The sequence below is a fragment of the Bufo bufo genome, chromosome 4 (genome assembly GCF_905171765.1).
Source record: "Bufo bufo chromosome 4, aBufBuf1.1, whole genome shotgun sequence".
In the NCBI taxonomy this organism is placed as follows: Eukaryota; Metazoa; Chordata; class Amphibia; order Anura; family Bufonidae; genus Bufo; species Bufo bufo.
Genome location: NC_053392.1, coordinates 13,864,719 through 13,936,807, shown reverse-complemented (window position 1 = coordinate 13,936,807; position 72,089 = coordinate 13,864,719). Strand labels below are relative to the sequence as shown.

General features: G+C 46.1%; 2 protein-coding genes across 2 annotated transcripts; one reads left to right on the top strand and one right to left on the bottom strand.

Moving 5' to 3' along the window:
- Positions 1-19,309: 19,309 nt before the first annotated feature.
- On the bottom strand, positions 19,310-23,527 carry LOC120998368 (oocyte zinc finger protein XlCOF6.1-like). Its single transcript, XM_040429038.1, has 3 exons — positions 23,502-23,527; positions 23,295-23,418; positions 19,310-20,615 (listed from the first exon to the last, which is right to left on the bottom strand). The coding sequence occupies exons 1-3, from the start codon at positions 23,523-23,525 to the stop codon at positions 19,552-19,554; spliced, it is 1,212 nt and encodes a 403-aa protein (XP_040284972.1). The 5' UTR covers positions 23,526-23,527; the 3' UTR covers positions 19,310-19,551.
- Positions 23,528-30,313: 6,786 nt separating this feature from the next.
- LOC120998350 (oocyte zinc finger protein XlCOF7.1-like) lies at positions 30,314-52,634 on the top strand. The gene is made up of 4 exons (XM_040429016.1): positions 30,314-30,365; positions 32,603-32,758; positions 32,842-32,965; positions 50,977-52,634. The coding sequence occupies exons 2-4, from the start codon at positions 32,735-32,737 to the stop codon at positions 52,197-52,199; spliced, it is 1,371 nt and encodes a 456-aa protein (XP_040284950.1). The 5' UTR covers positions 30,314-30,365; positions 32,603-32,734; the 3' UTR covers positions 52,200-52,634.
- The last annotated feature ends 19,455 nt before the right edge of the window (positions 52,635-72,089 follow it).

The window sequence follows — 72,089 nt, the reverse complement described above, 5'->3', positions numbered from 1 at the left end:
AATCTCCCACAGCAGCCCCCAGTATATAATCTCCCACAGCAGCCCCCCAGTATATAATCTCCCACAGCAGCCCCCCAGTATATCTCACACAGCAGCCCCCCAGTATATAATCTCACACAGCCGACCCCCCCTCCTATATATAATCTCACACAGCAGCACCCCAGTATATAATCTCACAGTAGCCCCCAGTATATAATCTCTACAGCAGCCCCCCCAGTATATAATCTCCCACAGCAGCCCCCCCAGTATATAATCTCACATAACCGCCCCCCCAGCATACAGTACCAGACAGCTGCCCCCCCATACTATCTCACACAGCAGCCCCCCAGTATATAATCTCACACAGCCGACCCCCCTCCTATATATAATCTCACACAGCAGCCCCCCAGTATATAATCTCACACAGCAGCCCCCCAGTATATAATCTCACACAGCAGCCCCCCAGTATATAATCTCACACAGCAGCCCCCCAGTATCTAATCTCCCACAGCAGCCCCCAGTATATAAACTCCCACAGCAGCCCCCAGTATATAATCTCCCACAGCAGCCCCCCAGTATATAATCTCACACAGCCGACCCCCCCTCCTATATATAATCTCACACAGCAGCCCCCCCAGTATATAATCTCACACAGCCGCCCCCAGTATATAATCTCACACTGCCGACCCCCCCTCCTATATATAATCTCACACAGCAGCCCCCCCCAGTATATAATCTCTCACAGCAGCCCCCCAGTATATAATCTCACACAGCAGCCCCCCAGTATATAATCTCACACAGCCGCCCCCCCATACAATCCCACACAGCAGCCACCACCCTAGTATATAATCTCCCACAGCAGCCCACCGGTATATAATCTCACACAGCAGCCCCCCCAGTATATAATCTCCCACAGCAGCCCCCAGTATCTAATCTCCCACAGCAGCCCCCAGTATATAATCTCCCACAGCAGCCCCCAGTATATAATCTCCCACAGCAGCCCCCAGTATATAATCTCCCACAGCAGCCCCCCAGTATATAATCTCACACAGCCGACCCCCCCTCCTATATATAATCTCACACAGCAGCCCCCCCTAGTATATAATCTCTCACAGCAGCCCCCCAGTATATAATCTCACACAGCAGGCCCCCAGTATATAATCTCACACAGCCGCCCCCAGTATATAATCTCACACTGCCGACCCCCCCTCCTATATATAATCTCACACAGCAGCCCCCCCAGTATATAATCTCTCACAGCAGCCCCCCAGTATATAATCTCACACAGCAGCCCCCCAGTATATAATCTCACACAGCCGCCCCCCCCATACAATCCCACACAGCAGCCACCACCCTAGTATATAATCTCCCACAGCAGCCCACCGGTATATAATCTCACACAGCAGCCCCCCCAGTATATAATCTCCCACAGCCGCCGCCCCATATAATCCCACACAGCAGCCACTACCCTAGTATATAATCTCCCACAGCAGCCCCCCAATATATAATCTCCCACAGCAGCCCCCCAGTATATAATCTCCCCCAGCAGCCCCCCCAGCATACTATACAAGACAGCAGTCCCCCATACAATCTCACACAGAAATTCCCTAGTATATATTTCTCACACAGCAGCCCCCCCCACTATATAATCTCCCACAGCAGCCCCCAGTATATAATCTCCCACAGCAGCCACCCAGTATATAATCTCCAACAGCAGCCCCCAGTATATAATCTCCCACAGCAGCCCCCCAGTATATCTCACACAGCAGCCCCCCAGTATATAATCTCACACAGCCGACCCCCCCTCCTATATATAATCTCACACAGCAGCCCCCCAGTATATAATCTCTACAGCAGCCCCCCCAGTATATAATATCCCACAGCAGCCCCCCCAGTATATAATCTCACATAACTGCCCCCCCAGCATACAGTACCAGACAGCTGCCCCCCCATATTATCTCACACAGCAGCCCCCCAGTATATAATCTCACACAGCCGACCCCCCTCCTATATATAATCTCCCACAGCAGCCCCCAGTATATAATCTCCCACAGCAGCCCCCAGTATATAATCTCCCACAGCAGCCCCCCAGTATATAATCTCACACAGCCGACCCCCCCTCCTATATATAATCTCACACAGCAGCCCCCCCTAGTATATAATCTCTCACAGCAGCCCCCCAGTATATAATCTCACACAGCAGGCCCCCAGTATATAATCTCACACAGCCGCCCCCAGTATATAATCTCACACAGCCGCCCCCAGTATATAATCTCACACTGCCGACCCCCCCTCCTATATATAATCTCACACAGCAGCCCCCCCAGTATATAATCTCTCACAGCAGCCCCCCAGTATATAATCTCACACAGCAGCCCCCCAGTATATAATCTCACACAGCCGCCCCCCCATACAATCCCACACAGCAGCCACCACCCTAGTATATAATCTCCCACAGCAGCCCACCGGTATATAATCTCACACAGCAGCCCCCCCAGTATATAATCTCCCACAGCCGCCGCCCCATATAATCCCACACAGCAGCCACTACCCTAGTATATAATCTCCCACAGCAGCCCCCCAATATATAATCTCCCACAGCAGCCCCCCAGTATATAATCTCCCCCAGCAGCCCCCCCAGCATACTATACAAGACAGCAGTCCCCCATACAATCTCACACAGAAATTCCCTAGTATATATTTCTCACACAGCAGCCCCCCCCCCTATATAATCTCCCACAGCAGCCCCCAGTATATAATCTCCCACAGCAGCCACCCAGTATATAATCTCCAACAGCAGCCCCCAGTATATAATCTCCCACAGCAGCCCCCCAGTATATCTCACACAGCAGCCCCCCAGTATATAATCTCACACAGCCGACCCCCCCTCCTATATATAATCTCACACAGCAGCCCCCCAGTATATAATCTCTACAGCAGCCCCCCCAGTATATAATATCCCACAGCAGCCCCCCCAGTATATAATCTCACATAACTGCCCCCCCAGCATACAGTACCAGACAGCTGCCCCCCCATATTATCTCACACAGCAGCCCCCCAGTATATAATCTCACACAGCCGACCCCCCTCCTATATATAATCTCACACAGCAGCCCCCCAGTATATAATCTCACACAGCAGCCCCCCAAGTATATTATCTCACACAGCAGCCCCCCCAGTATATAATCTCACACAGCAGCCCCCAGTATATAATCTCACACAGCAGCCCCCCAGTATATAATCTCCCACAGCAGCCCCCAGTATATAATCTCCCACAGCAGCCCCCCAGTATATAATCTCACACAGCCGACCCCCCCTCCTATATATAATCTCACACAGCAGCCCCCCCAGTATATAATCTCCCACAGCAGCCCCCCCAGTATATAATCTCACATAACCGCCCCCCCAGCATACAGTACCAGACAGCTGCCCCCCCATACTATCTCACACAGCAGCCCCCCAGTATATAATCTCACACAGCCGACCCCCCTCCTATATATAATCTCACACAGCAGCCCCCCAGTATATAATCTCCCACAGCAGCCCCCAGTATATAATCTCCCACAGCAGCCCCCCAGTATATAATCTCACACAGCCGACCCCCCCTCCTATATATAATCTCACACAGCAGCCCCCCCAGTATATAATCTCTCACAGCAGCCCCCCCAGTATATAATCTCACACAGCAGCCCCCCAGTATATAATCTCACACAGCCGCCCCCAGTATATAATCTCACACTGCCGACCCCCCCCTCCTATATATAATCTCACACAGCAGCCCCCCCAGTATATAATCTCTCACAGCAGCCCCCCAGTATATAATCTCACACAGCAGCTCCCCCCAGTATATAATCTCACACAGCCGCCCCCCCCATACAATCCCACACAGCAGCCACCACCCTAGTATATAATCTCCCACAGCAGCCCCCCGGTATATAATCTCACACAGCAGCCCCCCCAGTATATAATCTCCCACAGCCGCCCCCCCATATAATCCCACACAGCAGCCACTACCCTAGTATATAATCTCCCACAGCAGCCCCCCAGTATATAATCTCCCACAGCAGCCCCCCAGTATATAATCTCCCACAGCAGCCCCCCCAGCATACTATACAAGACAGCAGTCCCCCATACAATCTCACACAGAAATTCCCTAGTATATATTTCTCACACAGCAGCCCCCCCCACTATATAATCTCCCACAACAGCCCCCAGTATATAATCTCCCACAGCAGCCCCCCAGTATATAATATCCCACAGCAGCCCCCAGTATATAATCTCCCACAGCAGCCCCCCAGTATATCTCACACAGCAGCCCCCCAGTATATAATCTCACACAGCTGACCCCCCCTCCTATATATAATCTCACACAGCAGCCCCCCAGTATATAATCTCACAGTAGCCCCCAGTATATAATCTCTACAGCAGCCCCCCCAGTATATAATCTCCCACAGCAGCCCCCCCAGTATATAATCTCACATAACCGCCCCCCCCAGCATACAGTACCAGACAGCTGCCCCCCCCATACTATCTCACACAGCAGCCCCCCAGTATATAATCTCACACAGCCGACCCCCCTCCTATATATAATCTCACACAGCAGCCCCCCAGTATATAATCTCACACAGCAGCCCCCCCAGTATATAATCTCACACAGCAGCCCCCCCAGTATATAATCTCACACAGCAGCCCCCCAGTATATAATCTCACACAGCAGCCCCCCAGTATATAATCTCACACAGCCGACCCCCCTCCTATATATAATCTCACACAGCAGCCCCCCAGTATATAATCTCACACAGCAGCCCCCCCAGTATATAATCTCACACAGCAGCCCCCCCAGTATATAATCTCACACAGCAGCCCCCCAGTATATAATCTCACACAGCAGCCCCCCAGTATATAATCTCACACAGCAGCCCCCCAGTATATAATCTCACACAGCCGACCCCCCTCCTATATATAATCTCACACAGCAGCCCCCAAGTATATAATCTCACACAGCAGCCCCCCAGTATATAATCTCACACAGCAGCCCCCCAGTATATAATCTCACACAGCAGCCCCCCAGTATATAATCTCACACAGCCGACCCCCCTCCTATATATAATCTCACACAGCAGCCCCCCAGTATATAATCTCACACAGCCGCCCCAGTATATAATCTCACACAGCCGCCCCCAGTATATAATCTCACACAGCCGACCCCCCCTCCTATATATAATCTCACACAGCAGACCCCCCAGTATATAATTTATCACAGCAGCCCCCCAGTATATAATCTCACACAGCAGCCCCCCAGTATATAATCTTACACAGCCGCCCCCAGTATATAATCTCACACAGCCGACCCCCCCTCCTATATATAATCTCACACAGCAGCCCCCCCAGTATATAATCTCTCACAACAGCCCCCCAGTATATAATCTCACACAGCAGCCCCCCAGTATATAATCTCACACAGCCGCCCCCCCCATACAATCCCACACAGCAGCCACCACCCTAGTATATAATCTCCCACAGCAGCCCCCCGGAATATAATCTCACACAGCAGCCCCCCCAGTATATAATCTCCCACAGCCGCCCCCCCCATATAATCCCACACAGCAGCCACTACCCTAGTATATAATCTCCCACAGCAGCCCCCCAGTATATAATCTCCCACAGCAGCCCCCCAGTATATAATCTCCCACAGCAGCCCCCCCAGCATACTATACAAGACAGCAGTCCCCCATACAATCTCACACAGAAATTCCCTAGTATATATTTCTCACACAGCAGCCCCTCCCCACTATATAATCTCCCACAGCAGCCCCCAGTATATAATCTCCCACAGCAGCCCCCCAGTATATAATCTCCCACAGCAGCCCCCAGTATATAATCTCCCACAGCAGCCCCCCATTATATCTCACACAGCAGCCCCCCAGTATATAATCTCACACAGCCGACCCCCCCTCCTATATATAATCTCACACAGCAGCCCCCCAGTATATAATCTCACAGTAGCCCCCAGTATATAATCTCTACAGCAGCCCCCCAGTATATAATCTCCCACAGCAGCCCCCCCAGTATATAATCTCACATAACCGCCCCCCCAGCATACATTACCAGACAGCTGCCCCCCCATACTATCTCACACAGCAGCCCCCCAGTATATAATCTCACACAGCCGACCCCCCTCCTATATATAATCTCACACAGCAGCCCCCCAGTATATAATCTCACACAGCAGCCCCCCAGTATATAATCTCACATAGCAGCCCCCCAGTATCTAATCTCCCACAGCAGCCCCCAGTATATAATCTCCCACAGCAGCCCCCAGTATATAATCTCACACAGCCGACCCCCCTCCTATATATAATCTCACACAGCAGCCCCCCTAGTATATAATCTCTCACAGCAGCCCCCCAGTATATAATCTCACACAGCAGCCTCCCAGTATATAATCTCACACAGCCGCCCCCAGTATATAATCTCACACTGTCGACCCCCCCTCCTATATATAATCTCACACAGCAGCCCCCCCAGTATATAATCTCTCACAGCAGCCCCCCAGTATATAATCTCACACAGCAGCCCCCCAGTATATAATCTCACACAGCCGCCCCCCCATACAATCCCACACAGCAGCCACCACCCTAGTATATAATCTCCCACAGCAGCCCCCCGGTATATAATCTCACACAGCAGCCCCCCCAGTATATAATCTCCCACAGCCGCCCCCCCATATAATCCCACACAGCAGCCACTACCCTAGTATATAATCTCCCACAGCATCCCCCCAGTATATAATCTCCCACAGCAGCCCCCCAGTATATAATCTCCCACAGCAGCCCCCCAGTATATAATCTCCCACAGCAGCCCCCCCAGCATACTATACAAGACAGCAGTCCCCCATACAATCTCACACAGAAATTCCCTAGTATATATTTCTCACACAGCAGCCCCCCCCCACTATATAATCTCCCACAGAAGCCCCCAGTATATAATCTCCCACAGCAGCCCCCCAGTATATAATCTCCAACAGCAGCCCCCAGTATATAATCTCCCACAGCAGCCCCCCAGTATATCTCACACAGCAGCCCCCCAGTATATAATCTCACACAGCCGACCCCCGCTCCTATATATAATCTCACACAGCAGCCCCCCAGTATATAATCTCACAGTAACCCCCAGTATATAATCTCTACAGCAGCCCCCCCAGTATATAATCTCCCACAGCAGAAGCCCCAGTATATAATCTCACATAACCGCCCCCCCAGCATACAGTACCAGACAGCTGCCCCCCCATACTATCTCACACAGCAGCCCCCCAGTATATAATCTCACACAGCCGACCCCCCTCCTATATATCTTCTCACACAGCAGCCCCCCAGTATATAATCTCACACAGCAGCCCCCCAAGTATATAATCTCACACAGCATCCCCCCAGTATATAATCTCACACAGCAGCCCCCCAGTATATAATCTCACACAGCAGCCCCCCAGTATATAATCTCCCACAGCAGCCCCCAGTATATAATCTCCCACAGCAGCCCCCCAGTATATAATCTCACACAGCCGACCCCCCCTCCTATATATAATCTCACACAGCAGCCCCCCCAGTATATAATCTCTCACAGCAGCCCCCCAGTTTATAATCTCACACAGCAGCCCCCCAGTATATAATCTCACACAGCCGCCCCATTATATAATCTCACACTGCCGACCCCCCCTCCTATATATAATCTCACACAGCAGCCCCCCCAGTATATAATCTCTCACAGCAGCCCCCCAGTATATAATCTCACACAGCAGCCCCCCAGTATATAATCTCACACAGCCGCCCCCCCATACAATCCCACACAGCAGCCACCACCCTAGTATATAATCTCCCACAGCAGCCCCCCGGTATATAATCTCACACAGCAGCCCCCCCAGTATATAATCTCCCACAGCCGCCCCCCCATATAATCCCACACAGCAGCCACTACCCTAGTATATAATCTCCCACAGCAGCCCCCCAGTATATAATCTCCCACAGCAGCCCCCCAGTATATAATCTCCCACAGCAGCCCCCCCCAGCATACTATGCAAGACAGCAGTCCCCCATACAATCTCACACAGAAATTCCCTAGTATATATTTCTCACACAGCAGCCCCCCCCACTATATAATCTCCCACAACAGCCCCCAGTATATAATCTCCCACAGCAGCCCCCCAGTATATAATCTCCCACAGCAGCCCCCCAGTATATAATCTCCCACAGCAGCCCCCAGTATATAATCTCCCACAGCAGCCCCCCAGTATATCTCACACAGCAGCCCCCCAGTATATAATCTCACACAGCTGACCCCCCCTCCTATATATAATCTCACACAGCAGCCCCCCAGTATATAATCTCACAGTAGCCCCCAGTATATAATCTCTACAGCAGCCCCCCCAGTATATAATCTCCCACAGCAGCCCCCCCAGTATATAATCTCACATAACCGCCCCCCCAGCATACAGTACCAGACAGCTGCCCCCCCATACTATCTCACACAGCAGCCCCCCAGTATATAATCTCACACAGCCGACCCCCCTCCTATATATAATCTCACACAGCAGCCCCCCCAGTATATAATCTCACACAGCAGCCCCCCCAGTATATAATCTCACACAGCAGCCCCCCCAGTATATAATCTCACACAGCAGCCCCCCAGTATATAATCTCACCCAGCAGCCCCCCAGTATATAATCTCCCACAGCAGCCCCCCAGTATATAATCTCACACAGCAGCCCCCCAGTATATAATCTCACACAGCCGACCCCCCTCCTATATATAATCTCACACAGCAGCCCCCCAGTATATAATCTCACACAGCAGCCCCCCCAGTATATAATCTCACACAGCAGCCCCCCAGTATATAATCTCACACAGCAGCCCCCCAGTATATAATCTCACACAGCCGACCCCCCTCCTATATATAATCTCACACAGCAGCCCCCCAGTATATAATCTCACACAGCCGCCCCCAGTATATAATCTCACACAGCCGCCCCCAGTATATAATCTCACACAGCCGACCCCCCCCTCCTATATATAATCTCACACAGCAGCCCCCCCCAGTATATAATCTCTCACAGCAGCCCCCCAGTATATAATCTCACACAGCAGCCCCCCAGTATATAATCTTACACAGCCGCCCCCAGTATATAATCTCACACAGCCGACCCCCCCTCCTATATATAATCTCACACAGCAGCCCCCCCAGTATATAATCTCTCACAACAGCCCCCCAGTATATAATCTCACACAGCAGCCCCCCAGTATATAATCTCACACAGCCGCCCCCCCCATACAATCCCACACAGCAGCCACCACCCTAGTATATAATCTCCCACAGCAGCCCCCCGGTATATAATCTCACACAGCAGCCCCCCCAGTATATAATCTCCCACAGCCGCCCCCCCATATAATCCCACACAGCAGCCACTACCCTAGTATATAATCTTCCACAGCAGCCCCCCAGTATATAATCTCCCACAGCAGCCCCCCAGTATATAATCTCCCACAGCAGCCCCCCCAGCATACTATACAAGACAGCAGTCCCCATACAATCTCACACAGAAATTCCCTAGTATATATTTCTCACACAGCAGCCGCCCCCACTATATAATCTCCCACAGCAGCCCCCAGTATATAATCTCCCACAGCAGCCCCCCAGTATATAATCTCCCACAGCAGCCCCCAGTATATAATCTCCTACAGCAGCCCCCCAGTATATCTCACACAGCAGCCCCCCAGTATATAATCTCACACAGCCGACCCCCCCTCCTATATATAATCTCACACAGCAGCCCCCCAGTATATAATCTCACAGTAGCCCCCAGTATATAATCTCTACAGCAGCCCCCCCAGTATATAATCTCCCACAGCAGACACCCCAGTATATATTCTCACATAACCGCCCCCCCCAGCATACAGTACCAGACAGCTGCCCCCCCCATACTATCTCACACAGCAGCCCCCCAGTATATAATCTCACACAGCCGACCCCCCTCCTATATATAATCTCACACAGCAGCCCCCCAGTATATAATCTCACACAGCAGCCCCCCAGTATATAATCTCACACAGCCGACCCCCCTCCTATATATAATCTCACACAGCAGCCCCCCAGTATATAATCTCACACAGCAGCCCCCCCCAGTATATAATCTCACACTGCAGCCCCCCAGTATATAATCTCCCACAGCAGCCCCCCAGTATATAATCTCACACAGCAGCCCCCCAGTATATAATCTCCCACAGCAGCCCCCAGTATATAATCTCCCACAGCAGCCCCCCAGTATATCTCACACAGCAGCCCCCCAGTATATAATCTCACACAGCCGACCCCCCCTCTTATATATAATCTCACACAGCAGCCCCCCCAGTATATAATCTCTCACAGCAGCCCCCCAGTATATAATTTTACACAGCCGCCCCCAGTATATAATCTCACACTGCCGACCCCCCCTACTATATATAATCTCACACAGCAGCCCCCCCAGTATATAATCTCTCACAGCAGCCCCCCAGTATATAATCTCACACAGCAGCCCCCCAGTATATAATCTCACACAGCCGCCCCCCCATACAATCCCACACAGCAGCCACCACCCTAGTATATAATCTCCCACAGCAGCCCCCCGGTATATAATCTCACACAGCAGCCCCCCCAGTATATAATCTCCCACAGCCGCCCCCCCATATAATCCCACACAGCAGCCACTACCCTAGTATATAATCTCCCACAGCAGCCCCCCAGTATATAATCTCCCACAGCAGCCCCCCAGTATATAATCTCCCACAGCAGCCCCCCCAGCATACTATACAAGACAGCAGTCCCCCATACAATCTCACACAGAAATTTCCTAGTATATATTTCTCACACAGCAGCCCCCCCCACTATATAATCTCCCACAGCAGCCCCCAGTATATAATCTCCCACAGCAGCCCCCCAGTATATAATCTCCCACAGCAGCCCCCAGTATATAATCTCCCACAGCAGCCCCCCAGTATATCTCACACAGCAGCCCCCCAGTATATAATCTCACACAGCCGACCCCCCCTCCTATATATAATCTCACACAGCAGCCCCCCAGTACAGCTGCCCCCCCCCATACTATCTCACACAGCTGCCCCCCAGTATATAATCTCACACAGCCGACCCCCCTCCTATATATAATCTCACACAGCAGCCCCCCAGTATATAATATCACACAGCAGCCCCCCCAGTATATAATCTCACACAGCAGCCCCCCCAGTATATAATCTCACACAGCAGCCCCCCAGTATATAATCTCACACAGCAGCCCCCAGTATATAATCTCCCACAGCAGCCCCCCATTATATAATCTCACACAGCAGCCCCCCAGTATATAATCTCACACAGCAGCCCCCCAGTATATAATCTCACACAGCCGCCCCCAGTATATAATCTCACACAGCCGCCCCCAGTATATAATCTCACACAGCAGCCCCCCAGTATATAATCTCCCACAGCAGCCCCCCAGTATATAATCTCACACAGCAGCCCCCCAGTATATAATCTCACACAGCCGACCCCCCTCCTATATATAATCTCACACAGCAGCCCCCCAGTATATCTCACACAGCAGCCCCCCCAGTATATAATCTCTCACAGCAGCCCCCAGTATATAATCTCACACAGCCGACCCCCCCTCCTATATATAATCTCACACAGCAGCCCCCCCAGTATATAATATCACACAGCAGCCCCCCCAGTATATAATCTCACACAGCAGCCCCCCCAGTATATAATCTCACACAGCAGCCCCCCAGTATATAATCTCACACAGCAGCCCCCAGTATATAATCTCCCACAGCAGCCCCCCATTATATAATCTCACACAGCAGCCCCCCAGTATATAATCTCACACAGCAGCCCCCCAGTATATAATCTCACACAGCCGCCCCCAGTATATAATCTCACACAGCCGCCCCCAGTATATAATCTCACACAGCAGCCCCCCAGTATATAATCTCCCACAGCAGCCCCCCAGTATATAATCTCACACAGCAGCCCCCCAGTATATAATCTCACACAGCCGACCCCCCTCCTATATATAATCTCACACAGCAGCCCCCCAGTATATCTCACACAGCAGCCCCCCCAGTATATAATCTCTCACAGCAGCCCCCAGTATATAATCTCACACAGCCGACCCCCCCTCCTATATATAATCTCACACAGCAGCCCCCCCAGTATATAATCTCTTACAGCAGCCCCCCAGTATATAATCTCACACAGCAGCCCCCCAGTATATAATCTCACACAGCAGCCCCCAGTATATAATCTCACACAGCCGCCCCCAGTATATAATCTCACACAGCCGACCCCCCCTCCTATATATAATCTCACACAGCAGCCCCCCCAGTATATAATCTCTCACAGCAGCCCCCCAGTATATAATCTCACACAGCAGCCCCCCAGTATATAATCTCACACAGCCGCCCCCAGTATATAATCTCACACAGCCGCCCCCAGTATATAATCTCACACAGCAGCCCCCCAGTATATAATCTCACACAGCCGACCCCCCTCCTATATATAATCTCACACAGCAGCCCCCCAGTATATAATATCTCATAGCAGCCCCCCAGTATATAATCTCACACAGCAGCCCCCCAGTATATAATCTCACACAGCAGCCCCCCAGTATATAATCTCACACAGCCGCCCCCAGTATATAATCTCACACAGCCGACCCCCCCCTCCTATATATAATCTCACACAGCAGCCCCCCCAGTATATAATCTCTCACAGCAGCCCCCCAGTATATAATCTCACACAGCCGCCCCCAGTATATAATCTCACACAGCAGCCCCCAGTATATAATCTCACACAGCCGCCCCCAGTATATAATCTCACACAGCCGACCCCCCCCTCCTATATATAATCTCACACAGCAGCCCCCCCAGTATATAATCTCTCACAGCAGCCCCCCCAGTATATAATCTCTCACAGCAGCCCCCCAGTATATAATCTCACACAGCAGCCCCCAGTATATAATCTCACACAGCCGCCCCCAGTATATAATCTCACACAGCCGACCCCCCCCCTCCTATATATAATCTCTCACAGCAGCCCCCCCAGTATATAATCTCTCACAGCAGCCCCCCAGTATATAATCTCACACAGCAGCCCCCCAGTATATAATCTCCCACAGCAGCCCCCCAGTATATAATCTCCCACAGCAGCCCCCCCAGCATACTATACAAGACAGCAGTCCCCCATACAATCTCACACAGAAATTTCCTAGTATATATTTCTCACACAGCAGCCCCCCCCACTATATAATCTCCCACAACAGCCCCCACTATATAATCTCCCACAGCAGCCCCCAGTATATAATCTCCCACAGCAGCCCCCCAGTATATAATCTCCCACAGCAGCCCCCAGTATATAATCTCCCACAGCAGCCCCCCAGTATATCTCACACAGCAGCCCCCCAGTATATAATCTCACACAGCCGACCCCCCCCTCCTATATATAATCTCACACAGCAGCCCCCCAGTATATAATCTCACAGTAGCCCCCAGTATATAATCTCTACAGCAGCCCCCCCAGTATATAATCTCCCACAGCAGCCCCCCCAGTATATAATCTCACATAACCGCCCCCCCAGCATACAGTACCAGACAGCTGCCCCCCCCCATACTATCTCACACAGCCGCCCCCAGTATATAATCTCACACAGCCGACCCCCCCTCCTATATATAATCTCACACAGCCGCCCCCGCTACATACAATCCTCAGCCCCTCCCCAGTAGTCACATCCTCCTCCCCAGCGCTGTCGGACTCTCTCCCCTCTACAGACGCTGCTGAGCCGCCATCCCTGACCTTCCTCCTCTGCGGACAGTCGGCCAGTGCCTGTGATAGAAGAGCGCGCCAGGCTGCCGACCTACGTGCCCTAGGGATGTCACGTGATATTGTGACGTCAGGAGGTCCTTACGGAGTATAGTATTTATCCATTACCATTGTGAGAGTAGGAAATGCTGGGAGTTAGTGATGGGAAGGTCGAATCTTTTACATGAACCATTCAAAGAACCGATTTATGAATCAAATCTTCGATTCACTTGCTGAGTCGGCTGACAAGCGAGTGAACAGAAGCTCAGGAGTTAAGAAAAAAAAAAAAAAAACAAGCATCCGGGAGGGACTCAGGACTGGAGGGGTAATTAATCTAATTAAAATGATTAAACACCAGGTGGGTTGGGAGGACCCAGCCTTCACTCTAGGATCATGTTACACAAGACCTGCGGCCCTCCAGCTGTTGTAAAACTACAATTCCCACCATGCCCAGACTGCCTACAGCTATCAGCCTACAGTAGGGCATGGTGGGAGTTGTAGTTTTTCAACAGCTGGAGAGCCGCAGGTTGGCCATCCCTGTGCTAGAGTCTCTGCTACCTCACACTGAGCTGCTTCAAACGGATCAGCTCCGTCAGATGAGGCGACTTTCACACTGGCGTTTTGGCTTCCCGTCTGTGAGATCCGTTCAGGGCTCCTCTCACAAGTGGTCCAAAACGGATCAGTTTTGCCCTAATGCATTCTGAATGGAAAACAATCCGTTCCGAATGCATCAGTTTGCCTCCGTTCCGCCTCCATTCCGCTTAGGAGGCGGACACCAAAAACGCTGCTTGCATGACGGATCCGCACCAAATGCGCGTGTGAAAGTAGCCTTAATCGACTCCTCCAGTTCAGTGAAAGGAATCGATTCATTCAAGAACTGGACATCTCTACTGGGAGTTGTAGTCCTCTCCTCCTCTACCTCCCCATGTAATGTCCTCTGATATCACATAAAAACAGGCTGGTCATGCTGGGAGTTGTAGTCCTCTCCTCTTCTACCTCCCCTGTTATGTCCTCTGATATCACATAAAAACAGGCTGGGCATGCTGGGAGTTGTAGTCCTCTCCTCTTATAACTCCCCCTGTCATGTCCTATGATATCACATAATAACAGGCTGGGCATGCTGGGAGTTGTAGTCATCTCCTCCTGTCATGTTCTATGATATCACATAATAACAGGCTGATCATGCTGGGAGTTGTAGTTCTCTGAGCTCCCGATGTAGAGATCTCCGGCCGCTGTTCTTATCTCTTCATTATGTTTTTCAAACTAGTTTATTGGAGAAAGTACAAAATACAAATCAACAAGATGGAAACGGGAAATGGTGTCCGCAGTGTGAACAGGACACGAAGACAGAGGGAAGCAGGGAGGTCCACCTATCTTTTCATACGTGACAAAACCCGGACACGTGTGCAGCAGGTCACCAGCAGAAATAAATCCCGGCTCTCCATACACAACGTCACGTGGAAGTAACTGAGGACACGAGTCTCCACGTCTGAACCTCAGCAGATCTCCTTCACCTAGAGGAGTTAACTTAAAGGGGTTCTCCAGGAATTAAAAAAAATGAAAATACTTAAATATTATTTTATAATAAATATATTCACAAATACCTTTCATTACTTAGAATGGCTCGTTTTTCTAGAGAGCAATCATCAGGGAAAATAAAATGGCCGCCGTCCTATCAGTACACACAAAACCTGTCCTAATGACACAGGAGGACAAGTTACTTCTCCACAATGAGTGCTGCCTCATCCTCCTCTCTGCTTGTCAGGAATCATGATCCTGAATACAGGTGAATGTCTGTGGGAATGGAGATGATGAGGAGACATGAGAGGAGGGTGAGGAGTGGTAATGAGCAGCAGCTCTTGTATGCAGTCTCCATTATCACAGTCTGTCCTGTCTGTCCTCTCTGTCCTTCATGTCTCCTCATGAACTCCATTTCTACAGTTGATTCAGGATCATAATCCCTGACAAGTAGAGAGGAGGAGGCAGCTCTTTACCTCGGTGTTGTAAAGTAACTTGTCCTCATTAGTGATAAGCGACAGGGGCAATATTCGAATTCACGATATTTCGCGAATATTTTGTGGAATATTCGTCATATATTTGAGAATTCGCGAAAATCGGCAATGTAATATTCGCGTAAAGCGCACGCAATACAGGCGTGGGTCACTTTTGCTACATTTTCCAAGCTGCAAGAAGTTTCCTGAGACTGGAGAAAATGGTTGGCACGGCAGAACATTACAATAGCTTTATATGCAGATAGAGTGCTCCAGTATATTCACGATTGTGCTAATCGGCAATTAATGATGCGCATATTTTGGCGCAATGCGTGAAAATTCACATTTTAGCAGGTCTGACTACATATTACTGATTGGTGCACTATGTATTGTTGTGACATCACAGCACTATGTCTGTAACATGTATGTATGGACACTAATCCCTATCACACTACCTAACACCCTGCACTGGACCTATCAGCTCCACTATATCAGGATATAACCTACACTGACTATCTCCCACTATCTGTATTATATATATGAGCTAACTAACTGTCTAATGTAATGAGTGGAAAGCACCGAGCACAGCAATGTCACTGCTCTCTCTCCTTCAGAACTTTAAAAACTGTAGAAAATGGCTGCTGGGGAGGTTCTTATATAGTAAGGGGTAGGCAACTTTCCTATTGGTTGCTAGGGATGTTGCTAAGCTCAGACAAAGATATTGAAGCCTTCTCATTGGTCCACAAGCAAGAAGCAGGGAGGGATCATGGGTTCAGATGAAAAAAATCTAGAATATTCCAAAATACAAATATATATCACTATATTCTAAATATTCGTGAATTCTCGAAGTGCCGATATTCGCGATTAATATTCGCTATTTGAATATTCGCGCCCAACACTAGTCCTCATGTGTGATTAGGACAGGTTTTGTGTGAACTGATGGGACAGCGGCCATTTTGTTTCCCCTGATTACTGCTTCCCAGACAAAACGAGCCATTATAGCTAATGAAAGGTGTTTGAGAATATATTTATAATAAAGTAATTTTTAAGTATTTTCCTTTTCTTAATTCCCGTAGAACCCCTTTAAGAACTGGTGATACCATTCCACCCATAAGGTTTCCACATCCGCGCCCACAGTTGCCTCTTTCACACTTGTCTTCAGATAACTCCTCACATACAGGCACACGCCACCACCTTTTCTATTGACCCGGTCTTTCCTAAATAGTGTAAAAGCCTCAATATTAACAGCCCAGTCATGTGAAGAGTCCAGCCATGTCTCAGCCACACCAACTACATCTATGTGTTCTACTAGTACCATAGCCTCCAGCTCTCCCATTTTCTAGCTAGACTTCTGGCATTTGTGAAAATACATTTTAAATTACTATTACCTGTAAAGTGATTATCCGGGATTTTCGGGTTACCTTGGTTGATGTTTGTATGCAACAGGTTCTTGTTACCAGCAGTTCTATTATTCATCGGTGTACAGTTCTGCCCAGTCTTCTCCCTATTTTCCTCACTAACCCCAGCCCCCACTAAATCCCCACTGTCCCCTCCTATATCCCACTCTCGATCTACACTATCTACCCCCTTAATAGATTTGTTGCAATTGGACCCAAAACTAATTTAAAATAAAAATTGCTTATCTCTAGTATTAATATAATAATGTATAGAAGCCATCCACTTTTCACGTTAAAAGGTTATTCACAATAATTTCAAAGATAAAAATAATGATAAAATAGCATAAAATAATATATGCACAGTTCACGTACAGGAAAAAATATTGTAAAAAAATCAGGTGAACAAGCCGTAGTAAGAAGGTATATATATATACTCTGCGGGGCTCTCGCAGAATATTGTTGTATTCCACATAGAGTGGTGGCTAGGACGGAAATGATGACATCATCAGATTAGAGCTATCCGCCTTACTGCATCTGCATTGAAGTATATAGGCAGTATATGGCTCTGAATGTATAGGACCAAGATCTTCCAGTCTGCATGCTCATCTGTGCAATATAAATAAGCGCCAGGTATCCTGAGGTATCCATAATTCTGCATACAGTGTGGGGACTCGCTCTGGTAGTCAGGACAAGCGGACGCAGTATAGAGGCAAAGACCAGTTTATAACTCAAAACTTCACTGTTTATTCACACAGTACGACAGTTCATTTGCAGTATTGGTGTTAGTTCACACCCAGATAGCTCAAAAAAAGCTAAATAGTCACCTTTTGTCCTGGGTGCTAATCCACACCCGACTGGCATAGCTCAGAACAGAGCAGTCCTCCCGGATTCAGGCCTCCAGCCTGGCACAAGGCTCAGATCCCGGTACAGAGATTGCCAGAGCTCCAATGTCAGAGAGAGATAAATCCCCACACCGGACACTGCTGGCTGCTTTTTATAGGCCTGACAAAACCCGGCCTGGGAAGTGGGGATTAGTCACCCACCCAGCACTTTGACTACTCCCATCCTGGATCAGCTATTTATAGCCATACTATATAGCAAAGTGTCAAACAGCAATTGCTGCTGACACATGAAAACTGGCTCTTACTCCACCGAGGCCAGGAACCTCCGTGACACATATCTACCATGAACGATGATTCCTTGTACCTTATTACAACAGGCAGTGTGATGAAGGCTCACCGCTCTTGGTGTATTGCTGCATTATAGGCTGGTTTCACACGCTTTTTGGTCCGGCTGGCTGTTCCAGCTATGCCCTATTCACTATAATGGGGACGGGCGGAGATCTGGCCCCAACCTGGCAAATATGAAGATAATCGGCCAGATGATTGTGAGAAAGCACCAGCTAGTACATATGGAGAAACTGAAGAAAAATTTTAAAAATACCTACAACACAAGGAAGTCAGAATAAATAAAGATTGGAAACCCCAAGTATCCCCAGGTGGCCGCACACTGATGTAAATCCAGATTTATCAGGGCAGCCTCCGACCAGGATATCCACACAGACTGCAGCCTACTTTAATTTTTTCTATGTTATTTTTCCCTCGCCTCCATCCAGAGGCCATTATTTTCTGTTCAAATAGCCGCATAGGGGATTTATTATTGCGGGACACGTTGTACTTTCTAATGGCGCTATTTATTTTACCATAGCTTGTAAAATAGGGAAAAAAATCTTTGTTAGGTGAAATTGAAAAAAGAGCAATTAAAAAAACAAGGTATTTTGGGTTTTGTTTTTGCAGTGTTCACTGCGCAACTTAAAATGACACGATGACCTTATTCTGTGGGTCAGTCAGATCAGTGCAATACCAAATTTATATAGTTTGTATAGTATAAAAAAAATAAAAACCATGAAAATAGGCTGAGAAGTTTACACATAGCCATCCTCAGAATACAGTAGACAGTGAAGACAGACTCTCCTTAGTAATGCTTCGAACGCTAAGTTTTACAGGCTTTTTTCTAAATAAAAAAAACACAAAAGAAGCGAGAGACATGGGGAGAATTCATCTTTAATGCTCTGACAGTAAACAGTGCTCCTCCTTTTCTTCCTCATATCCACCATGCTGTTCCTCCATGGATCGCAGTCACTGATGACCTCAAGTAAATATAATTTCGTGTTTGGAAGATCCATGCTAATTCCACCAAAGAAAATGTATGTGAATAACTTAATGGGTTTAATACCACATAACCTTTCCCACAATCCAAACAAGAATATGATTTACGCTTGTTTTTTTTTCTAACTGATGATCTCAAAATTTTCTCACTTCTGCGTGAATTTTCTTATGTGTAACGAGATTTGTCTTTTGTGCAAAACATTTGCCACATTCTGAACATGTAAATGGCTTCTCTCCTGTGTGAACTTTCTGATGTCTAAGAAGATGTGATTTGTCTGTAAAATATTTTCCACATTCTGGACATGAATATGGCCTCTCTCCTGTGTGACTTCTCACGTGAAGCTTGAGGCTGTCTTTAGTAATAAAACATTTCCCACATTCTGAACATGAAAATGGCTTCTCTCCTGTGTGAATTCTCTCATGTCTAAAAAGATGTGATTTATTTGTAAAACATTTACCACATTCTGAACATGAATACGGCTTCTCTCCTGTGTGACTCTTCTCATGTTTAACAAGATATGATCTGACTGGAAAAGATTTCCCACATAATGAACATGAATATGGCTTCTCTCCTGTGTGAATCCTCTCATGATTACCAAGATCTGATTTCTTTATAAAACATTTACCACATTCTGAACATGAATATGGCTTCTCTCCTGTGTGAATTCTCTCATGTATAACAAGATCTATTTTACTTGTAAAACATTTCCCACATTCTGAACATGAATACGGTTTCTCTCCTGTGTGATATCGCTGATGTTTGACAAGACCCGATTTATCTGTAAAACATTTCTCACATTCTGAACATGAATACGGCTTCTCTCCTGTGTGACTTCTCTGATGGACCTTGAGATTGTCTTTAGTATTAAAATATTTCCCACATTCTGAACATGAATATGGCTTCACTCCTGTGTGAATTCTTCTGTGGGTAAAAAGACCTGAGCGTTGTTTAAACTGTTTTCCACATTCCCCACATTGAAACATTTTACACCTGGAACTTGTGGTAACAATCTGTGATTGGTCAGGAAAAGGTTCCTCATGATTAGGAAGATTATCTGATAAATCTGTACTGTGAAGTCCTGGATGGACTGTAAAAATAATGAGATTTTCTTCTGAAGAGCGCTGCTCGATATCTTCATCTTCTTCTTTACAATCTAGTGATAACATTAAGTTTTCCTCAGAGTTCTTACTGGGATTTTCTGTTAGGATTAAAAGTAGATTTTATCATTATTATTTTTTTTTTTTAAATGATGTAGATAAAATGTTTCATGTTCCATTTAAGCCTGGAAACATATATGTAGGTTTTTCTCAAAAATGCAGTTTGAGTATACCCAAACCCAAAATACTTTGCTCTAATTTTGTGAAACATTACAGACCAAAGCCTACTGGGTTTGGTTAGAAAACCCAGCATAAAGCTGATGAAAACTTCATCAAGTTCTGCATGTAAACATCCTACTAGGATACAAAAAAGGGGAAGGAAGGTGCTGACATAACAAAACTGGTACATGGGACAAAAAAAACATGCAGTATTGGGGGTATTCTGGGCAGATAAATGAAAATTTTATTATGAAACCATATTAGTGCCCCATTCTGCGAGAAGGGAGGCAAGATGAAGATATATTATCATCTTGCTGAGAAATCATGTTATAGTTGGAGTTAACAGAATGGAGAGGGTAGAAGGGAGCAGCTACAGAGAGAAAGATCCAGAGACACACACACAGGCTGCTGCTGGTCTCAGTGAGTATTTTACTACCTTACCCTAATGCTGGATTTACAACAACACTGCTCAGTACTACTTTATCTTTTCTCTGCGCCCAAGGGACACCAAAAACATTCATGGTATATCTTCTCCTTTTTTGTAAATCCTTGTTAAAGTCCATAGTGATAGGAAAGTGGAAAAGACGAAACCATAGTCAGCATGAAAGGAACAAACTTTGGTTTATGCATCTAGGTAACTGGTAGACCTAGTTAGCCTGTTGGGTCATGACTGTGGCTTGATACCAATGGCAGACATCTGGGCCTTTGTTAGGGGACCTGATGGAACCACAGAGGGTTTGTAAGAAAACTAAAAAGGCCACCAAACTCAAAAACTGCTACTAATCTTTCTTCACCAAAACTAGGGCTACTCCTAAGTTCTTCACGAGAGCCTGACACAAGGTCAGTTGAACTTGGCTGCTTAGGACCCTGGTTGTGGAGTAGAAAACCGATGCAAGATCACTAGTAGCAGACCTACCAGCATGAATAAAGTGGTACAGAAGATAAGCCCGCAAGCAGGGTCAGAACAAGGAGAGTTAGTAGGAGCTAAATCAGTAGACGAGGGGTAAATCCAAAGAAAAGGCAAAGTCAGTCCACGGAAGAGTGATGAGCAGGAGAGTAGCACAATGTACAAATGAAGTTACAGGAGCCAGACAAAAATCTAAATCACAGCCAGAGCCTGGATTGGCTCTGCACCCCCTCAGGTGATGCTCCTTCAATAACACTGCACAGACCGAATCTGCAGCTGGTGGGCGGAGAGGTAGACACACCGGGATCATGGCTAGGTAAGTTCATGGCAGGGTTTTTGGGGAATTTGTTATAATTTTGTTTGGTTTCATATTTAAAAAATAACTTTTTATTATAAATGAATAGTACAGGCTCGTATACAAGCAGTTTACATGGGCCGATCCACAGGCAGGTCCATTATCAGGACCAAATTGTCCATTTCAGCAGAAGCTAGAACTGAATTTTCATGGGGATTAGTCACAGTCTACTACCATTGTCCACCCCCCCCTTCCCCCATACAGATCCCTTATTTCCCTTGGTTACACAAATGATCTCCTGCCCAGAATGTCATATGCAACATAAAGGCACACCTAGGGCTCACACAGCTGAATGTAACGAAACCTTCCACTAGTGATGCTTCATTCTGGAGGAAAACGTGTCTAGTGGCCATATGTGCGCACATTTTGAATCTTTGCTCCATTTTCATGTGGATTTCCTCAGGTTTACTCTAATAAAACCAAAGACCTTCTGATAGATTGTGAGCTCCACTGGGGACAGCAAGAGATTTCAGTGTGAGAAATAGGACCCATGTGTCAGAGGTGTTTCTCGTCCTGAATGCTGCTCCGTGGCATTATAATGCTTCGTGCTCCCGGCTGACTTCAACTCCTAATGCCGTGGGCCCATGTCACCGGAGGAGAAGAACTTCTGACACATGAAGAGTATTTCTCTCAATGGGATACAGAGAGACAGCGGAGCAGAAGCTCCTGTCTCCATGTGCAGTCTATGGGCAGACATGACAGCAGCTCCTCTCCACCCAGCACCTCAGAGACAGCCGAGAATTACAGAGAGATTGCTGAGAATTACAGACAGAGACAGCTGAGAATTACAGACAGAGACAGCTGAGAATTACAGACAGAGACAGCTGAGAATTACAGACAGAGACGGCCAGGAATTACAGACAGAGACGGCCGAGAATTACAGACAGAGACAGCTGAGAATTACAGATACAGACAGCTAAGAATTACAGACAAAGACAGCTGAGAATTACAGACAGACAGCTGAGAATTACAGACAGACAGCTGAGAATTACAGATACAGACAGCCGAGAATTACAGACAGAGACAGCCGAGAATTACAGACAGAGACAGCCGAGAATTACAGACAGAGACAGACGAGAATTACAGATATAGACAGCCGAGAATTACAGATATAGACAGCCCGGAATTACAGATATAGACAGCTGAGAATTACAGACAGACAGCTGAGAATTACAGAAGAAACTGCAGAGGCAGTTTGTCATCTGACAAGGATGACAAACTACATTACACGCGTGTACACACTGCACATGACCGGACTGAGGCTCTAACACGGCCTCTTCTCACCTCGTCTCTTCTTACCTGGTGATGTCAGAGGCCGGGGAGCCTCCATCATGGCCTCCTTGTACAGATCCTTGTGTCCTTCTACATACTCCCACTCCTCCATGGAGAAATAGACCGCCACATCCTGACACCTTACAGGAACCTGACAACACAATGACACCGTCATCACCCAGACCCCTCCAGTGCTGTTACTGGAGAATTTCCCAGCATTCCCAGCAGTGTCACCTCTCCAGTCAGCAGCTCCATCATCTTGTGGGTGAGTTCTAGGATATTCTGCTCATGTATCAGGGGGGGAGGCTCTGTGATGGGGGTCCTGCTCCACCCTCCTGACTCATGGATGATGGGAGTCCCCCATGATGTCTTCTTCACTATGGTGTAATCCTGTGGATGGAGAGAGACACTTAGGGAAAGAAATTCCTTCCTGACTCGAGATCTACAATCAGAATCCCTCCCTGGATCATGGCCCCATCTCCAGTAATCTAGTCACTAGAAGCTGGGATATTATTACCCTCCAGACCTCCAGGCCCCTTCTGGACTCTTCTAGAGAATCCCCCATGATTCCTTTCTCAGGCAGAGAGCTCCATAGTCTCACTGCTCTTACAGTAAAGACTCCTCTTCTATGTTGGTGGAGAAACCTTCTTTCCTGATCGTCCTACGGCAGTACAGATTGGGATTAAGTCCTATCCCGACAACTTGGCATAACAAGTTAATTGAATAATTAACACATTATACGTGCCCATATAAGCCCCTCCTTAGTAACAGACAAACGAGTCTTTTCTTTCTGCAACAAGTGCAGAAGGTAACAGAACATTTTAGCTACACGGAGAGTTGCGAGACAGTGAATGTCTCGCAGGATATTACGATATATTACTTGTATGGCGGCAGTGTATGAGCCATAGGTATCGGTCATAGGGCCGTCCTTGGGATGGCACGTAGAAGCGCCGGCCGAGAAAAGGAGTCGCGGGGATAAGCAGCCGAGTGACGTCACACAGGCGCCGGCAAACACGCTCATTCTAAAGCGGGAGTTTTAAAAGACGGCCGGATCCTGTAAGTAAACCCTGGCACTCTAAACAGGGCAGCCGAGTCTCCTCGCCAGTAATGTAAGTAATGCTACTGTGAACGTGAGATAGAGTTAGAGGTAATGGTTTGCGGATGGTTACTGTGAAAGTGCCGATATTTAATATGCATTATTAATAGTCTGTTGGTATTGCCAGGGATTATCCTTAGTAGCTTTTTATACTATAGATGTCCAGATCGTCAGCTTCTAATGGAAAGAGGACTGGGAAGTCTAGACACAGCCCTTGCCGGATGACCGGGAGGAGGATGTATGTGAGCTTTGTGCAGCACCACCAAAAAGGCAAGAACCTTAGGAAAACCTCCAGTCAGAAGCACGGTCATTCTTTACATGGTTCAAGTCCAATATGTCCGAAATAATGAAGGGGGTGGAACCCTCGACAAAGAGGCGTAAAACTACAACACATGCTAGTTCGCTTCCTGCATCTGCATATGAGCAAGCTGATCAAGTCTGTTAAACATGTCATGGAATCAGATAGGGATGTGCAGAATAAGGCACCCAAGGAAGGCTTAGATTACTTCCCTGTGTCAGCTGCTAAGGTGTTACCATCTCATCCCTGTCTTAATACGTGGCTAAAATCTGGTTGGGAAAAACCTGAAGGTCGGGTGGACCTGGGCGCCAGATTTAAAGCTGATCCAGAAGCCGCGTCTTCTTGGCAGAATCCACCTAAGGTGGATCTAGCGGTAGTAAAATTTGCAAAAAAGTAAATTTTTCCATCAGAAGAGTCGGCCCGGCTGAGTGATCCTATGGATAAAAAGGCAGATACTCTGGCCAAGAAGTCTTACACGGCATCAGTGGCCTTGGCATCCGTTCCGGTGGCTAGGTCTCTCAGAATCTGGTTAAGCCATCTAACTCGGGACATTGAAGAAGTGTCCCAAGAGAGGATCTTTTCAAAAAGGTTCCCATAATAAAGAATGCGGCTGGATATTTATGTGACGCTCCTTTAGATACACTGACGTTATCATCCAAAAATTTAGCAGTCACTAACTCAGTGAGAAGAGCTTTATGGATAAAGAAATGGAAAGGGGATGTGTCATCTAAAAACAACTTCTGTTCATTACCCTTTTCCCCAGAATCTTTGTTTGGACCAAGCTGAAGGGAATATGCAGGTTCAGAACATCCCCAAAAAGTCAGAGGAATTACAAAGCCAATCGCTTTAGGGCAGGGATGGCCAACCTGCGGCTCTCCAGCTGTTGTAAAACTACAATTCCCACCATGCCATGCTGTAGACTGATAGCTGTAGGCTGTCTGGGCATGCTGGGAGTTGTAGTTTTGCAACAGCTGGAGAGCCTCAGGTTGGCCAGCCCTGCTTTAGGGAATATGGCCAAAGGAGGGGACAGAATACCGCATCTAGCTCCAAGGCGAAACCCGCTCCCAGAAAACAGAAGAAGGAGTTATGACGCCAGTTACCCAGAACAGCAACAAGGTTCTGGATTCTACTCAAGAATATTTTTGGTACCCAAACCAGGTCACAGTTGGAGGTTGGAGATAGATCTGACGATCCTCAACCAGCATATTTAAAAGTCCCATTTCAAAATGAAAACTATCAGATCAGTCTTCCCTCTATTGAGTGAGGGAGATTTCATGGCTACCCTGGATCTAACCGACGCCTACCTACATGTGCCAATAGCCCTAGGGTACAGGAAATTCCTCAGGTTTGCTATCAGGAAGGACCACTCTATATGGCACCTTCAGTTTTGCTGCCTCCCCTTCGGGTTATGCTCAGCACCCCCGAGTATTCACAAAGATAACAATTGTCCTGTCTGCAGCACTTCACTTACAAGGAATTTCAATCGTGCCATATCTCGACGATTGGTGGCTCGGAGCACCATCACAAGAGGTGCTATTGCTCCATATCAACATGATAATTCAGTGTCTGCAGAAACACGTTTTTTTTAAATCATTTTCAAGAAGTCTCAGAGAATTCTCTTCTTGGGTTTGGTCATAAACTCAAAGGAAATGACAATATCCATATCAAAGGCCAGGGCGGACAAGATAAAGAAGAAGGTCATGCGGATGTGCCAGCAAAGGAGAATGTCTATACGGAATGCCATGGTAATTCTAGGAAGTCTGACATCGACGTTGGATGCAGGGCAAGGGCACATATAAGACCTCTACAGTCACATATCCTCTCGGTATGGAACAGATCAAGCCGGTCTTTAGACAAACCAACAGTGATTCCGGTAAAGATATGTCAAGATCTCAGGTGGTAGATTGCTCCAGGAAGACTCTCAGGGGGCAGATCGCTGCAACACTCGCAGAAGATCATGTTAACAACGGACGCTTCAGCCCAAGGATGGGGAGCACACCTGGAACATCAGTGGGCTCAAGGGGTCTGGTCGGAGAGAGAAAAGCCTCTAACGTCAAATCAAAAGGAAATGAGAGCAGTCAGAATGGCGTTATTGCACTTCTCCCCTTTCCTGAAGAACAAGGAAGTTCTGGTGAAATCAGACAATTCGTCCACCGTCTACTATTTAAACAAAAGGGGGCACGAAGTCCCTATCGCTGATGAAGGAGTGCAAGGAGATTCTCAGATGGTCGGAAGCCAACATCAGAAGCCTGACAGCGGTTCACATAAAGGGGGAGAAAAATGTGACAGCGGATATTCTGAGTCGTCAGAAAACCCACCCAGGGGAATGGTCGCTGAAGGACAGTGTGTTCCAGAAGATCATCACCAGATTCGGCTGTCCACAAATAGATGTCTTTGCTACCAGGGACAATGCAAAGACAAGGATATTTTGCTCGCTAGTGAAGAATCATCAACCATACTGCCTGGACGGCTTAACCATGGATTGGGGGAAGATGTTTGTATATGCGTTTCCCCCTCCAGCATTAATACAGAGGACTTTGGACAAGATCAAGAGGGAACAGCCAAGAGCGATCCTAATACTTCCGTTTTGGCCTCGCGGGGCATGGTTCACCTTAGCAATGTCTCTATGCAGGAACAGATATTGGCATTCACCTCTAATTCCAGATCTTTTGTGCCAGAAGGGAGTTTATCATCCAGACCTGCAACCTTTACATCTCACAGCATGGAGGATAGGTTAAGGAAGGAGGGCATTCCAGAAAATACCATTGCCACGCTGTCCTCTGCAAGCAAGCCAGGAACTAAAAGATCGTATGATCGAATTTGGAAAGTTTTCTCTACATCTTATCCAAATGAAGAAATTACAATTCCTTTAATATTACAGTTCCTACAGAAAGGTCTGGAGAAAGGACTAAAACAAACCACATTAAAAGTGCAGTTTGCCGCCATAAACCATCAGTTAAATGGACAATTCTCTAATAATCCATTAATAAGGAAGTTCTTCAAGGGGGCCGGGAACATTGCCCCTAATATTCACAAACCCTTACCATCTTGGGATTTGGTGACGGTGTTGAAACATCTAGCTATGGGTCCGTTGGAACCTATTGACTCCATTGATCTGAAATCTCTCTCGTGGAAGACAGCTTTTCTAGTGGCAATGGTGTCAGCTAGAAGAGTCAGTGAGTTGCAAGCCCTATCATGCCGTGAACCATACATGAGAGATCTGGGGGACCCACTCAGGCCTAAAGTCTCATCCACACATTATTCTTCCGGCTTTATCCTCTGCAGAGAATGCTCTAGAGGCCTCAGCCCTGGATGTGAGAAGATCGGTGTTGGCTTATGTAGCTAGGACGGAAACATTCAGAAACGATGAACATCTTCTCATACAATTTGGAGAGAAGTCAAAAGGAAACATGGCGGCTAAATCCACTATATCTATTTGGATTTAAAAAAAAGTCCTATTATTCTGTTATGACAAAGAAGGTCTAGACCTTAAGGTTCACTCTATGAGGTCCACAACAACGTCATGGGGCAGAGTACTGCTATGTACCGCTACAGGAGATTTGTAGAGCTGCAATTAGGGCTTCACCCACAACGTTTGTGAGGCACTACCGCCTGGACTGGTCGAGGAACTCAGCCCTGGGGAAGAGAATGCTAGAAAGCATACCCAGCAGGTGATACCCTCCCTATTCTTTATTTTTGCTACTCAGATCCCAATCTGTGCTGCCGTAGGACGATCAGGAAGTCATACATTTTTCTTACCTGAAAATTTTGTTTCCTGGAGTCCGTGGGCAGCACAGGGATCCCACCCTAATACATGTAATTTGCTTGATAATAACTTGTTTGTCTGTTACTAAGGAGGGGCTTATATGGTCATGTGTCGTGTGTTAATTATTCAATTAACTTGTTATGCTGTTATATCTTCTGCCAAGTTATCGGGATAGGACTTAATCCCAATCTGTGCTGCCTGCGGACTCCAGGAAACTACATTTTCAGGTAAGAAAAATGTGTTACTTCCTCTAGACATAGTGGAGGCCTCCTTGTTATAGTCCAGTATCATCTAGATGTCAGACTAGTGGTAGAAATCCTCCCCCAGGCCACACTCCGGCCATCTCCTCCTCTGCTTCCTCTCCTCCTGGGTACAACGTGCCTACTTACCTTCTCATGGCTCCTACAACATGACTATTGGTCTCCATGATCCATCACTGACCATACTGGTGGCTGATCTTCAGGTTCTCCATCACTTGGAAGGTCTGGAGGCCGTTCTCCAGGACCCTGGACTCGTCCTATCACTTCCTATGATGGATTCTCCTTCCCGATGTCTGACTTGTTACAGAATACAATAAAGAGGAGAGAAATCTAGAAAAGTTTACCTCTCCGCTCAGCAGGGAGATGATCTCCAAGGTGAGGTCTAATATTCTTCTGCTGATCTCCTTCCTGTCCATCCTTGGTGGTCATTCAGGAGAAGAGAACTGGAGGAGCTGGAGGCTTCTAGTACTGCAGGCGCCTTTATGAGGAGAGGAGAGGCTGGAAATCCTCCAGGGACAAGAGCATTAGTGAGATCCAGAACCGCACTTACTGCTCCTGGAGAGACCCCGCTTCTCAGAGCCCCCAGCACCGGGGATAAAGGGGGATTCTGGAGAAATGGCTGATACCAGAGAGAAGAAGAGGCTCCAGACACCACAGCAGTGACTACCGACCAGGACCTGCTCTGTATCTGCTGCACTGCAAGAGCTGAAGGACCTGGGATGACGTCACCGTCATGTGATCAGTGCAGGGGGCGGAGCTAAGCAGTGGTAGAGAAGGACCTGGGATGATGTCACTGTCATGTGATCAGTGCAGAGGGCGGAGCTCATCAATGGAGAGGAAAAGTGATGACGTCGGTGTCATGTGATCAGGAGAGGCGGGGCTTAGAAATTGAGACAGTGTGATCATGAAGGAACTGTGATGATGTCACTGTCATGTGATGAGGACAATAGGGGGTGGAGATCAGATGTGGAGTACTAGGGGCGGTGAAGGACCTGTGATGATGTCACACCGATCTGGCTAGTTAACAAACGAGAGATCTGGTGTTCAGTGTTTTTGGGCACATGACTTTTAGTAATTATATATCCTTCACCACCACTCCCCTCCAATTCTGTGCCCCCTGAACTGATCACATGACAGTGATGTCATCACAGGTCTTTCACCAACACGTCTCCTTTTCACAGATTAGCCCGCCCCCTACACTGATCACATGACAGTGACATCATCCCAGGTCCTTCTCTACCACTTCTCTCCACTGCTGAGCTCCGCCCCCTGCACTGATCACATGACGGTGACATCATCCCAGGTCCTTCAGCTCTTGCAGTGCAGCAGATACAGAGCAGGTCCTGGTCGGTAGTCACTGCTGTGGTGTCTGGAGCCTCTTCTTCTCTCTGGTATCAGCCATTTCTCCAGAATCCCCCTTTATCCCCGGTGCTGGGGGCTCTGAGAAGCGGGGTCTCTCCAGGAGCAGTAAGTGCGGTTCTGGATCTCACTAATGCTCTTGTCCCTGGAGGATTTCCAGCCTCTCCTCTCCTCATAAAGGCGCCTGCAGTACTAGAAGCCTCCAGCTCCTCCAGGTCTCTCCTCTTCTCCTGAATGACCACCAAGGATGGACAGGAAGGAGATCAGCAGAAGAATATTAGACCTCACCTTGGAGATCATCTCCCTGCTGAGCGGAGAGGTAAACTTTTCTAGATTTCTCTCCTCTTTATTGTATTCTGTAACAAGTCAGACATCGGGAAGGAGAATCCATCATAGGAAGTGATAGGAAGAGTCCAGGGTCCTGGAGAACGGCCTCCAGACCTTCCAAGTGATGGAGAACCTGAAGATCAGCCACCAGTATGGTCAGTGATGTATCATGGAGACCAATAGTCATGTTGTAGGAGCCATGAGAAGGTAAGTAGGCACGTTGTACCCAAGAGGAGAGGAAGCAGAGGAGGAGATGGCCGGAGTGTGGCCTGGAGGGAGGATTTCTACCACTAGTCTGACATCTAGATGATACTGGACTATAACAAGGAGGCGTCTACTACATCTAGAGGAAAGAAGGTTTCTCCACCAACATAGAAGAGGAGTCTTTACTGTAAGAGCAGTGAGACTATGGAGCTCTCTGCCAGAGGAAGGAGCCATGACTAGGGTTGAGCAAACTTGTGTTTTCAAGTTCAGCATACAAGGTTCGGGTTATCTAAGAATTCCGTTACGGATTCCACTATCACGGATCATAACTTATGGACTGTGATAGCGGAATCCATAACGAATACTTAGATAACCCGAACCTTGTAAGCTGAACTTGAAAACAGAAGTTCGCTCATTCCTAGTCATGGGGAATTCTCTAGACCAGGGGTACTGAAGTACTTTTTGTAAAGGTTCACATACCTGAGTCTGCTGTAGGATGAAGGTCCGAGCTGCAGAACAAAAAGGAGGGACACCATTGGTGCGGAGTGCTGCATTATTATTATTATTATTTTTTTGCAATAACCAACACCTCCAGCCCCCGAATCTCCTTTCTGCCCACCAAACACTAAGAATGTCCTTTCAGTGCCCCTTACAATAAAGATGCCTCTTTTAATGCCCCTCAGACAGTATGATATCCCTTTAGTGCTCCACAGAGTATGATACCTCTGAGTGCACCCTCACAGCAGGGTGATCCCTTAGTGCCACTGACACATTGGGATACCTCCTTAGTTCCTCCCCACATAGTATGAATACCCTAAGTGCCCCCTCACAGTAGTAAAGCCCTCTCTGTGCCCCTTCAAAGTTGTAATGCATACTTTGTGCCTCCTTCACAGTAATAATGCCCCTTAATAGTAATAATGCCCATTGTGCCCCCTTCACAGTAGTAATGCCCTCTGTTCCCCCTCCATAGTAGAAATCCCATTGCGCCCCCTTAATATTAGTAATGCCCTCTGTGCTAGTAATGCCCATTTTGCCCCCTTCACAGTAATAATGCCCACTGTGCCCCCTGCAGAGTAGAAATGCCCATTGTGGACCCTTCACATTAGGAATGCCCATTGTGCCCCCTCTGTGTTAAAAACACCAAGAACAACACAGTAACTACTCCCCTTGTCCCGTTCCTGAACCTCAGTCCTCTCTCCCCTGCAGACACAGATCGCTCTGCAGCACTTTGTGGGCGGAGCTTATGCAGATTTCCGGGCTGCAGGCTCCACCCACAAATGCTGGCAGTGCGATCCGTGCTGAATGGTGGAGCGGGGTGAAGTCTTCCTGCTTCACCATTCTGTGCACCGCCGGCCTGAAGGAGGGAAGGAGCGCGGGGAGCGGAGCGGTGAGGGAAAGGAGCGCGGGGAGCGGAGCGGTGAGGGAGAGGAGCGCGGGGAGCGGAGCGGGGAGGGAGAGGAGCGCGGGGAGCGGTGAGGGAGAGGAGCGCGGGGAGCGGAGCGGTGAGGGAGAGGAGCGCGGGGAGCGGAGCGGTGAGGGAGAGGAGCGCGGGGAGCGGAGCGGTGAGGGAGAGGAGCGCGGGGAGCGGAGCGGTGAGGGAGAGGAGCGCGGGGAGCGGAGCGGTGAGGGAGAGGAGCGCGGGCAGCGGTGAGGGAGAGGAGCGCGGGGAGCTGAGCGGCGAGGGACAGGACCCGGCTCCCTGCGCTCCAGCAATGAGCGCTTCTATCTGTATTGATGGAAGTGCTCATTGCTTCTGGGCTCTGGCACCCCGAGAGCCGGCACCTGGTTGCATGCAGGGGTCTGGACAGCTGGCAACTGCAGTCCGGATTCGGAGCGCGGTCTGCCAGTTGAGTACCCCTGCTCTAGAAGAGTCCAGAAGGGGCCTGGAGGTCTGGAGGGTAATAATATTCCAGCTTCTAGTGACTAGATTACTGGAGATAGGACCATGATCCAGGGAGGGATTCCGAGTGTAGATCTGGAGTCAGGAAGGAATTTCTTTCCCTAAGTGTCTCTCTCCATCCACAGGATTACATCATAGTGAAGAAGACATCGGGGGGGACTCCCATCATCCATGAGTCAGAAGGGTGGAGCAGGACCCCCGTCACAGAGCCTCCCCCCCTGATACATGAGCAGAAGATCCTGGAACTCACCCACAAGATGATGGAGCTGCTGACTGGAGAGGTGACACTGCTGGGAATGCTGGGAAATTCTCCAGTAACAGCACTGGAGGGGTCTGGGTGATGACGGTGTCATTGTGTTGTCAGGTTCCTGTAAGGTGTCAGGATGTGGCGGTCTATTTCTCCATGGAAGAGTGGGAGTATGTAGAAGGACACAAGGATCTGTACAAGGAGGCCATGATGGAGGCTCCCCGGCCTCTGACATCACCAGGTAAGAAGAGACGAGGTGAGAAGAGGCCGTGTTAGAGCCTCAGTCCGGTCATGTGCAGTGTGTACACGCGTGTAATGACATGTGATGTAGTTTGTCATGTGACCTCTATCATTGGTCCGGGAGTCTTCTAGCTGCAGAGACTGTGCTCTGTGGTGACATTGGTGACATCTGAGCAGAGAGAAGCCGATGTTGTCCCCGCTCCTCCCTTTGTATGATGCGACTGAAGGATCCCCGGCCTCTGAAGCCTTATAGTCCCTATTTCTCTGGCAGGGTGTGGAAGGATGTCGGTAACATCACTGTAGAGCAGTATTGCAGTGTATAGTACAAGGGATCACAGGTTTACGTCTCCTGGGGAGGAGGGGGCGGGGGTCACAGTAGTAACGTGGCCTGAAGTGTCACACTGGTCACAGGTAAGAATCCGCCGCTGTCTGTACATGAGGAATAACACTGCTTCTGGATATTATAGGACATAGGGATTTTTTAGCAGTTTACTCTCAGCTGTCTCTTTCTGTAATTCCCAGCTGTCCCCCACTACCCCCATAAACTTTTTTAGACATAGAGTCTGGCACACAACAGGCCAGGGGCCCGTCCGCTTCTGGCCAGTGTGCGAGTCGCAGGCTCAGCAGACAATCAGCAGCAGAAGAATAAGCGGTCTGCAGGATGTCACTGGCCGGGTCAACGTCGGTCAGGAGGAGACAGGTCACAGGTGGGACATCGCCCATCGGCATTTTGCACACAATGGGGGGGAGCTGAGCAGAGGGGAAGCAGGGCCCGCCTGAGTCTGGGACTTGGGACGGAAGACTGTTGCAATCATAAATACATAATGGCAGATGTAGGGGGCGGGGCCTTCCATGCACTCCAGCCGCCCCCCCCCCCGCCACGGGCCCCATAGCAGCTGCGTGGGCTGACTATATTGGCGGTACTCCACTGCGTCTAGCTTATAAAGGGAAATCCGCATCCTATTTAGTGGATCGCGCATGCACATGCATTCCACAGACCCGGAAGCTGGGACCGCGTGGAACGCATGATCTGTAACCATCCAAAAAAGTAAGTATATGAGTGATAAAGAGTACGGGCCGGGCGTGGTGGGCCTAACAATGATAATAGAGGAGGGATATACTGGGGGTGAAGGGGAAAAGTTATACCAGTGTCCCGATCCGTATTATGCATCGGCACATTGCGTCGATGCGTATCATCACCTTGTTTCAGGTGTCGCTTAGTGGTCATTACACCTCCCCTATATAGTCTGACCTCACCCTTCTGGCTATGCTGTTGATAGCTTCATTTTGTTTTGGAAGAGTTGGTGTGTTGTCCTCTCTGGTGTTCCTGCTCGTCCATCTCTCTACAGAAGCTAAGTGTCTCGATCCTTTGTGTGTTGTTGTCCCCCCCCCCCCCCCCCCCCGTGTCTGTTGTTACTACGCCTCAGGGAGACTCTGGTTCATTCACCTGGGAAGGAACAGGTCGTCTCAAGCCCTGCCAATACCCATAGGGCTCTATAGGGTCTCCAGGTCCTGGTGTATGGGCATTCCTACCTTCAAGGTGTGCCCATACGGATAGGAGTCAGGGCAAGGAGTTGGGTTCTATAGGAGGTGACCCTTTCCCTAGCGTTGAGGCCTAGTGGCTTTTCCCTTCCCTCCTGTTGTCAGTGTGGTGTTCCCTCCCATACCTCATCCGTGACAGAAGGATACCCAGAGTATAATAAGAATGGAGGTGTGAAAAACAGAAAATATGTTGAAAAATGAGCACAGATTGAAAAAATGTAAAATAACATGAAAAAAATTTAAGAAATAATGAATCAAAAAACAAAATAAAGTGAAAAAATGAAGTATATAGTTAAAGACAACGAAGATTGTGGATGTGGTGAATACAATGTATGGAGTAATTGTATGTAAAAGAAAGTGTCCAAAGGTACAGTTACCGAAAGGATGCGATAGTGCGGCAGTAGGAGGGCTCAATATGGTCAAACCGCCTGTAGATGAAAAATGTTAAAGGTTTATAAACATTGCATGGACTGGATTTCACATTCCCTATTGAGCCCCCCCTTGGAGAGAGGCTCTGCAGTGTATGGATCCAATAGGCCTCCCGTATTTTAAGTTGCTTGGATCTGTAACCTCCTCGTCATTAAGGGGGCACTCGTTCAATAACCTGGAATTTCGGTTGTGAAATATTATGTCGTGCCTGTTCAAAGTGTGCTGGAACTGGTAATAGGAGGTCTTTCCTCCTTATAGAGGATTTATGCTGGCAAACTCGTTGAGTGGTCTCCCCAACATTTCAATAGACATACTACATAATTTAACATATTTCAGCTGGATATGGACCTCCAGAGGCTGTTTAGAAACATCCGCCTCAAAGCATACTTTGCAAATATTGTTGAGAGAGAGAGGGGCACAAATCCAGGCCAACGTCCCTAATCTCAATCTATGAGTTTGTACCGTCCACCGAAGAACTACCCCCCTAGTGGAAACATTTGTCTATTTTGTGGAAAGAGATATAGACATTCAGAAAAGATCTATCAAAAGGTAAATACTAATTCTCACACAACCTTAGCAACACAAACAGGCAGGCCCTTAACACTCTAGATAAACAACTAGTCATTAAATCAGCTGATAAAGGTGGTTGTCATGGATGGTGTTGCAATAAGCTGGAACTTATAAATAAACACCCGACTGGCTTGATCACAAACTAATGAGCATATGGGTGAGCCCTATAAAACCCCTAGAGCTCTCCCTGACTGCTATGCCCATGCAAAGGTCTTTATGGTAGACGATTGCATGCCCACGTACCTAATACTATGTGACACCTGAAAACCCTATAATAGTGAGGGGACACGACCACCGGCTCCCTGCACTTAATACGGACGGAGTCAGGGTCACCTAGAATCAAGCCAGCAAGGAAACACAAATAATGGAAAAAGACTTATCTGAGGAATCAGCAGTAGCAGCCTCCAGCAGTGAACACAATCCAGGAAGTAGTATAAACCGCAAAGTGAGGCAGTATGGGAGGGAATATAAAGGGAGACAATTAGTGTAAATAGGTGACAGCTGGGAGAAGGAAAGGAGATGACAAAGTGAAACCAAAACAAAGAACGTCATGCAAGAGGTAGAGAAGAACGTCTAACAGACCTTCTCACAGAACTGGCGGTGGTGACAGTGGTAACTAATGGATAAGACTAAGTACATGCAGAAATCGTGTGTCAACTCAATGATACTGAGGTTTAACAAAAATTACCACCGAACCCCACTTCTCACATTGCCCCAAATACAATATATCATACACACTACCATGGCAACAGGGTCTTTGATGATGCTACAGCCAATTTTCTGACTTGTTCAAATCTGGTCACACCGGTAATCTAGTCCTACCCAAAATACATAAGAACATTGAAAATCCCCCGGGCCGCCCAATCATAGCTTTGACCAATTCAATCCTATCTTCCTTGAAAAAGTGCTCACACCTTACATTAAAAACACAAGATCCTGTTTATTAGATACCTCAGCGTTCTTACCATCATTAGGAGTTTAGAACCACTACCACCAGATTCCATCTTCGTGAACCGTGACGTGTCTAGCTTATAGACTTCCATCCAACACCAAAAGGGCCTTAGAGATTATTAGAGTCCACAGACTTACACCCAGAAGTAGTCCATCTCTGCATAGAACTCCTAGAACTTTTAATATTTTGGTAATACTTTGGTATTAACCAACAACTTCGTCCTGTTCCAGGATGAATATTTCATCCAGAAACAAGGGACCTCAATGGGCTTGAACGTAGCACTGCCATATGCAAACTGTTACATGGATGATTTTGAGAATACCTATCTATACTCAAATCCATTCTTCACCACACATGTCACACTTTGGAAAAGATATATAGATGATATCTTTTGCATATGGATAGGAACACAAGAATCCCTAATTGCATTCCATAATTTCCTTAACTCAATTTATCCTGAGCTAAAGTTCACCATCCATTATGATTCATCATCTATCAGTTTCTTGGATACCACTATCACCAAGGACGAAAGTGTCAACCTGATTACAGACCTGTATAAGAAACCCGACAGATCGTAATATTTATTTCATTATTCCAGCTTTCACCCTCCCAATACAAAGAAAGCCTTACCAGGCTCCCAACTACACACAGTACACAGGATAGTACAGAAAGAAACAACAAGGGCTCAACGCATTAGTGAGATTTCTAGAACGCGGCTATCCACCACACATTCTGAATCGGACTAGGTCAAAACCTACACAACAACCTAAACCGATTCCATTCATACATACATTCCATCCATGCACCCAGAAGGTCATCAGACCCCCATATCAGTCCTCCATGTTAGAACCCCATCAGTCCTCCATGTCAGACCCCCAACAGACCTCAGAACAGCCCTTTTCTTTTAGACCCCCATCAGACCTCAGATCAGCCCTTTTCTTTTAGACTCCCATCAGACCTCAGATCATCCCTTTTCTTTTAGACCCCCATCTGACCTCAGATCAGTCCTCTTCTTTCAGACCCTCATCAGACCTCAGATCAGTCCTCTTCTTTCAGACCCCATCAGACTAAAATGAAAAACTTCCTTACCTCTTCTGCGCTGCGGCTCTGCTACAGGTCCGGTGTCGCGCTCCCCTGTCTTCTCCGGCCCGCACTGCACTGTCACCTGACTGCGTGCAGGGATGTGGACCTCCTGGAGTAGTCCTGTTGTAGTTGGCAGCTGACCCACGGGGTCAGAGACACCGATGTGAAGCACCAAGGAATCAGGCAATAGTGCGCACTACGTCCTGACACTGTACGTGGTGTGGGGATTCGCTCTGGTAGTTAGGATAAGTGGCCGCAGTACAGAGGCAAAATACAAGTTCGTAATTCAAACTTCAGTGTTTATTCACACATGGTGCCAAAAACAAAACGTCACTTTTGCAGTGTTGGTGTTACTTCAAACCCAATGGCAAGTTAATATAACAAAAAGTCACCTTGGTGGCAGTTCTGCCTCAGAAAGTCCAAATACAGGCTTAAGGCGGCCTGTTCCCCTGACACACGGGTCTCAGCTCTCCAGCCCAGGACAGGCCTCAGATCCCAGCACACAGACCTTTCCTAATGGGAGTCTGTCAGCAGGATATAAGTTATTAAAACATGGACCATTAATGGACAGCACTGTAGGCAAGTATTTAGCATACAGTGGTATTGTCAGCGCTATCTTTTGAAGGTGCTAGCTTTCACTGCTGGGATCAGAGTTAATTCCAGTCCTAGAAGTTTACAGGTTACATTTTCTCCAGAATGAGGCAATGGATCTCTAAGTAAAAGGAATCTGTAAAGAACAGTGGCTGTAGACCCACTGTGCCAACTAACCAGTTTGACTTTGGTCGAAACCTAAGAGTGTTGTCCTAGTGGTTCTCTGGTATTTGCCATTTAACACCTGTACAAGGATGTGGACCTCCTGGAGTAGTCCTGTTGTAGTTGGCAGCTGACCCACGGGGGTCAGAGACACCGATGTGAAGCACCAAGGAATCAGGCAAAAGATGTATTCTGAACACAGTCCGGGCACGTTAAGTGCGTGCTTATTCAAGATAGTAGTTCAAAGATCGAGCAGAATCGGCAGTCAGGCAGGGTATTGTACATGGGTAGTCAGACAAGAGATCACACCTTCCCTGGTTACTAGACACTAGAAAACCTCAAAGCTCAGTCAAGGTGGTGTAACCACAGCCCAGCTAAATAGGAAGGATGATTAACAACTTAGTCAGCAGATGAAGCGAGTAAGAGGGAAGAATTACCTCTAAGTGCTGTAAGGAAGTTCTCTGAGCACTAGTCCCAATACACACAGGGTGAATGGAGCGATGACCATGCCTTCCTAGGAAAGCAGGACAACAGTGGACAGAGGCCACCAACCTAACAGTACCCACTAATCTCCTCCCCTTCTTTATGCCAGAACTCTGCAGAAATCTCTCTTACAAAAGGGGAACATTTTCCAAAGGCTTCCAAGATCTCCCTTCTGGACCATAACCTTTTCACTACACCTAGAAGTAGTTTTATTTTTTTTCTTCATACCAAGAATGTTCCTGACCTCCATAAGTATGTTCAGAATAAACTAGAGAGACAACAGGCTTGTTATATTTAGAGTATCTTGAGAAGAGAGATGTGAAAGGAGTTAGGTATATGCAAAGAAGCAGGGAGTCACAACTTGTAGCATACAGGAATACATGTTTTGATAACCTTGAATGGTCAAGGAATCAAGGAGCTTGTTATAAGAAGTCACCTTTAACTTACTGTACTTAGAAGAGATCTATTCTCTGTCACCTGGAGGGAACTGCAGAGAAGATCTGCTCTTGCAATGGGCAATCTTCTTCACTTTGGCTCTCTCCAGCGAAGAATCTGCTGCTGGAACTTCAGATGTTGGAGAGACGGGAAGACGAATCCTGAGTTGATGGCCATGAACAATGAAGACAGGGGACTTGTTTGTGGACTCGCTGGTATGATTATTATGACATTAGTAAATCGACAGAAATGATTAGTTAAGATCTGATCGGTATGTTCAACCTGCCTGAGACACATCCATGAGTTTACAAATGCCTTTCTGCTATTTGCAGTGAAAATATGTGGAGCCAGAGGACATGCTCAATAATAATAAAAAATATATATAAAGTACAGACCAAAAGTTTGGACACACCTTCTCATTCAAGGAGTTTTCTTTATTTTCATGACTATGAAAATTGTAGATTCACACTGAAGGCATCAAAACTATGAATTAACACATGTGGAATTATATACATAACAAACAAGTGTGAAACAACTGAAAATCTGTCATATTCTAGGTTCTTCAAAGTAGCCACCTTTTGCTTTGATTACTGCTTTGCACACTCTTGGCATTCTCTTGATGAGCTTCAAGAGGTAATCCCCTGAAATGGTTTTCACTTCACAGGTGTGCCCGGTCAGGTTTAATAAGTGGGATTTCTTGCCTTATAAATGGGGTTGCGACCATCAGTTGCGTTGAGGAGAAGTCAGGTGGATACACAGCTGATAGTCCTACTGAATAGACTGTTAGAATTTGTATTATGGCAAGAAAAAAGCAGCTAAGTAAATAAAAACGAGTGGCCATCATTACTTTAAGAAATGAAGGTCAGTCAGTCAGCCGAAAAAATTGGGAGAAAACTTTGAAAGTAAGGGCTATTTGACCATGAAGGAGATGACCTGGCCTCGACAGTCACCGGACCTGAACCCAATCGAGATGGCTTGGGGTGAGCTGGACCGCAGAGTGAAGGCAAAAGGGCCAACAAGTGCTAAGCATCTCTGGGAACTCCTTCAAGACTGTTGGAAGACCATTTCAGGGAACTACCTCTTGAAGCTCATCAAGAGAATGCAAGAGTGTGCAAAGCAGTAATCAAGCAAAAGGTGGCTACTTTGAAGAACCTAGAATATGACATATTTTCAGTTGTTTCACACTTGTTTGTTATGTATATAATTCCACATGTGTTAATTCATAGTTTTGATGCCTTCATAGTCATGAAAATAAAGAAAACTCTTTGAATGAGAAGGTGTGTCAAACTTTTGGTCTGTACTGTATATATATATATTAAAAATATACCTCTTAGACAGCTGACTGGCAGAGGGTAATCTAGGCACAGGGACAAAATAAGCCATTTGGAAAAAATGGTCTATCCAGGTGACTGCATCCATTGGACGAGGACAAGTCTGTGATAAGTCCATAGTTTGTTTTGTCATGGAGTCTCAGGAATGGGTAGGACAAAGCATACCAGCGGGTTTTTAGTTTCGGGGTTCTGAGCACATGCAATTTAAATGGCATAAATGCTTATGAAAATGTGTAGAAATCTGGGTCTCACTCCCCTTTTTAAAAATGCACATCTCCACCTATCACTTGGTTGAAGCTGATGGACTTAAGTCGTTTTTTTATCTGTGTAACTATGTGGTGCAAGCAGAAACAAAATTCCTCATTGAAGACCACAAATATTACTGACATAATAAATTAGCAGTTTACATAGACCAGGATACCCAGGTACCTTGGAACGATGTCTAAAAAAAAAAACTGTCTTACTAGGAGGAACGTTCTTGACCTGAACACAGGCCACAGCTACAATTTTGTCAGGATCAGTGATGTACTGCGGCTTTTTCTCTCGATCAGTAGTCAAAGAATCTTGATAGATTGTCAGCTACAGTTGTGTTCAAAATAATAGCAGCCAGACATCACTAACCTGATCAATCACTGTTTTTGGTCGAATGATATTTCTACATGGCAAATAATTTACTAGCAGGTGTAATAGAGTAATAGAAACCCAACAGACCCAACAGTCATGACATGCATGCTGCTGATTCTGTGTAATTGATTCACTAATGAAAGGGGCATGTTCAAAATAATAGCAGTGTGGAGTTCAATGAGTGAGGTCATTCATTCTTTGAAAAAACGGGTGGCAATTATTGCCCTTATTTAAGGAAGGAGGGCAGCCAAATGTTGTACATGCTGGTTACCGATGCATTTTCTCTGAAATCCTGAGGAAAATGGGTCGTTCCAGACATTGTTCAGAAGAACAGCTTACCTTGATTAAAAAGTTGATTGGAGAGGGGAAAACATATAAAGAAGTGCAGAAAATAATAGGCTGCTCAGCTAAAATGATAGCAACTGCTTTAAAATGGCAACCCAAAACCTGAAAGACGCGGAAGAAGAAGCGCAAAAACTACCATTCGAATGGATAGAAGAAGAATAGCCAAAATGGCGAGGACCTCGGCCAACAATCAGCTCCTGAAGATGAACAAAAGGTTTAATAAAGTTCCCTGTGAGTCCTGTTACAATGAGAAGACGCCTATGTGAAGCCGAGCGATCTGCAAGAAGCCCCCGCAAAGTCCCACTGGTGAAAAAAGACATGTGCTGAAGAGCTTACAATCTGCCAAAGAGCACATTGACGGCTTAAAGAGACATTCTGTGGGACTGATGAAGTAAGATTGTTCTTTTTGGTCTCGTGGCCGGAGACAGTTTTTCAGACGACCCCCCAAACACTGAATTCAGCCCCAGTACACTGTGAAGACAGTGAAGCATGGTGGGCAAAGCATCATGATATGGGGATGTGTCTCATACTACGGTGTATTGGCCTATTATCGCAGACCAGGGATCATGGATCAGTGTGAATCCATCAGAATACTGGAAGCGGTCATGCTGCCTTATGCTGAAGAAGAAATGCCCTTGAAATGGGTGTTCCCAACAAGACAATGACCCCACTCACACCAGTAAACGTGCAACATCTTAGTTCCAGATCAACAAGATTGACGTTATGGAGCGGCCGGCCAATCCCCGGATCTTAATCCAATAGAAAATTGTGGGCGACATCAAAAATGCAGTTTTGAGGCAAACCAAGAACTAGAGAAAGAACTGTGGAATGTAGTCCAATCATCCTGGCTTGAGAATCTGGTCACGGGCCAGGAAGGTGGTGACTCCGAGCAGCACAGACGTCCAGCAGGTCTCAGAGTTTGTAAAGAAGAATACAAACACTGCTAATTTTTTTAAGAGTCTAATATTCACTTTTCTTAAGAAAAAATTGAGGAACGACACAAGTTTTTCTTCATGTTTTGATTTGGAATAAAATGTGTAGTGTTTCCAATGCATTTGTGTGTATGGAAATAGAAGCTATTAGAAGGATTTTGAGCTTATTCACTTTTTTAACACACTGCTATTATTTTGAACACAACTGTATAACATTTCTTATCTGCAGAACGGAATTTGCAGGAGGAAAATCCAAATAGGGCCACAGACTAATGACCATCGGGCCTGTGCGGTCTGTAGATAGTAACATTTTTTAATCAGTATAGATCACTACAGGATGACTAGCCCCCTCCAGCAGGTATCGCTACTCTTTCAGAGCCAACAATTCTCAGTCTCCTCTGCAGTAATTTAATTCGGGAGTGGGAGAAGAACTTGGAAAAGAATCCACACGTCACCATCTTGCCCAAAGGCACTTTTCTTTGTACGAACTGCCCCCTGCCCGAGTGGAGGATTCATCTACATCCAAGAAGAACTGCTTGGTGATATTGGGCCAGTGATGAACGGTTCTGAACAAAAGGCTTGTTCAAGGCTTGAAAGGTGGATTCCAGCCTCTAGAGTCCACCTCTTGGCATCAGTACCTTTATGGGTGAGAGCGGATTAGAGAGCCGTTAAGGTGAGAGACGTGAGGAATGAACTGCAGGAATCACTGAATTGCACATAAGGGTACTTTCACACTTGCATTTTTCTTTTCCGGACTGAGTTCCGTCAAAGGGCTCAATGCGGAAAAGAACTGATCAGGTATATCCCCATGCATTCTGAAAGGAGAGCATTCCGTTCGGATGTCTTCAGTTCAGTCTTTATGATGATCAGGCAAAAGATAAAACCAACTACTCGCTTAGTGCCCGTCCCGAGGGTTGGAGTGACCATGTTATTCTTGACAAAAAAAATCCGGCTCCAGCAGGAGAAGACGACTTGCCAATCAACTTCCCACAATAGTTTGGGTCTCAGTAGGAGACAGTATACTTGGCTTCGATGAAGTGTGGTACCAGGCAGCAACTCAATTAGGAAGTCAATAAGACGATGAGGTGAAAGGGAGTTAGCCTCTTTTTATCTCTGTGATAATACACTGGCAGGCTTTGCAGGCTCTGTGGTAACAGAAGACGTCGGACAGGCTGTACATGAGTCAGGCATTTAGAATAACAGGCTGATCCACAATGCAAATTTTCGCTGGACTTCCAATTCAGGACTGGACTATGCTGTCGGAGCCAAAGTAGTCACAGCAGTAGTAGACTAAAGGACTTTGAAATAATGAGAAAGGAAAATATTAGAGTGCACCCTCGGAAAGAGCCGTTCCATCCACATATGTCACCACTAGTGTTGAGCGAGCATGCTCGGCCGAACACCAGTTCAGCTCGAGCATCGCGATGCTCTGCACATCACAGTGTTCGGCCGAATACATCATGTGATAGAGAGCGATGCTCGAGTCAGTGTATTTAAATCCAATTTAGACTCTATTTCTGAAAAGTTTGTTCCGGGATTAGAACTCACAACCTTCTACATTAGAAGCAAGGACTTTAACCACTCAGCTATAAAGCTGAATGATAGACTATGTCAGAAAAACCTCATAGTAGTTTGTCATGTAGTAAGTATTCCTATACAGCTGAAGTATTATTTCATATTTCAGTGCATGCTAACATGTAGCTGTATAGCGTAGTGGTTAAGATTCTTGGCTCTAATGTAGAAGGTTGTGAGTTTAAATCTCGGCAGAAATTTTTCAGAAGTAGAGGCTAAATGAAATTAATATATTTTATATTTGGTCTTGGCATTTCCTCCTGGTTCTGACTTCAGCTCCTCTTCTACCGTGCTGCTCCATTTCCTTTGGTTACCCTGACGGAGCATGTTTCTAATTTGACACAGATTGTCCTGACTCATGTAAATGGAGTTTCTCCACCAATTCATGAACCGAGTGCCTCCACTCCGCATTAATCTAGTCATCATATGGAGCCTTAGATTAAGCTTCCGGAAACATTTTCTGGTGACCGTAAAAAGTTTCTTTCTTTCAAAGAAAACTGTAAGCTTTATTTCAGATTACGCCCCTTGTCATCCGGCTCTGAGACCCAACAAGTGGGCTTTTTCCTTGCCTTTCCGATGCTGGTTGTCTCAGTTCCGTTGAGGGGTTCTTTCAGGCCCTGGGAACCTTGTATGATGAACCTGACAGGGCCATGGTAGCTGAAACCGCTCTTAAAGCTTTGGTACAGGGAGATCAACCTGCTGAAGAGTATTGCACCCAGTTCAGACGATGGTGTGTTCCCTCTGGCTGGAACGAACCAGCCCTTAAAAGCCAGTTCAGGTCAGGTTTGTCCGAAAATCTTAAAGACCTATTAGTTATTCAGCTTCCTAAGACATTGGAGGAGACTATGACACTCGCTGTTCGACTTGACAGACTGTTAGGGAAAGACGGCAGGAACGTTTGCTTTTTCCCCAGGAGGTGGTCCAGGCAGAGGTCTGTCCTATGAGCAGAGTCAATTTCTCTTCTGAGGAACCCATGCAGGTCGGGATGCCTCGTAGAGATCAGCGCCGCCACGAGGGGCTTGTTTCTATTGTGGAGACTCAGATCATTTGATTAACCAGTGCTCCAAGAAACCTTCCTCCGGTAAATCTACCAAGACGGGAGAGCTTAAGAACCAGGTATTTCCTAACGTGGTCAAGAGTAAGTTACTAGTACCTATTACTGTCTGCATGGGAAATAACAAATGTTCTGGTAATGATTTTATCGACTCTGGTTCTGCTGCTAACTTTATTGATCAGAAATTTGCATTAGGGTTGCGTATTCCGATTTTGACACTACCCACTCCCATCCACATCATGGCTATCGATTCCACCCCCCTGATGGGTGGTACCGTGAAGTATTCCACCCCTGAGATATCCTTGACAGTGGGGGTATGTCACTCCAAAATATGCTCCCTGTTGGTTCTTGAAAACTTACCAGTAGAGGTAGAACTGGGAATGCCGTGGCTCCAGTTACATAATCCCATTATTGACTGGATCAAGGGGGAACTGGTGAAATGGGGGGTTGGATGCGGCTCGTGCTTGTCTGTGGTGCAAGCGGGGATCTCAGCAGAATCCAATACATTGCCTTTAGTTATAAAGGAATATATGGATGTATTCTCCTCCTCGAACCCCGAGTCGCTACCGCCCCATAGGTCTTACGATTGCGCCATTGAATTGGTAGAGGGTGCCAGGTTTCCCACGGGACACATCTATAATCTTTCTAGACCTGAACGCAAGGCCATGGAGGATTATGTTAAAGAGAGTCTCAGTAAGGGATACATTAGGCCTTCTGTATCAAAGATTTTTCTTTGTCAAAAAGAAAGATGGAGGCCTCAGACCATGTATCGATTATCGGGAGTTAAATAAGATTACGATTAAGAATCAGTACTCCCTCCCGTTGATTCTTGATCTGTTTAATCAAGTACTGGGGGCTTCCTGGTTTTCTAAAATTGATTTGAAGGGGGCATATAACTTAATTTGAAGGGAGACGAGTGAAAGACAGCCTTCAATACTCCAGCTGCACACTTCAAATATCTTGTAATGCCTTTTGGACTCCGCAATGCGCCAGCAGTGTTCCAAAATGAATGATATTTTCAGAGAATTCTTGGGTAAATTCGTGATTGTCTACCTTGATGATGTTTTGATTTTTTTCCCTGATTTTGAGAGTCATGTGTCTCATGTTAAACAAGTGTTAGAGGTTTTGAGGAAGAATCAATTGGCTGCCAAACAGGAGAAATGTGTTTTTGGGGTACAAGAGATTTTGTATCTCGGGTATGTTGTCACTCCTCACGCCTTTAAAATGGATCCTAGCAAGGTATTAGCTATTATGGACTGGGTAAGGCCATCGTCCTTAAGGCCTTACAACGTTTTTTAGGGTTTCGCTAATTTTAGGTACCGTAGATTTATAAAGAATTTTTCGGTAATTGCTAGGCCCTTGACGGACCTCACCAAAAAAGGGGCGGACCTGGATAACTGGTCTGTTGAAGCTACCGAAGCATTTGAAACTCTTAAAAAGGCCTTCAGTAGCGCTCCTGTTTTGATTCAGCCGGATCAAGAGAGACCTTTCATTGTAGAGGTGGATCCCTCCGAGGACGGAGAGTAGGGGCGGTCCTCTCACAAGGCCCCTCTAGTCTTACCAATTTAAGGCCTTGTGCCTTCTTTTCCAGAAAATTTTCTCCAACTGAGAGAATTATGACATGTGGGAATCGTGAATTGCTGGCCATTAAATGGGCGTTTGAGGAGTGGAGACATTTTCTTGAGGGGGCTAAACATTGTGTCACCGTTGTTACTGATCACAAAAATCTGATGTTTCTTGAGACTGCTAAGAGGTTTAATCCCCGTCATGCCAGATGGGCATTGTTTTTTACACTTTTTAATTTCTCCATCACTTTCAGGCCAGGAAGTAAGAACGTGAAGGCAGATGCTCTATCTCTGAGTTTTTGTGCGTTTCAGCATACAGACGCACCGCCTGAAACCATATTGCCAGCTAATGTCTTTTTAGCAGCCATGTCCCAAGATCTTACTGCTCTTATTAAGCAGAACAACATCTGGCCCCTGACACCCACACCAACAGATAAGTTGTTCCCGAACAATTCCGTCTCCGGCTGTTGGTTGAGTGTCATGATTCTGTTTTGTGTGGGCATCCTGGTATCAAGAGTACTAAAGAGCTGGTATCAAGGTCTTACTGGTGGCCCATCCTATTCAAAGATGTCAAGTCCTATGTGTTGACCTGCGAGGTGTGTGCCAAGTCTAAAACCCCTAGAACTCGCCCTGCTGGTGAGTTTCGACCCCTACCCATTCCTAGTAGACCCTGGTCTCATATTTCTATGGATTTCATCACAGACCTGACACCTGCAGAGGGTAAAACTGTGGTTTGGGTAGTGGTTGATAGGTTCAGTAAGATGGTACATTTTGTTCCTCTTGATAAGCTTCCTAATGCTAAGACTCTGGCCTGTGTATTTGTAGAACAAATTGTACGTTTGCACGATATTTACGACAACATTGTATCTGATAGGGGTGTCCAGTTTGTGTCTAGATTTTGGAGAGCCTTCTGTCAGAGGTGCCAAATCTCATTGTCTTTCTCTCAGGTCATACGTCTCCGATGATCAACAATTATGGGTTAAGTACCTTCCTTTTGCAGAATTTGCGATTAAACAGCCATGTTAATTCCTCCTCTGGTGTCTCCCCATTCTTTTGTAATTATGGTTTCCATCCTCGTTTTCATTCTGGGTCATCCATCTCCTCGTCTAACCCTGAGGCGGATAAGGTCTCGTCAGAACTGTGAACAGTTTGGGCTCGGGTTCAGTCGAACCTAGAAATAGCTCAAAATAATTATAAAATCTAAGCAAATAAGAAACGTTCTAAGGGGATGGATTTTCAAGGTTGGGGAGAAGGTGTGGCTATCTTCTAAAAATGTGCCTCTTAAGGTGGCCTCCAAAAAGTTTTCACCTCGCTTTATACGTCCGTACGAGATTACGGAGGCAAGTAATCCAGTATTGTTTAGGTTGAAGCTGCCTGAATCTTTACACATCCATGACGTCTTCCACAAATCTCTGCTTAAAAACATATTGCCCCTGTTGTTCCTTCACAGTCCGCTCCACTTCCGGTACTGGTTAATGATTCCGAGGAGTTTGTGGTTTCCAAGATCTTGGATGTTAGGAGAGTCCGTAACTCTTTACAGTACCTGGTGCACTGGAAAGGCTATGGACCGGAGGAAAGGTCCTGGGTACCAGCTAAAGATGTTCATGCCTCTAGACTTGTTAAGAAATTTCATGTGGAACATCCTGAGAAGCTGTCGCCTGGGGCCTTGGGTCCGGTGGCCCACTGTCACGATGCACTCTGTACGTGGTTCCAGGAAGCGGGGACGGCCGAGGCACGCTCGCATCATCAGCACGCCCGGCCCAGTGGTAACCACACTGGGGCCGAGTGCCGAGTTGATCACTTGGCGCTCGGCTGTATTGGAACTCAGGAGTCATGTGACGCTGGCCACGTCACATGACTCCACTAGCGCTCTATTTAAACAGGCAATCTGCTGGCCACAGTTTGCCTGTTATTGAGGTCCTTCCTGCGATATTACTTATTTGGTTTGTTGGTCCTGCTTGTTCTCTGATTACCCGTCCGTCTCATCCATTGGCCTTGGCATTTCCTGCTGGTTCTGACTTCGGCTCCTCCTAATGAGCCTCTGCTTGCTCCTCTGGTACCGTGCTGCTCTCTTGGTTTCTGACTCTGCTTGTTTGACTTTTCTGTTGCATGTTTTGTCTGTCTTCCCTGCACTTATCCTAGCTGAGGGTTTGCCGACCTGCTGGTCCACTAGGACTTGCGAGGCAAGTAGGCAGGGACAGGGGCACGGGTTGAGATCAGTGGTCACTTCCCCAACCCCTGTGTGTGTGACAGCGGTTAACTGAGTACCAGAGAAAGACACAGTCAAAGGAGAGGACTGAATCTTCACCAAGGGCAACCTCTCCTACTGACCCTAAGCCCAAGATTTTTCTGGCTTGTCTCCGCAGTATGAAGATTATTGTAGCATCTGTGCATACGTTCCTCTATTAGCCTGAGCCTCTCCACCTGGATAGGTCCTGATCCAGTAGCTGAAGAAGAGAGGAAGAAAGTGGCCTCTGGAACTTGGGTGCCAATCGAAACAGTCTTCTTTCCCGTACTGCCTCTTTGGATTGTTCCCAGAACAGCAGGTCGATTCATGTGGCCAGAGAAATCAAGGTATACACAGTAGAAGGAATGTGCTGACCCACCAACTTGATATAACCTGCCAGTCGTTCCCAAAAAGCCACCACCAAAGTTTCATTATTCCACCCTAGTTCCGAGGCTAGGGTTTGGAACTGGATGCTGTATTGACCCACAAAGAGACTGCCCTGACACAGTAGGGAGGCAGCAGAGTTAGTTCATCAAGTAGGGAGAAGGCAACAGAAAAGTTGTTAGTAACCAGATCATTTCTTTCCCACAGCAGGTTTATCCAGACCGGCTCTTCTCCTGAGAGATGGGACATCATAAAAGCCACTTTTAGAGTGGTCTGTCGGGGACTCACGAGACAGCAGCTCAAAGTTCAGGGTACACTGGTTTATAAAACCATAGCATTGAATAGGGTCTCCATCGTATTGAGGAGGAGCAGATAAACAAAGACCAGACCCCACCATAAAGTGGCCTGTGGTGGTGGTGCAGGTATTGCAGCTTCTGCTGCTTAGGACTCTAGTACAGCTGCCGTAGTTGTCAGTGTATTCAGACGAGCCTGCAAAGGAACGCATGCCTGCCGGTTGTATCATAGTAGAGGCATGGCCTAACAAGGTCAACCAGGCGTCTAAATGCATAAATTAGAGTGTTCTTTTCTTGATGAGCTATGGGTGTTTTGTCTTTTCCACTTTCTTATCATCATGTACTTTAACAAGGATTTACAATAAAGAACGGACACATAAAGAGGAGAAGATACAGCAGAGCTGAGCAGTGTTCTTGTAAAGCCAGCCTTAGGGTGAGGTTGTCAAACAGCAGCCTCTATGTGTGTGCCTCTGACTCTTTCTCTCTGTAGCTGCTACCTTCTCCGCTCTGCATAAAGTTCTGTGAAATGTAACTATAACCCGATTTCTCAGCAAGCGGATAATCCACCTTTGTCTCTGAAATTTTGCACTCATAGAAATAACTTGGTTAATGTGGGTGGGGGGTTCTCCATCCCTGTGGAACATTACAGAGCAAAGCATGTTGTGTTTGCTTAGAAAAACAGGACATTCTGCATGTAAGCATCCCACATAGAAGAACTGCTGCAGAGGCCAGGCCCGGAAATCAATATCGGGTGTACAGGGCAACTCTGGGCAAATAATTTTTTTTTTTAATGAAACCATAAAGCTCCTTTTTAAGGCCCAAAATAGGCTGATCAACTAAGGGGTTGAGTTATCCCCAATTGATATAGAAGGGCCTAATTTGTTGGCAGAGGACTGATTGTCAGAGAAGGTTGAGATGTGAGATTTCTGAATGTTCTCAGGTCTAGGTTTATGTAATAGAAGGGATCAGTGCGTGTAGAGCAGAGTCCTGGACTACATCATTCATCCATGATAAAGTAAACAAAGAAAATTCTGGCACTCCGGTGGATAAATTGAATCTTCAACATCTTCTTTATGGAATACCAACATGGATTAAAACTCCAATAATTTCACTTATGCATTTCAACTGATTAAAATAGTATTTAGATTAAATGCATTAACTAAATTACTGGAGTTTTTATTCAGTATTTTTTTGTTAATTGTCAAATATTCACTTAATCTACGAGGAGTGCTGAAGTTGCATCATCTTAAAGTGTTCAGGGAAAGGATTCAAAAGGAACAGGAACTTTAAGGGAAGGTCGTATCCTTTTCCTTCCTGATGGATCCACTTTAGATTTTTGCTCAAAAACGGTGTTTCCGGCGTAATAGAAACATTATACATTTATCTTTGTCATACTTTAAAAAAAGAAAACAACGAAATCTATTTTTCATTCTTACAGAAAATTATAATAAGAAATCTGAGGAAAACTTCATGTTAACACCAGATTATAAAGTAGAAGATGAAGATATCGAGCAGCGCTCTTCAGAAGACTTCATTACCTGTAATGTACATCCAGGTATTCACAGTGCAGATCTATCATATAATCCTCTTAATCATGAGGAACCGTCTACAGACCAAATACAGATTGTTTCCCCAAGACCAGATATATCATATAATCCACCTAATCATGAAGAACTTTCACCTGATCAATCACAGATTGTTACCACAAGTACCGGGCAGAAAGAGGGTAAAAGGTTTCAATGTGAGGAATGTGGAAAATGGTTTGCACAACGCTCAGGTCTTTTTACTCACAGAAGAGTTCATACAGGAGAGAAGCCATATTCCTGTTCATCATGTGGGAAATGCTTTATCTATAAATCACAGCTTGTGAAACATGAGAGAATTCACACAGGAGAGAAGCCGTACTCATGTTCAGAATGTGGGAAATGTTTTATTACTAAAGACAAGGTCAAGGTACATCAGAGAAGTCACACAGGAGAAAAACCATTTACTTGTTTAGAATGTAAGAAATGTTTTACAGATAAATCAGGTCTTGTCAAGCATCAGCGATATCATGCAGGAGAGAATCCATATACATGTCCAGTATGTGGAAAATGTTTTACGAGTAGATCATATCTTGTTATACATGAGAGAAGTCACACAGGAGAGAAGCCGTATTCATGTTCAGAATGTGGGAAATGTTTTACAGATAAATCACAACTTGTTAGACATGAAAGAATTCACACAGGAGAGAAGCCATATTCATGTTCAAAATGTGGGAAATGTTTTATTTCTAAATGCAACCTCAACCTTCATCAGAGAAGTCACACAGGAGAGAAGCCGTATTCATGTTCAGAATGTGGGAAATGTTTTACAGATAAATCACATCTTGTTAGACATGAAAGAATTCACAGAGGAGAGAAGCCATATACATGTTTAGAATGTGGGAAATGTATTTCTAAAGATAACATCAAACTTCATCAAAGAATTCACACAGGAGAGAAGCCATATTCATGTTCAGAATGTGGGAAATGTTTTACACAAAAGTCAAATCTCATTACACATGAGAAAATTCACACAGGGGAGAAGCCATTTATATGTTCTGAATGTGGGGACTGTTTTACACAAAAATCGAATCTCATTAAACATGAGAAAATTCACACAGGGGAGAAGCTATTTTGATTTTCTATACGTAGAAAATGGTTTACAAGAAAATCTAATTTTGAAAGTTATGAGATTTCACACAGAGAAGAAACCATATTCTTGTCTGTTTTTTGGGAAATGTTATGAGGAAAAATTTTTTTTGGAGTCATGACATTTTTCAAGACGATAAGAGGGTTTATTTTTGGGTGGAATTAGTCTGTATCTGACAAACACCCACATTTTATTTACCTGAGGTCAACAATGACCAGAATTCATGGAGGAAATGCATTGTGGATGTGAGAAAGAAAAGAAGAGCCTTCTTTACTGTCAGAGTAGTGAAGAATTGTCCCCATGGACCTTGCTTCTTCTTACTGTATTCATACCTCCACCCACAGCGTAGGCCAATCCAGAGGGACATAGTGAAAAGGAAGGACTCCCTATTTAGACTCTTAAATAACATATGTGGACATATCAATACTGGTAAGCTCAAGGGGTATTAAGGCCGACGTCTAAAACGCTGGTCTTAAAAAATGACCCCAACTTATAAAAACTCTATTACTTTTTGTTTCCAGTCATTTCTTGGTGTGTGTTTTTTTTGTATGTTTAGAGTCATTACCCAGTTGTCAGGTCTACATTGAGTTGAGCTTCAATGTTTCTGACCGATGGTCTCACATTATCCTCAGCCACTGGTACAATGAAGAATTAATGGTTGATTCTATGATAAGCTGCCCAGATCCGGATGCAATAAAGCAGTCCCGAACCAGAACATTTCCATTACTCTCACGTCACTATTAAGTTTATTTTTATGAAACACTGTCTAAAATTTAGGACTTGTCTGGTCCAGTTGGCAGTTTATTTCAATTTCTACTTGTAGATGGTTTTCTAAACCATGGAATGATTGACTTGTAGGCATTCATTACCTTTCTGGAGGGCTCAGAGCAGTCTAGATCTAGTCAGAGCCAACCAAATTTCCAAGGATTAGATAAGGCACGTTCCCTCTAGACCCTCGCTAAGAGACCATTCACACACAGAAATGTCTGTGACTGTCCATTCATCTCGGTGAGGCTGGCAGAATCCATGTTCACACCTCATTGAGACCTATGGAGCAGATTTTCAGTTGCAGAAATCTCTGAAACAAATCTGCCACGTGCATGTATACCTTAAGGCCGTATTCACACTGTGGATTTTCCATGAGGATATTGGTGCGTTTTCTGCACCAAAATGAGTGCAGAATCCGCTCTCAATCCGCCTTTCATTGTTTTCAATAGGAGGTATTTTTTGCCCGTTAAATGATGATCGGCATTACTAAAAAAGTAACATATTCATTGTTGGTGCGGATTCCGCGTATAAATTCCCATTGAAATCAATGAAAGAACTAAAACCACGTCAAAATCCACTTCAAAAATCACTTCAAATGGAAAACCGCATTAAAAAATAGCTATGAAAATGCATGGAATTTTGTGGATTCTCTACCTAAATTTTTAACGGCTAACATGACTATGAATATAACCTAAGGGCACTACTAAACTGCATCTGTACCTGCAGCTTAACACACAGCAAATACAGGCGCAGCATGGTAATAGTGGTAATCTGCATGTTATTACCACAGTTTGCTGCAAATGTGTAATAGCTTCTAATAATATTCTAATCATTTGTAACGAAGATCTAAGATTAGAATTGAGTGCCCGGTATTTAAAGTGTACCTGTCATGTGAATTTTCTTTTTATTTCAATCCTGTGTATGGACAGTGATTATAATCCTTTTTGTGATATACTGTGTTGGGGAAATGTTTGTCTTTTTATTAGAAAGAAGCTTGTAAAATGTCTCCTTAGCAGTATTCTAATTTAGCATTATTAAGGAGAGCCCATCTTCACTGTATACTATTGATAGAGTAATTTATGTAAAGGGTTTAACATATTTTCACTTCCAATCTAAGACTGCTCTTAATTATAGTAGCTGCTACAGTTACATGTCACAGATAAGCATTTCTATTCAGAAGAAAAGTATAATCCAATATAGACATGAACTTTTATATGCAGTAATGTATGTGTGTATTGCATCATGTCATTGGATTAGACTGTAAGGAGATACCCAACACTACAACGTTACAAATAAAAAGAAATGTCGGGCCGAGTAGTGTTTTTGTGTCTGTCACATCTCTCAGCCCGATTCATTTCCTCCTTAGCCCTAGAGGAACCCTTAGGATTTGAAGCTCAACAACAATAGGTAAGGTCCCTTGTTCAGGGATCGTATCTATCCATAACAGTTTTTGGGGGCTTATCCGGGATCAATAATTGTCTGGAGGGAGAATCAATGATGAACCATGATACTGGGCAACTTGGAACTGCAACTAAACACCGGTAAGTAGGACCATTGTCAACATGCTTTCTACTTGTTGCCATGTATTATCTGTGACCCTTTGAGATTTCAAGATACCGTTGTCTGTAATGCTGTGTACATGACTGTACAGTATGTGTAGGTCTTGTAGAATCCCTGTGGAACCGAACCCATAGTCCAGTATCACCTAGGTGGCCACGATATATATTAGTAACAATATATACAAAGAGACCTTCTGGAATTTGGTCACACAGGAAATAGTTTTGTTGAAATAAAGGAGAGAGAGAATTTCCAAGGCAGGGAACCTAGGCCAGTCAAGGTGTTATCATATTCAGAAATAGGGAAAGCATGGCAAAGTGATTGGAGTGAAATTTTTGAGATGTGAACAAGGAAGTGTGTGTGAAATAAGGAGGTGCATAAAGGTTAGCGTATGCAAAAGAGATGTAGATGCGAGAGTGAACAATCCTTAACTGCAATCATTGATGTTTTTTTCTTGCTTGTGTTTAACATTGCAGCTACTCATTGTATGTTGGTTGGCATATAAGACTGTGTAAGATCAGACAGTAGGATTTCGAAACTTACGATTGTTAGTGTCAGTTCTCATGGACTTCTATAGAGAAGCCATGGGATTCTTTAGTGTAAATGAACATAGTCAGAGAGGCCAGGGGTTTCTAAGTAGTCTGGGCCTACCTAAGAAGACTGATAAATTGGAACCATGGGTGCACATGGATCCAAAAATGTCTGTGAAATCAAACCTCCTGTCCTGGGATCAGAATTTGACATGGAGCCATTGGATGCCAATGGATCTGAAAGTGTCTAGAACAGGCCAAAATTGATCTCTCTCCTACTCAACCCAACAGGCACTATTACATCCCTTCATTGCGTCTACTGCTGGGGAGAGCAAAGACCAGGGAATGAGGCCTAGGCCAGAATGGATGACAGACAGAGCAGCCGGACTTGAGCCAAAATCTGGCTGCTGTTTCTGTCATCCATTATGGCCTGGCCTGGCCTCACCTACCAGTACGCACAGTAATTATTACTGTGTGTGTGTGTTTATTGGCAGTCGAGACCCTGCCACAGCAAAGACTTTGGGCTAAAGATAAGACAGATATAGATAAAATGTCTGTTCCCCCAGGAATAGTTACTGTTGTTCCCAGTAGTTCATCAGTAAGCCTAAAAAAGTCCCCTCTTAGTTTGTCTCAACTCCAAGGGTTGGAAAAACAGATCCAAACTTATCTAGAAATGGTGGTTATCAGGAAGTGTGTATCTTCATATAATATGCCCTTGTTCCCTGAGAAGAAAAGGACTGGAAAGGGGTAGCCAGTTCTTTATCGCATGGTACATGATCTTAGGGCTAGAAATGCTATAACAGTAGCTGACACTCCTGTTAGTGCACAACTCTAATACTCTTCTCTCATCCATGTCACCAAGTGATCATTTCTTTAGTCATTGATTTAGCAAATGCCTTCTTCTCTATCCCCCTTCCTGAAGAATAACGGGTTACTTTTTACCTTCAAATACAATCGGGAACACTTTTGTTGGACATGCCTTCCTCAGGGTGCTAAAAGTCAGTACAACCAATCCCTCTATTCTTCAAAGATGGGCCCCATTGTTTGAGAGCATTGAGCTCCAATGATATGTTGAGTATTTGTTACTGTGTTGTACTGAGCTGGAAGTGAAAATGAGTCTCTTTCACTCATGATCTACCTTTCAAAGCATGGATGTAAAGCATCCAGAGATAAGGCACAGTGGTGTAGGACAAAGGACACCCATCAGTGAGTCTCCCATGCTTAAAACTTCTATGCAACCTCAGACCTTTCTGGGGTTAGTGGGATATTGTAGAGAGTGGATTCCCAATGCTTCTCTGCTGTAATCCTCATATGATGCTCTAGGCAGGCAGACCTTCACATTGTATCTGCACCAGGCCTAGGACTTCCCAAGTATAACAAGTCTTTCTACCTGTTTTGTCATGAATAGAATGGTCATATAAAGGAAGTTCTCATGCAGAAATACGGGGGAAACAACTACCAATTGCCTATTACTCTGTCAAGTTAGACCCAGTCATCAGAAGCACATCTTCCTGCACATGAGCATTAGTTGTTGCTCATAAGATTAGGCAAAAGACTATGATCCTAGTCCTAGACCACCCATTAATCTTAATAGTCCCACACACAGTGATCAGACCCATAGTAAACATACGTCTATTTCCATCCTCACTCCTTCCAGGCTTTGTACTGTGTTGATTCCAATTGCACTTTTTTCCTCAGGATTCACCAGCGTAAGAAGACCAGAAATTACATAATTAGATAGAGTGCTCTGAAAAACAACCAGAATCGTCAGAAATACAGACAGAAATAGATTGCCCATTCTGGTGAGAGGATGGGTTACACAGTAATACAGGGTGAGTCAAAAGTCCCAGGATTCCATTTTATTTCAGAGATAAAAGGAAAAATGAAATATCCAAATACCCCAGCAAGTAATGGGTGGCCACCATCTTGAAAGCCGCCATATTGGATCAAGGACACATTTTTCAAATGGGAAGGAAGTCATGCAGCATATCAAAGAAGACCAGAATCTTCTCAGAAATCAAATGCTGCAATCAGATTTGCAATATCTTTTGTGGTTCAAATGTGGGTGCCTGAAAAGTCAAATGCAACGGGTGTAAATTCTTCATATGCCAGAAAAGAGACAATCTACTACTGATGTCCACCTGGCAAAAAGAGGTATATGGAGAATTTACACCCTCATAACTTGTTGCATTTGACTATTCTGGCACCCACATTTCCAGGGGGGTCACCACATAGGGGTTTTCACTGCTGGTATAAGGGATGGAATAGCTACAGTCACAATTGTCACCTTTTCCTTCTTCTCATTCTTAGAAGCCAGTAGTTATATTAAAAAAGTTCTCCGGGAAGGATGTAAAATGGCCACAAGCAACCTGTGCTCTAATGTGAGCAGGTCTTATCGCCTTCCCTTGCAGGAACAGTCACCAATGTGTAGTATGCGGCATCCAAATAGGCAACTGTTCTGCTTCGCGTTATTGAACTGTTGTATAACACTAGTCAGACATCTTAACAATAATTCAGAAGTCAAGAAACGTGAGACATCAGATCTGTATGTATTCTCTTTTCTGAATAACTTTGTAAAACTACAATATAAACATAAACAAAACATATGTGTCAGTACATTACATATAATACAGCAGCCTCACTCCATCAGTGAGAGTACTCACAGACAATTCCATCATTAGTCCAGGAATAGATCAAGAGCTCCTCTGCATGCAGCCTGCCACATCCAGGAGCAGTCATGAAATGGAGGAAATACAGTTCCAGGTTAAAGGTTACTGCCTCTGACAATACACTTCCTGTAAAGTTCTGGCGAAGTAGAAACTAACTTTGACCACTAGATGGCAGCAACGTCAAACATAACATTTCAGTATAATCTTTACAGCACATTAAATCCATTTATTATGCACAAAATGAGCAGAACACTCCCTGTCTGGCATAATTTATTATGTCACTACCTAAATAACTACTGCTATGCAGGAAAAACATATAAACAGGAAATGGAATCCTAGCTAATCGGAAACTAAAACTATAATGTCAGTTATAGGTCTAAGATAGATTTTGGAAGTCCCATTCTTTGCAATCTTGACCTCCACCTTCCTAACCTTGCCATCCCTGCTTGGTAGAGCATTGACAATAAGTCCTACAGGCCACTCGTTCCTGCTCTCTTGGCTGTCTTTCAATAGAACAACATCACCCACTTTTACATTTGGGCGATCCTCAGTCCATTTCTTACGGCGTTGCAGATTGGACAGATACTCCCTCTTCCATCTTTTCCAAAAGGTGTCTGCCAAGCATTGTACTTGCTTCCATTGTTTCGCATGAACTTGTGTTGTACTTATGGTTCCGGATGGAGCAGACAAAGAGTTCACTTTTTGAGTCAAATACATTGCTGGGGTAAGGACCATAGGTGTATCTGGGTCTGAGGACACAGGAACTATAGGCCTGGCATTCATAATAGCTGTAACCTCTGCCATAAAGGTGCTTAAAGCCTCATGGGTCAAGTGAGCAGTTTTAGTTTGTAGCAACATAGCGTCCAAGATTCGCCTGGCAATACCTATGAGTCTCTCCCAGACACCACCCATGTGTGAAGAGTGCGGAGGATTAAAGACCCATGTACATCCTCTGTCTTGGAGAAAGTCTTGCATTTGTGATTCGCTGGCACAAATGTTAAGTTCCTTGCAGGCTCCTACAAAGTTCGTTCCTCTGTCAGAACGGAGCAGTTTTGCTGGGCCACGAATTGAGAAGAATCTCCTTAAGGCATTAATAAAGCTTGATGTTGACATGGTTTCAAGTAGCTCTATGTGAACAGCTCGGGTGGACAAACAAGTGAAAAGGACTGCCCATCGTTTACTGTCTGCACTGCCTCCTCTAGTGCGGCGAGTTAAAACAGACCACGGACCAAATACATCTAAGCCCACATTGGTGAAAGGTGGTTGAGCAATTACTCTGTCCTCTGGTAGCTCTGCCATCTTTTGACTTTGTAACCTTCCTCGCAGCTTGCGACAGATGACACATTTGTGTATGACAGCTGATACCAAGCGTTTGCCACCAAGAATCCAGAAACCTGCGGATCTAATTGCACCCTCTGTGATGTGTCGCCCTTGGTGAACTACTTGTTCATGATAGTACCTAACAAGCAATGTCGCAATGTGGTGATCATAAGGTATAATGACAGGCTGTTTCTCTTCCTCTGTAAGTTCTGCAAGAGACAAACATCCACCTACTCTCAACAACCCATTTTTGTCTAAAAAGGGGCTAAGCTTCCTAAGACGGCTTAGTTTTAGCAATGTCTTTTGTTTTTTGATGCAGTCAATTTCCTTCTGGAAATGTTTGTTTTGAACAGAAGAGATTATAACAGACTTTGCCTGAGTAAGTTCTTCTAGATTGACCTGTTCATGGAAACTTTCCCACCTTCTGACCTGATTGCTGCTGGTTCCCCTCTGGAAGGTTCTAGCGACATGGATGAGTCTGGCTAGGGTCTTGACTAATATCTTCTAGCAAGAAAATCTATCAAAGCAATGTGAGTGAAGTGTGGCTTCAGAAGCTCTGGTGCTGAAGCTTGTAATTTCAAATCTGATTTCAGGGTCAGCTTCAGGCTCTATGAGTGGAAAAACATTAGCAGTGTCTATCTGCTCACAGTGTGGTTGGTACAGAAAGGATGGGCCTGAGAACCATATAGAGTTCTGAAGGCATGCTGCTTGAGTAGGCCTAGTAGCATAATCTGCAGGGTTTTGATCCTCTGTAGAGAGGGCCTGTTTATCATCATCTTTAGTTTTCTGAAATACTGTTATCCCTAGATTGTCTATCTCAATGTTGGAATTGACTTCTTCTTTACCATATAGTGTAGGAGAGTCACAGTGTTGTGTTGACCTGCCAAAGCTTTCCTTGACAATGAAGTTGTTGTGACAGGGACTGAGAAGGGATGTGCGTCCATTTGTTAACACAGACGTCTTCAAAGTGCTAATGTTGTCAGGCTGGTGCACTGTCCCCTGGCAAACTTCTCCTACAATGACCCACCCCAGGTCCAGTCTCTGTGCATAGGGGGCGTTATAAGGTCCATTGATTTTCTGGCGTACCTTGTGTACCTGCAGGATATCTCTTCCAAGAAGTAGAAGGATAGGAACATCTGGCTCAACAACTGGGATAAGGTGAGCAATTGAGCGGAGGTGAGGGTGGTGATGAGCCACTTCTGGAGATGGAATCTCAGTTTTGTCATCAGGTATCATGCCACACTCTATTAGGGTAGGAAGTGGGAACTGCACTTTCTTATTGAAGGATTCAATGGTAAAGTCAGTAGCTCTTCTCCCTGTGGTTTCAATTGTCCCTGCACATGTCCTTAGAGTGTATGGAACTGCACTTGCCTTAAGGTTAAAGATATCAAAGAAATCTGACTTTGCAAGGGATCTGTTGCTCTGTTCATCTAGCACTGCATACATTTTCACTGCCCTTTCTCTCTTGCCAGTGGGATACACAGTCACTAAACAGATTTTAGAGCATGATCGTGCACTCTTGCCTTGTCCACATACTTCTGTGCAATTAGACATTACAGAGGAGAGTGGGGTCTCTTGTGGCTCCCTGCCCTGATCTTTCCTGGGTTCTACAGTCTCTAGTGGGGCAGGAGCAGGGCCAGGGTGCAAAGCTGCAATATGTCTCTCACTGCCACATTCTGTACAGTCTACTGGTATTTTGCAGTCTTTGGCAATGTGATAAGTAGATCCGCAGCACTTGAAGCAGATGCCGTTTTGTTTAAGGAAGAACATCCGCTCTGCAATGGGTTTGCTTCTAAAGCCTTTGCATTTCTTTAGTGGATGTGGTTTTTTGTGTATTGGACAATGTCTATCAGGGTTTTCTATGGTGTGTACCTTGTGGGTGCTTTGGTAGTCTGTAACTTCTGAAGGTACAGCTGTTTTGTGTGTGGATACATAGGTCCTACCGTGAGGTCTGTGAGGTCTCTCAGGTCTGTGTGATTGATTGCCGCTGGTGGCGAAGGCAAAACTGGGATCACTTCGGATTTTCGCTTGCTGTTGGACAAACCTAGAAAACACAGAAAAAGGGGGAAAAGCGACTCCATAATCTTCTTTGAATTTACCTCCCACAGACATCCACTTGTCTTGCAGATTTGAGGGTAGTTTCTCTACTATGGGATTAGTGCCTCTAGCTGTATCTAGATACGAAAGTCCTTGCAAGTAGCCATCCTCTTTGGCATATTCTATCTCTAGTAGAAGATCACTTAGTTCTTGTAGCTGCACGTTGTCTCTGTAGCCCACCTTGGGAAAGACTTCAAGTTTTTTCAACAGTGCTCCTTCTATTACCTCTGGGGATCCATACGTTTCTTCTAGTCTTCTCCAGGTCATGTTGAGTCCTGCTGCAGGGTTGAACAGGTTTGCTCTTCTCATCCTCTTAGCATGCTCTGCTGACTCAGTACCAAGCCATTTTATCATTAAATTAAGCATTTCTGCTGGTGATAAGTTCAGACCTTCAGTGGCATTCAGAAAGGAAGATTTCCATGCCCAAAAGTTTTCAGGACAGTCATCAAATTGGATAAAGCCTGAGCTAACCATTTCTTTGCGGATGAGATATTTGGTGACATCCACTGCACATTGTTGTTCGCGTATGTAATCTATAGGTTGAGGTGATGGGAACACTTGTTTTTTGTTCTTAGGGGTTTCTGGTGCTTCATTCTTGATTTGCTGGCAGCCGCTGACCTCATGTGGTTGATTGGGCCTGCTCAGGGGGTATGTTAATCTCGGCCTGAATTCCTTTGCTTCAGGTTTAAGAGACTGTTCCTTTGTATGCGCATCAGTAAGGCTCTGGACGTATTCACTTGTACGATCTGCAGAGAATAGAGGTTTTTCTGGAACCTCTGAGTCTTTATATGATTTTTCACTTCCTGACCGACTTGTTCCCATGTAGGCAGCGGCCTCTGCTTCAGCAACTGCAACTGCAGTCTGTCGCTTCAGGATAAGCAATTTTGATTCTAAAACCGCTTCTTCTTGTGCTATGGCAGCTTGCCTAGCTGCTCTCTCTTGAGCTAGGGCAGCTTCCCTCGCTGCTTTCTCTTGTGCTATGGCAGCTTCCCTAGCTGTCTCTTGTGCCATGGCAGCTTCCCTAGCTGCTCTCTCTTGTGCTATGGCAGCTTCCCTAGCTGCTTCCATAGCTGCTTCCTTAGCTCTCTCTTGTGCTATGGCAGCTTCCCTAGCTGCTTCCTTAGCTCTCTCTTGTGCTATGGCAGCTTCCCTAGCTGCTGTCTCTTGTGCCATGGCAGCTTTATTTGCTGCTAACTCCTGTATCATCATGGCTTCTTTTTCTGCATACTGTAGCTGGACGCGGGCAGCTTCTGCCTTGGCACGAGCTCTAACTGCTGAGGAACTTGCTGAGGACATCTTGCTAGCCCGTGAAGTTCTAGAGACATGCGACTTTGCATCGTCTTGCTGGGCACTGGGAATGTTCTCCCTGCCTTGCTGTGTCGGCGGTAGCGTGGCATCAGCCTGGTACTGTATTCCTGATCTTAGACTCATGCTGCAGTAATGGCGTCTCAGTTTATTCCAGACCGCCACGTGGGTTGTCTTTTTACTGGCTATTCCAGACCGCCAAGTGGATTGTCTTTTTACTGTTCTGCTTCGCGTTATTGAACTGTTGTATAACACTAGTCAGACAGCTTAACAATAATTCAGAAGTCAAGAAACGTGAGACATCAGATCTGTATGTATTCTCTTTTCTGAATAACTTTGTAAAACAACAATATAAACATAAACAAAACATATGTGTCAGTACATTACACATAATACAGCAGCCTCACTCCATCAGTGAGAGTACTCACAGACAATTCCATCATTAGTCCAGGAATAGATCAAGAGCTCCTCTGCATGCAGCCTGCAAGATCCAGGAGCAGTGATGAAATGGAGGAAATACAGTTCCAGGTTAAAGGTTACTGCCTCTAACAATACACTTCCTGTAAAGTTCTGGCGAAGTAGAAACTAACTTTGACCACTAGATGGCAGCAACGTCAAACATAACATTTCAGTATAATCTTTACAGCACATTACATCCATTTATTATGCACAAAATGAGCAGAACAGCAACTCTGCAAGTGGATACTGCCACGAAATCTGAAGCTTTTCTGCCAATGCAGATGCTTCGGAGCCCTATACACAGTAGGGTTCACTGATCTGTTGTGTTAGGCACATGTCTCATCATCCCCTGGTTCATTTTGGTGGTGAGCTGCTCCCCTGTAGCGCGTATCTCTGCCCTCAAGCACCTTCGTAGCCGATGTTCACCTCTCACATCAATGGCACGTGGTGCTCTGCAGTTATTATGTCACTTCTTCACAATGGCGCCATTTGTCCACTGATTATACACTTTCACCACAGCAGCATGAGAACAGATCACACTGTGCAGGTTCAGAAATACAGCCACCCGGAGGCCGAAAGCGAATAATCATCCCCAACTCTAATAAATCATGCCTGTTACCCATGACAGCAAAGAGGAATATGTGTGCAGACAGCCTATCACACCCCTTATATACCCACCGATGGATATATGTGCAGATAGCCTATCACACCTTATATACCCACTGAGGGATATGTGTGCAGACAGCCCATCACACCTTATATACCCACCGAGGGATATGTGTGCAGACAGCCTATCACAGCTTATATACCCACCGAGGGATATGTGTGCAGACAGCCTATCACACCCCTTATATACCCACCGAGGGATATGTGTGCAGACAGCCTATCACACAGCTTATATACCCACCAATGGATATGTGTGCACACAGCCTACTACACCCCTTATATACCCACCGAGGGATATGTGTGCAGACAGCCTATTACACACCTTATATACCCACCGAGGGATATGTGTGCAGACAGCCTATCACACCTTATATACCCACTGATGGATATGTGTGCAGACAGCCTATTACACCCCTTATATACCCACCGAGGGATATGTGTGCAGACAGCCTATCACACCTTATATACCCACCAAGGAATATGTGTGCAGACAGCCTATCACACAGCTTATTACTACACCCCTTATATACCCACCGAGGGATATGTGTGCAGACAGCCTATCACACAGCTTATATACCCACCGAGGGATATGTGTGCAGACAGCATATCACACCTTATATACCCACCGAGGGATATGTGTGTAGACAGCCTATCACACAGCTTATATACCCACCGAGGGATATGTGTGTAGAGAGTATATCACACCTTATATACCCACCGATGGATATGTGTGCAGACAGCCGATCACACACCTTATATACCCACCGATGGATATGTGTGCAGACAGCCGATCATACACCTTATATACCCACCGAGGGATATGTGTGCAGACAGCCTATCACACACCTTATATACCCACCGAGGGATATGCGTGCAGACAGCCCATCAAACCATATATACACAACGAGGGATGTGTGCGCAGACAGCCTCTCACTAGTGATGATCGAGCAACAAAGTATTCGGGTGATCGGCCCGAACACATTGCTATATTTGTGTGCTCGGCCGAGCACCCGGGTATAATGGAAGTCAATGGGAGACAACCAGGCACCTCCTGCTCTGAAGAGGGGAGGGTGCCTGGTCCATTGGAAAAGGTCAGAAAGTGACAGAAACACCACCCAAATGTATCGGGAACACCATGGTGATGATGTCTGGATACATCTTGGACTCCCAGGTCGCTGCTGGGAACCATGTTGTCAGAGTTGTACGCCGCTTTTACAGACTGACAAAAATACGCACAAAACCCCCCAAAAAAATCTATTTTACAGGAAAAATTGTTAGGGAACATTCTTTCCTGTATATTCAATTGTATATAAAGTGCAAGTGCTGCAGTAAAATTACAAGGAAGAGGCACTCCGATGCAACCTGTATATCACATAAAGGAGGGCCTCATTCACATTGTGGTACAATAGTTCAGGTAGTGGGACTCCTACACTCATAAAGCCTATGCTATGAAAGGGCTGCCAAAAATTACAAGGAACCGTCACTCCAATACACCCTTTATTACACATAAAGGAGGGCATCATACACAGCCTTAAAATATTATGATTGCTGGCCTGCTGGTGACCCTCAAAAACATTTGGAGCAAGGGCCTGCTGCTGATCTGACCATCTAAAACCCTGCTGGTGACTCTAGATAACCACTGGGCGATTTGTACTTCCCCGTGATGGTGACGATCCATTCGGATGTCTGCTCTATCAACTTTCGATGTTCTTTTCTGCGCCTACCATGGTGATCACGGGTAACGGGGAATCAGGGTTCCATGCCGGAGAGGGAGCCTGAGAAAGGGATACCACATCCAAGGGAGGTCAATGGCTGAAATCTGATTGGATGGAGAAGGTGGGTCAAGTTATTAAAGCAGAAATATTCAAGGAAGGCAGTAGGCGCGCAGCAATTACCCACTCCCGACTCGGGGAGGTAGTGACGATAAATAACAATACAGGACTCTTAAGATGGCCTGTTATTGGAATGAGTAATAAAAATTTTGAGGGAATGTCTCTGCGGTATTTTGGATGAGGAAACGTTATACAGGAGAGGCCCTGCTGCCGCTTTGTTGACTCTAGATAACTTCTGCCTGATCACACGTCCCCGTGATGTCCACGAGCCATTTGGATATCTTCCCTATCAACTTTCGATGTTCTTTTATGCGCCTAACATGGTGACCACCGGTAACAGGGAATCAGGGTTCCATGCCGGAGAGGGAGCCTGATAAACGGCTACGGCAACTACTTCAAAGCAAGGCAGAATGAGTTGCGGGCCTGCAGGTGAGCTGACCCTGTAAAAGATTTTAGGTGTGGGCCTTCTGGTGAGCTGAAGTGTAACCGACAAACCCAACTTGATTTTGATGGCTGCATTAATCTGCAGGTGACCATCATACAGCTCTACAGATTTTTTTCCACCTGCATCTCTCTAAACAATCTGTGGCCTCAGTCTTTTATCCAGACTCTGTCATTGTGCCACTATGTGGCCTCCTCATGCTGCCATCTCTACACCTTATCATCTTGCCACTCATTTTTATCACCATGCTGCTGCTGATGCAGCTTAAAAGGGCTTAAAGTGATCACCAGGCCTACAATCTAATTAAGGTTTTACGCACAAAACCAAAGTAAAAAAATCGATTTTATAGGAAAAATTTATTGAAAACATTCTTTCCTGTATATTTACTTGTATATAAAGTGCAAGTGCTGCCAAAAATTAGAATGAAGAGGCATTCCGATACAACCTATCTATTACATAAAGGAGGGCCTCATTTACATTGAGTTGCGGGCCTGCAGGTGAGCTGAACAAGTAAAAGATTTTAGGTGCGGGCCTGCTGGTGAGCTGACCCGGTAAAACATTATATTCGAGGGCCTGCTGCTGAGCTGACCATCTAAAACATTAGGGGCGAGGGCCTGTTGGTAAGCTGACCCTCTAAAACATTATATTCGAGGGCCTGCTGCTGAGCTGACCCTCTATAACATTAGGGGCGAGGGCCTGTTGCTGAGCTGACGCTCTAAAACATTATATGCAAGGGCCTGCTGTTGAGCTGACCCTCTATAACATTAGGGGCGAGGGCCTGCTGCTGAGCTGACCCTCTAAAACATTATATCTGAGGGCCTGCTGCTGAGCTGACCCTCTAAAACATTAAGGGCGAGGGCCTGCTGCTGAGCTGACCCTCTAAAACATTAGGGGCGAGGGCCTGCTGCTGAGCTGACCCTCTAAAACATTAGGGGGGAGGGCCTGCAGTTGAGCTGACCCTATTAAAAAAATTTGAGTGGAGGGAATATATACAATCTAGATGAGGAGGAGGAGGAGAAAACAAGATTCAACCATACACTCTTTTTTGTGGTGGAAAAGGTGCATGGGAACACACTACAGTAGATTGAGTACATTATAAATGACAGATTGAAATTGCCTTTATGTTCATCATGAGCTCAGCGTTCCTCTGGTGGAGAAGTCAGAGGCAATCCAGGCCTTGTTCATTTTTATCTGAGTCAACCTGTCAGCATTGCCAGTGGACAAGCTGATACGCTTATCAGTTATTATGCCCCCAGCAGCACTAAATACCCGCTCAGACAAAACGCTGGTGGCGAGGCAGGCCAGCACCTCCAAGGCGTAGAGCGCAAGTTCGTGCCACGTGTCCAGCTTGGACACCCAGTAGTTGTAAGGCACTGAGGGATCATTGAGGATGCTGACACGGTCTGCTATGTATTCCTTCACCATCTTCCAAAACTTTTCCCTCCTTGTACCACTAGGCCGCGCTTCAGGGTGAGGGTGCTGGCGGGGTGTCATGAAAGTGTCCCAGGCCTTGGAGAGTGTTGCCCTGCCTTTGTTGGAACTGCTGTGTGTTCCCCTTGTCTCCCTTCCTCAGTTGCCTAAGGAAGTACAGACTCTGCTGGCCGCGTTGTCAGATGGAAAATTTTGGAGCAATTTTCCAACAAGGATCTTCTGGTATTGCACTATTTTGCTCGTCCTCTCCACCACAGGAATAAGAGATGAGAAGTTCTCTTTGTAGCGGGGGTCGAGAAGGGTGAACAGTCAGTAATCCGTGTTATCTAAAATGCGTATAACGCGAGGGTCGCTGGAAAGGCAGCCTAACATAAAGTCAGCCATGTGTGCCAGAGTACCAACAAGCAAGACGTCGATGTCAACATCAGGATGACTCTCCACCTCCTTATCCTCCTCTTCTGCCCATCCACGCTGAACAGATGGAATTAAAGTTCCATGGGTACTACCCTCTGTAGCAGAGGCAACAGTCTCCAGCTCCTTCTCTTCATGGTCCAATTTGCACTGAGAAGACGAACCGAGGGTGGGCTGGCTATCACCCTGTGTAATGTCCTCCCCCATTTCCTCGTCTGCCACATTCAGAGCGTCGTCCTTAATTGTGAGCAGCGATCGTTTGAGTAGACACAGCAGTGGGATGGTTACGCTGATAATAGCGTTATCGCCACTAACCATCTGTGTGGATTCATCAAAGTTTTTAAAACCTCACAGAGGTTTGACATCAATGCCCACTCCTCGCTTGTGAATAGTGGCAGTTGACTCGAAATGCGACGAGCATGTTGCATCTGGTATTCCACAACTGCCCTCTGCTGCTCACAAAGCCTGGCCAACATGTGGAACGTAGAGTTCCAGCGCGTGCTCACGTCGCACAACAGTCAGTGAGCTGGAAATGGGCACACACTAGTAGCTCTGGCAAATTGGGGTAGGTTTTGATAAACCGCTGAACCACTAAGTTTAAGACATGGACTAGGCATGGGATGTGTGTCAGGTTGCCGAGCTCCAAAGCCGCCACCAAGTTACGGCCAGACACAACCATGCTTGGTTCTAGGTTGAGTGGCGAGAGCCACAGCTCGGTCTGGTCCCTTATACCCTGCCACAGCTCTGCGGCGGTGTGCTGTTTGTCCCCTAAACAGATCAACTTCAGCACAGCCTGTTGAGGCTTACCCACAGCAGTGCTACACTGCTTCCAGCTAGCGACTGATGGCTGACTGCTGCTGGAGGTGGAAGTGGAGGAGAAGTGGGGGTTGGAGCCAGTAATATAGCTGCTGGCGGAGACCCTGATGGACGTAGGGCCCACAATCCTGGGCGTGGGTAACACCTGTGCCATCCCATGGTACGACTCACTCCCGGCCTCCACAACATTCACCCAGTGTGCGTTCAGGGAAATGTAGCTTCCTTGGCCACTAGCATTTGTCCATGTGTCTGTGATTAAGTGGACCTTCCTAGTAACTGCATTGGTCAGGACACGGGTGATGTTCTGGGACACATGCTGGTGTAATGTGGGCACGGCACACCGTGAAAAATGGTGGCGGCTGGGACTGTGTACCAAGGGACGGCCGCGGAAGGCCTCAATGTCCACAAGCCTAAATGGCAACATTTCAAGGGCCAGTAATTTCGAAAGTTGCGCATTTAGTGCTATGGCCTGTGGGTGGGTATTTGCACTTGCATTTAAATGACTGTGGTATGGACATTTGGACACTGCGCTGGGACAGGGAAGTGGATGTTGTTGCTGATGGTTCATGCGAAGGTCCAGGGCGAGGGGCATCCAGGCCTGCGCCTTCGACAGGGGATTGGCCAGCATTGCGTAACACAGGGGAAGAGGAGGCAGTGGTGTGACCTGCAGACACAGATTGTGGACCCAGGCGTTCGACCTACTTGTTAGGGTGAGTGGATGCCATGTGGCGGATCATGCTGGTGGTGGTGAGGTTGCTAGTGTTCACGCCCCGGCTCATTTTTGTACGGCACAGGTTGCACACACTCTTTAGTCGTCTGCACTTTCCTCAAAAAAGCGCCATACTGCGGAACATCTACCCCTTGGCAAGGTAGATTTGCACATGGGGGTGCTCGGTGTAACGGTTGCGGGCCTGTTTGGTGTTGGCCGACTTCTCCCTTTTGCAACCCCACTGCCTGTTCCAGCCTGTTGCGGTGCTGCGCATCCCTCCCTCTCTGTACTGCTGTCTTCGCTCGGCTTTTCACCTTCCCATGTTGGGTCAGTGACCTCATCGTCAACCACCTTCTCTTCCACTTCTTCACTCTGCTCATCCTCCTGACTTGACCTAACCATAACCTCAGTGATTAGTAACTGTGTCTCATCATCATCCACCTCGTGAACGAATGATTGCCGTTCACCACCGTCATCTTCTTGAGACTGTGAAGGCTCAAGAGGTTAGGAATCAGGGCACAATTTCTCAGGTCCCTCTTCAAGCGTGCTGAGCGCGAGGGCCAAATGTAATAGTGGTGCTGGATAGAGCTCCTCGGAATATCCGAGTGTGGGATCACTCGTTTGGCAAGCCTCTCTATGGTGGGAGGAAGGAGGATCAGAGTGAGGATTCGGTTTACCAGACTCTTGGCTACAGAGACTGGACTTGGTGGAAGAGAGGGTGTTGCTTAACCAACTGGAAGCATTATCTTAAGCAATTCAACCGACCAACTGTTCGCACTGGTCTGACTTGGACAGTGTTGTCCTGCGCCGCCCAGCTAAGTTGGACATGAAGCTGGGTACGGTGGATGTTTTTTTTCTGGTGCACTGGCAGCAGGCACAGTTTCATTGCGCCCAGGGCCACAGCCTCTGCGTGCACCATCAGCATCACGCCCACTTCCCCTTCTTCATATTAATGGTTTTGTCACTAGATGTGGCGCAGATTGTTTTACAGTCCGCTAAAGACACCGTTTTTGGATGCAGGACAGTATATGTCACAGAAACACACAGAATATGGACACTAGATTAGGCCCAGATTTTTGGAATTTGCGGTACAGACACTGTTTTCTGATGTAGTTTATATTTATATTTTTCACTATATCTGGGCCTGACAACCACACAAGGTATTGAAGTGCAGATCACACAATTCACGGATTGCACCGTTGACAGCAAAAATGTGGATAGATTATGGGGAAAAAATTATTGTTTTCTGTATTATAATTATTTCCCTATATCTGGGCCTGACAACCACACAAGGTATTGCAGCGCAGATCTGACAACTCACGGATGACACCGTTTACAGCAAAAATGTGGATAGATTATGGGGAAAAAATTAGTTTTCACTATTATTCTTCCCATCTCTGCCCGACACACAGAAGGTATTGCTGCACAGATGACACAAAAAGAAAAAGAATCGCTATTTTGCAAAAAAAAATTGCTGCCAACCACACACAAAGGACTTTTGGGTCTTTGAAACCTTATTCACTTGAATAAAATGTGATCACAAACTCCCTACACTATCTGTCCCTTCCTCAGAGCAGCTCTCCTTGACTCGCAATGAGCCGAACCCGCGTCATCGGGTGCTATATAGTGTATAGCTATATAGCACCCGATGACGCGTTCCGGCCAGCCAAACACTGTAATGCCAGCAGCCAACATGGCTACTGGCATTACAGTGATGGCAGTACTTACCTGCACGTTTATTGGCTGCTTAGCAGCCAATAAACGTGCGGGGAGGAGACTCGAGCATGGCGCTCGAGCACATGTCGTACTCGGCCAAGTACCGCCATGTGCCGAACATAGCGATGCTCGAGCCGAACAAGTATTCAGCCGAGCATGCTCGCTCATCACTCACTACCTATCTCACCTTATATACCCACCAAAGGATATATGTGCAGTCTATCAAACACCTTGTATGCAGACTGCGTATCACACACCTTGTATGCAGACTGCGTATCACACACCTCATATACCCACCGAGGGATATATGTGCAGACAGCTTACCACCCATGTTATATACCAACTGAAGCATATGTTTGCAGACAGCCTATCACACCTCATATACCCACTAAGGATATGTGTGCAGACAGCCTATCACACCTCATATACCCACTAAGGATATGTGTGCAGACAGCCTATCACACCTCATATACCCACTAAGGATATGTGTGCAGACAGCCTATGAACCCTTATATACCCACCGATGGATATGTGTGCAGACAGCCTATGAACCCTTATATACCCACCGATGGATATGTGTGCAGACAGCCTATCACACCTTATATACCCACAGAGGGATATGTGTGCAGACAGCCTATCACACCTTATATATCCACCGAGGGATATGTGTGCAGACAGCCTATCACACCTTATATACCCACAGAGGAATATGTGTGCAGACAGCCTATGAACCATATATACCCACCGATGGATATGTGTGCAGACAGCCTATCACACACCTTATATACCCACCAAGGGATATGTGTGCAGACAGCCTATCACACCCCTTATATACCCACCGAGGGATATGTGAGCAGACAGCCTATCACACCTTATATACCCACCGAGGGATATATGTGCAGACAGCCTATCACACATCTTATATATCCACCGAGGGATATGTGTGCAGACAATTTGCAAGAACTACATCAAAACATCCTGACGTTTCCTCTGGCGCTTTACTTCCCATAACGGTTCCTGGACGACAGGCTGGGGATGACCAGTGGGGCAAATGGCCTCAGTGTACTGTCACGGATCAGCGGGTGTGAACCCACTGTGCCACTTACTGTCTGGAGGGGCCTGTTTAAGCAACTACCTGGTTTTCACTAGA

Excerpts from the sequence above, each read along its gene's own strand:
- LOC120998368 (XM_040429038.1), bottom strand. The coding sequence starts at position 23,525 with ATGATGGAGCTGCTGACTGGAGAG. Across the intron at positions 23,419-23,501 it reads TGGAGCTGCTGACTGGAGAG|GTTCCTGTAAGGTGTCAGGA; the intron begins GTGACACTGCTG and ends TTGTGTTGTCAG. Across the intron at positions 20,616-23,294 it reads CCGGCCTCTGACATCACCAG|AAAATCCCAGTAAGAACTCT; the intron begins GTAAGAAGAGAC and ends TAATCCTAACAG.
- LOC120998350 (XM_040429016.1), top strand. The coding sequence starts at position 32,735 with ATGATGGAGCTGCTGACTGGAGAG. Across the intron at positions 32,759-32,841 it reads TGGAGCTGCTGACTGGAGAG|GTTCCTGTAAGGTGTCAGGA; the intron begins GTGACACTGCTG and ends TTGTGTTGTCAG. Across the intron at positions 32,966-50,976 it reads CCGGCCTCTGACATCACCAG|AAAATTATAATAAGAAATCT; the intron begins GTAAGAAGAGAC and ends TCATTCTTACAG.